The sequence below is a fragment of the Mobula hypostoma genome, chromosome 12, assembly GCF_963921235.1.
Source record: "Mobula hypostoma chromosome 12, sMobHyp1.1, whole genome shotgun sequence".
NCBI classification, from domain to species: Eukaryota; Metazoa; Chordata; class Chondrichthyes; order Myliobatiformes; family Myliobatidae; genus Mobula; species Mobula hypostoma.
This window is the reverse complement of record NC_086108.1, coordinates 71,895,133-71,967,221: the sequence shown is the minus strand read 5'-3', so window position 1 is coordinate 71,967,221 and position 72,089 is coordinate 71,895,133.

Here is a 72,089-nt window from a genome sequence, read left to right as displayed (position 1 = left end):
TGTGCTCGGTACACAATATCTTGAACTTCAAGTTGCACGTGGTTTTAACTCTCCCACCAGTCACTGGCCTTCTCCATTAATATGGAGAGGCCAAGTGCAATCTGGAAGAACTACATCTTGTATTCTGCTTGGGTAGCTTGCAGCCTAATGGTATGACCATTGAATTATTTGGTTCAGGTAACCCACACCCTCAGTGTTCTTGCACACACTTAACCATTCACTTAGTTTCCTTCTCCCAGATCTTTATCTTCTTCAGCCTGTCGGATGATTGCATTTGTTACTTTAATGGCCAGAAGATCTATTTTATTGAACTGGAAGGAGACCAATCCTCCTACTACATTCCAATGGTTTTCCCAAACTATATTATGTTTAAATTTAGAAAAAATTAGAAGTGATATTTTTGATCTTTCGGTTAAATTTGAAGAGACTTGGAAACCATTTATTCAATATTGTCATATGATGTAATTTGGCCTTTCCGAATCCTTCTTATTAACTTAAAATATATGAATAGAGGAGCGGAGTTGGCGACATTACTGAACATGTTCAATTTAAGATATTGGGCTAGCCTTGTTTTGTTCCGTTTGTTTTTTTGGGTTTAGTATTTAGTTCTTTGTTTTTTTAGGGGGTTTTCTTTGTATTTTTTTCTTTTTATTTCTTTTTTCTCTATGATTAATTACATCATGAGTTTGCAAGTCTATTATACCTGTGTTAGCTGAAATCTTTTCTGTATATGTTTACTAACAATAAGATAATTCCAATCTCTTTGTATCAACATTGTTATTTTGTTTATAACTTCTGGAAAAATAAATAAAAAGATTTAACAAGAAAAGTTTTCTTCTCCCTTTGTTCCTTCTCCCACTTGGTTCTATCTGCCTGACACCTCCTTTCCAGTGGATTTAATCGATTACCCATCAGACTCTCTGATCCATCCCACTATATACTCCAATACACTGCCAATTTTTCCTCCTCCCTCTCCATCTAATATATTTTCAGCTTGAAATTCCAACTTACCCCTTTGGGCTCCACAGATGCTGACTGACTCACCGAGAATCCTTCCAGTGTTCTGGCTGCTGATGTCATTGTTATTGCTGGAGGGAGTGGGAGCTGGATAAAGGAAAACACTGAGAAGGACAAAAGGGAAAAGGGAATTGGGAGGAGTGGTGGTGATTTGGTTGGACAAGGAAAAGGGAAAAGGAGGGTGCAGATATCAGAAAAAGCCATCAGAGAAGTGAAGAGAAGAGAAACGTGAGAAAGAGGACATGGATGGAAGTGCAGGAGGTAGGTATTACATCTATAGATAGTCCTCTTAGATGAACTTATCTCATAATGTTAATGATCATGTAATGTTGGCTATGCCACAGCAATGACATAGCATTGGAGCATTAATGCCAAAACGAAACAGGTTTGAATTTGCATTGAGCTCCTGGTACTTGTAATTGACTCTGTCTGTGGAGCTGCCCATCTATTTAGAATTCATAGAAATAACACATGTGTAATAGAATGCAGTTCAGTGTCCATTTTATAAAGACGTTTGCAAAAGAAGGTGAAGGAGAGATCATAAAATGGTATGACCACTCAATAATTTTCAGAATATTGCTGCTCTCAATGAACTTTCAACCGAGTTATCTCTATAGAAGCTTGGGCTCAGTCCTGCATTGGCTGTGGACTTTGACTTGGAATTCATGCACCCTCACAAACATAGTTTGGAAGTGTCAAAGAATAAATGTAACAGCTTCTTCTTAGCAGGAAATTAGTCTGTTTAAAAAGAGGAGGATTTGAGCTTGGAGCAAACTTGCTGTGAATTCGAACATGTCATTTTTGGACATGCAAATGCGTCAATGCCTCAAACTCACCATTACTTCAGAAATATTCTGAGTACTTTCAATCCTGGAAGAAAAGCAGGATATCAAAATCCATTTTAAGTAGGCTACATTCTGCTGACAACATTCTCTTGATACTGCTAATTCCACTCGTGTGGATACCAGATAAGAGGATTTTTCTGTCTACCGATAAGAGGATATTTCTACAAATGAAAATGTCTTTCTGTAATTATAAAGAGCCATAAAATCTCAACATAATAACTATATCACTTTGGATGTTGATTGTGCCCTTGAAGTATAGAGGATGGATTTATAAACCAGGACAATGCAATGTCTAGAATTTATAATATGACTTTCAATAATATAGCTCATTAATGACTGAATATTTGTTTCAAAATATTTGTAAAACTTTCAAATTGTATCATACTTTTCTTTTAAACAGAAGTGGGCTACAGTTTGGAAGTTTTGAGTTGTAGCTTCCTTGTCCACATATATGGACCAAAGAATATGAGTAGGTTGTGGTGTATTGAGGGATGAGTTTAATTCAGACTGAGGGACAACTGAGGTGGGAAGTAGGTTATTTCTAACTCCACAGCACTAGGCCTGGAATTTTTCCCTTCCAAAGACTTGCTTGCAATGTTTCTTCTCTGGATTTAGCAGGTAGAGGCAGCTGGCAAACAGGAAGGAACAAAATGTGGAAACCTGGCAGATGAATGCCTGGGAGCTATCACAAGAGGATTTCATGTTCTGAATTAGTGCAGAACACCAATTCCATGAGCTCTTTCTGGAGGAACAAATGGAAAAATAAAACATATTGCCTTTTTTGGATCTGTCTTCTTGGCTCAGTGCCTTTTTTTTGGAACTGTCTTCTTTTTTTCTGGTGGCCCAATCAAATCAAGAGAAGAGGCTACACAGAGTCAGGATGAGAGATTTAATAAAGAGTAGCCACGGGCTTTTGGCTTTGACCAGCATTCCAGCAGAATTAAGAGACGAGGCTACACACTGGTCAGGGCAATAGAGAGATTTAAAATGGAGTGTTTCTGGGTTTTTGGCTTTTTCCAGCTGCCCAATCAAAAGTTGAAAGTTGGGGCGAGGGATTTAAAAAGGAGCTTTCTTGCATTTTCAGCTTTTTCGGTGGCCCAATCAAATCATGATTCATTAACAAGCGCAAATAAAAATTAGGTAGGGACAAGCAGAGCAGCCATTGTTGGAGCAACCATTGTGTGAGTGGGCCAGTGTTAGAGTGGGCAGGCTTCGGCGAGGTACATTTCTGGTAAGTTTTTTCCTGCTGCATTCTTCATCAGTTAGTGCAGTGAAAATGGCTCCAGGCACTGTGTTCTTTCTGTAAGTGTGGAGTTCCGGGAGATTGCCGGCCTCCGGGGTAACCACATCTACATGAGGTGAACCGAGCTGCAGCTCCTCAGAGAAAGTGTTAAGGAACTGGAGCTACAGCTCAATGACCTTCAGCTCCACACAGAAAACTGAGGAGGTGACAGATAGTTGCTACAGGGAAGTGATCACTCCAAAGTTGCAGGAGGCAGGTAGTTTGGTTACTGTCAGTGGGAAAAGAAATGGGCAGCCAATGCAGGGCACCCCTGTGGCTGTTCCCCTCAATAATACTGCTATGGATGCTGTTGAAGGGAAAAACCCACCGGGGGGACCTGCAATGACCAGGTCTCTGGCACTGAATCTGACAATGTGGCTCAGATGGGAAAGGGGAGGGGAAAGAAGATGACTGCAGTAGTGATAGAGGATTTCATAGTTAGAGGAGTAGGCACAAGATTCTATGGACATGAAAGAGCCGCCCAGATGGGTAGTTGCCTCCCAGGTGCCAGGATCAGGGAAATCTCTAAAGGGGGAGGGTGAGCAGCCAGATGTCTTGGTACATATTGGCATCAATTACATAAGTAGGAAAAGGGAGGAGGCCCTGAACAGAGAATTTAGGGAGTTAGCTAGAAAGCCGAAAAGCAGGACCTCCAGCATAGTAATTTCTGGATTGCTGCCTGTGCCACACACCAGTGGCTCTGTTGGTAAAAATGAAATCAAACCCTTTGACAAAGGTGACATAGGATTGGAAGATGTAGACTCCTTTTGGGTAGAGTTAAGAAACTGCAAGGATAAAATGACCCTGATGGGAGCTATGTACAAGCCTCTGAACACTAACCAGGATGTGGACTACAAATTACAACGGTAGGCAGAAAAAACATGTCAAAAGGGCAACGCTATGATAGTCATGGAGGATTTCAATATGCAGGTAGATTGGGAAAATCAGGTTTGTACTGGATCCCAAGAGAGAGATCTTGTAAAATACCCTTGAGATGGCTTTTTAGAGCAGCTTGTGATTGAGTCAACTAAGTGGAAGGCTATTCTGGATTAAGTGTTTTGTAATGAAGTAGATTCGATTAGGGAACTTAAGCTAAAGGAACCCTTAGGAGACGGTGCTTATAATATGATAGACTTCACACTGCAATTTGAGAGGGAGAAGCTAAAGTCAGATGTATCAGTATTACAGTGGAGTGAAGGGAATTATAGAAGCATGAAAGTGGAGCATGAAAGATGATTGGAAGGGGACACTCTTCCAGAAACCTGGAGTGTAGTCTATCTGGTCCATATTCAAGATGCAATTTGTATCTTTTTTGATAGAAGAATGATGGAAATGGGTATTAACTGTCCTTTTGTTGGATGGAGTGGATTCATCAAGCAAAAGAAATGTGCAGAAACAGTGGATTGTGGTTTTGCCCCATCCCAGAGCCTCCTCCTCATCCCTCCTGCCCAACACCTCCTAACCAGTTTCTCCTGCACCAGTAGATCCACCCCATATGTCCCCTCCTACCTCCTCTTGAAACCTCCAGCTCCATCCCCACTTATCCTGTAACCCGTTCTGTTTTCTCAGCCCAAGCCCCTCTTCTTATCCTTCCCCAGCTTACTTTACTCTAATCATGCCTCAGCCACCTGATCCCAGAACATCCTCCTGCCTGACTCACACAGTCCCAGGGCCTCCTGTCCATGTCATGCTTTTTGTGCCCTACCACTCATAAACCTGCTGTTCATACCCTGGTCCTCTTGGCTCTGGAGCTACTGTCCCTGCTTCTCTGGCTCCTGTATCTTCCTGCACAAGGTTCTTCTGCCCTGTTGATAGTTCTACCCATGTGCCTAGCTACTAAGCCTGGGGGAGCCCTTTTTACTGAAAGGAGAAGAAGCAAAGGAGGGTTACTGGTGCATTAACACCAGAGGCACCAGGCAGCTGGGGTTCATCAGTCATAATTGGCAGCTCATCTAGGAGAAGGAAACCTTTGCTGCCTTGTGTCCAAACTTACTCATGGGAAAGTTTCATAAATGAACCCCGAGGAAGAACCAAGAGCTGGAGTCCCTAAGGTCGTCTTACGTTGAGTTCAATGCTGACTGGCAACTCCTGCAATGCCATTGGTGCCAAACTGTATCGGTCTCTGCTATTCCTTTCAATCCATCATCTGTGTGGAGAGGAGGAGCCTGCTGCATGGGCAACAACGTGCTCTCCCTATAGTACTGCCCTGGCTTGTGTAGGCAGCCAGGATGCGACATCCATGGTTGACCCCTACCAATGGAGGGCTTATAGAAAGGATGTGGAAGTTTTAATGAGGGTGCAGATATTTACTAGGAAACTCCCTGGACCAGGGGGGGATGTCTTATGAAGACATTTTGAGCAAGTTAGGGCTTTTCTCTTTGGAGAGAAGGAGGATGAGAGGAGATAGAAGTGTACAAGATGATAAGAGGCACAGATAGAGTAGATAGTCAGAGGTACTTTCACAGGGCAGAAATGGCAACGACAAGGGGGCATAATTTAAAGATGTTTGAAAGGAAGTATAAGGGGGAATATTAGAGGAAAGTTCTTTACAGAGAAGGTGATGGGTGCGAGTAGGGCCCTGCTAGGAGTGGTGGTAGATGAACATACCTAAGGGGCACTTAAGAACCTCTTAGATAGACATATAGATAATAGAAGAATGTAGGTCTATGCAGAAGGGAAGGGTTAGGTTGATCGTAGAGTAGTTTAAATAGTTAGCACAACAAAGGGCTTGTACTGTACTGTGCAGAGGTCTATGTTCTACCCCTGGTCCTCCTGCTACATTTTCTCATCCAGTCAGAGATCTTCAAATTCCACACTTGACTGCCCTTTAAGTAAGCTCTCAGCTTGTGCAGCATACAACATAATAAAGATCTTGCAACCTCCTGGGTGGATATATCCTTAATATGACCTCCTAAGAGCACTTCTTTCTGAAAAATTGATAAATTAAATCAGATTATTGTCACATTCATGGAGCCACGTTGTAAAACTTGTCTTGCATACCATCTATACAGATCAATTCATTATAACGGTGCATTGAGATAGTGCAAAGTAAAATAGTAACAGAGTGCAGAATAAAGGCAAGTGCAGTGCAGATAGGTGTAAGGTGCCGAGTCACAATGTGAGGACAAGATATCCTTCCATTCCAGGGAAGTGTTCAAAAATTTTTAAATCGATGGACTGAAGCTGTCCTTGATCCAGGTGGTATATGTTTACAGGCTCCAAGGACCCTTTCTGGTTCCACATGCCCTCTGTTCACTTTCTTAGCCGTGCATTAATATGTACTAATGTACCCATAGGTGGAAACTATATATGTTCAAAGAAAATTTGAAGCTGGACTAAAATCTTTCACTTCATTAAAGAACTCTGGAAGCATTGTGCATATGCCGAATTAAAACACGTAGAATCAGTCAGCAATAACCCAAGCAGCAGTTGGTTTGAATAAAATTTCTGGCAGATCCATCTTGCTGCTGAAATAGTGTAGACTGGGTCAAATTCTGAGAAGATAGAAAATTGTGCCCACCAACCATAGAATATAGTGATGTTCAACTGATTGGCACTATAACCTTCGTAATCTGCATACTTTTAACAACCAATGATGCAACTCAGAACACAAATTTGCTAAAACTAATCTCAAATCAATTTGGCAGCCACAGATTCCAGAAAATTGCTCTGGAAATGATTTTTTCAGCTAACCAATATCTATATTAAACGGCACCCTGCATACAAAATAGACTTTTTTAAAATGATTAATAGAAGACTGACTTTTCCTTTCAGATACCTGTTCTCTGTAAATTTCAAGCATATAGTTTGGTTTACATTATAATTGGTGATAAGTTGCCAAGTAGTTACGTTCTCAAGTAATTCCAAATGGCTTAGGATAATTAAATCAGTAACTACAGGATAGGCCATCTCTTGAGGCAGCCAAATAGTATTTTCCATCATGCCTGCCAGTGAAGGACAAATGTGATATTAAAGTCTATTTGAACTGAAATTCAGTGCAATTATTCCACATTGTAGTGCTTCCAGATCACTGTTTCCCATTATGTTTCCATGTAGCTCCAGATACTGTGAGAGACATTGTTTCGTTTACAACAAAAACAGAGAATGCTGGATGTACTCAGCAGATTAGGCAGAGAACAGAGTTAACATGTCAGGTCAATGGCCCTTCTAAAAGACTTGGTAAAGTTAGAAAATAAATGTGCTACAAAAATAGTTCCACATAAACCGAGGGATGGGCAAATCGGAGCGTGTCTGTGAGAGACAAGAGACATAGGTTGTCAGATGACAAGTTCACTTCCATCACCATAGCTCTATTTTCAACTCTTTCAGATAACTGATCTTTCCTATTTCTATGAAAACAATGAAATATCATGGCCATGAAACAAAAACTGTTTCTTTCTCCACAGATGCTGTCTGACCTACTAAATATTCACAGCAATCTTTGCTTTTATTTCAGATTTCCAGCATCTGTATTTTTTTTTTTGCTTTCAGTTCTTTTCATATTGGGAAAACATTTGGTTGATTATGAACAGAGATTTTAAAAGTTTGGATGAAATAATATATATATGATCACTCTAGCGAAGTAATTACATTGTGAAAGGATCTTGAAGATTTAGTAGCAAATATAAAATAAAATGAGGCACTGTCATATAGAATTAATGAATGATTAGGCATTATATAGGCCATTTATTTATCAATGTAATTGATGTGTCAAGACTATTTCAGTGGAAAATCAATAAAAGCACAGATATTTCACTCCATGGCCTACGTAATAACAATATATTAATTTTTTGATGACCAATTCTCAATGAGAAAATAAATGAAGCTGAAAGGAAGTGTGAAAAAAATTCTTTATCAAACATATTGTACGGCTGGAAATTATCACAAACACTTTTTTATCTTCATACCATTTTGAAAGGGTTTAGGAATGGTAGCTATTTTGTCTGATTTAAACCCAGTTTCTTGGTCACCGATTTGCATAATTCAGGAAGTCATGAAAGAGAATATAAAAGGAATATCTTGGCTAGGCCTATGTTTTTCAAATATGTAGGCACGGTAAGTGTTGGCATTAGAGGCCTACTGAAGTTTGGAGTGCAAACATAAAAAGAGCAGACTCGGGTAAATATGGTCTTTTTTTGGTGGCTCGGGCGTAGGTAGTGTGAGTGTCAGTGTCAGTGTCAGAGCCCTACAGAAGTTAGGAAAGGGAGCATAAAAGGAGCAGATTTGGGCAATGTCAGTCTTTTTCAGCCGTGCCAGCACTGTAACTGTTAGCGTCAGAGGCCTAAACTCAGCTGCAAATAAAAGGAAGGCAGGAACAAGCAGAGCAGCTATTGTCTGAGCGTGCCAGTGATAGACCAGGAAGGTTTTGGCTCAACAGTGTTTGCAGTGAGCAGGCAGAGGCACAGCGAAGCTGTTTTCTGTTAGTGCAGAGTAGTCAGGATAGAATGCTCCTCCTGCCATATGTGGGAATTCAGGATACCTGGTGGTTTCCCTAATGGCTACAACTGCAGGAAGTGCACCCACATTCAGCGCCTGACTGACTGGGTCAAGGATTTGCAGCTGGAGTTGGATGTACTCACCATCATACAGGAAGCTGAAGATATTACAGATCCCCCTCAGCAACAAGCATCTTGTTCTGGATGCTGTTGAGGGGGATGACCTGACAGGGAATGCCCACGGTGACCGGATCTCTGGCACTGAGCCTGGCGCTGTTGTGCAGGAGGGAAGGAGGGATAAGAGGAATGCGGTAGTCATAGGGGATTCCAATGTCAGGGGAACGGACAGGAGATTCGGTGAGCCTGATAGAGATACCCGCATGGTGTGTTGTCTCCCAGGTGCCAGGGTATGGAATGTCTCAGATCGGGTCCAGAATATTCTGAAGGGAGAGGGTGAGCAGCCAGTTGTCTTGGTACATGTTGGTACCAATGACATAGGTAGGAGAAGGGAGGAGGTCCTGAAGAGAGATTTCCAGGAGTTAGGAAGGAAGCTGAGAAGCAGGACCTCCAGGGTAGTAATCTCGGGATTGCTACCTGTGCCACGTGCTAGCGAGGGCAACAATAGTAGGATCAGGCAGATGAATGCATGGCTGAGAGACTGGTGCAGGGGGCAGGGCTTCAGATTCTTGGATCACTGGGATCTCTACTGGGGGAAGTATGACCTGCTCAAAATGGACAGGTTACACCTGAGCCCGAAGGGGACCAATATCCTGGCAGGAAAGTTTAATAGAGCTGTTAGGGAGGGTTTAAACTAATTTGGCAGGGCGATGGGAACCGGAATGATAGAGCAGAGGAAGAGAAAAACAGAAATAAATCTAAGATAATAAGCAGTAAAGATGTCAGGAAAGACAGGCAGGTGATGGAGCAAATTTGCAGCCATTGGGACGAGTTGCAGTGCAATGAAGTTGTAGTGCAATCAAAGCAAAAAGTACCAAATACTGGTCTTGAGATGTTATACTTAAATGCACGCAGCATAAGGAATAAGGTGGATGATCTTGTCGTACAGCCACAGATTGGCAGGTATGATATTGTGGACATCACTCGTGACAGAGTGATCAGCAGCACTGGGGCTCCACAGGGGGCTGTCTTGTCTCCCTTTCTCTTCACCATTTACACCTCGGACTTCAACTACTGCAGAGTCTTGTCATCTTCAGAAGTTTTTGGATGACTCTGCCATAGTTGGATGCATCAGCAAGGGAGATGAGGCTGAGTACAGGGCTACGGTAGGAAACTTTGTCACATGGTGTGAGCAGAATTATCTGCAGCTTAATGTGAAACAGACTAAGGAGCTGGTGGTAGACCTGAGGAGAGCTAAGGTACCGGTGACCCCTGTTTCCATCCAGGGGGTCAGTGTGGACATGGTGGAGGATTACAAATACCTGGGGATACGAATTGACAATAAACTGGACTGGTCAAAGAACACTGAGGCTGTCTACAAGAAGCGTCAGAGCCGTCTCTATTTCCTGAGGAGACTGAGGTCCTTTAACATCTGCCGGATGATGCTGAGGATGTTCTACGAATCTGTGGTGGCCAGTGCTATCATGTTTGCTGTTGTGTGCTGGGGCAGCAGGCTGAGGGCAGCAGACACCAACAGAATCAACAAATCATTGGTAAGGCCAGTGATGTTGTGGGGATGGAACTGGACTCTCTCACGGTGGTGTCTAAAAAGAGGATGCTGTCTAAGTTGCATGCCATCTTGGCCAATGTCTCCCATCCACTACATAACGTACTGGTTGGGCACAGGAGTACATTCAGCCAGAGACTCATTCCACCGAGATGCAACACAGAGCATCATAAGAAGTCATTCCTGCCTGTGGCCATCAAACTTTACAACTCCTCCCTTGAAGGGTCAGACACCCTGAACCAATAGGCTGGTCCTGGACTTAGTTCATAATTTACTGGCATAATTTGCATATTACTATTTAACTATTTATGGTTCTATTACTATTTATTATTCATGGTGCAACTATAACGAAAACCAATTTCCCCCGGGATCAATAAAGTATGACTATGACTATGACTTGGCTAATGTCTCTGGGAGCTGAACGTCCAAGGATACACGGTGTATCGGAAGGATAGGAAGGTAGGCAGAGGGGGTGCCGTGGCTTTATTGATAAGAAATGATATCAAATCATTAGAAAGAGGTGATGTAGGATCGGAAGGTGCAGAATCTTTATGGGTTGAGCTAAGAAATTGCAGGGGTAAAAGGACCCTGATGGCAGTTATTTATAGGCCTCCAAACAGCTGCAGGGATGTGGACTACAAATTACAACAGGAAATAGAAAAGGCTTGTCAGAACGGCAGCGTTGTGATAATTGTGGGGGATTTTAACATGCGAGTGGATTGGGAAAATCAGGTCGGCACTGGATCTCAAGAGAGAGAATTTGTAGAATGTCTGCGAGATGGCATTTTAGAACAGCTTGTTGTTGAGTCCACTGGGGGATCGGCTGTACCGGATTGGGTATTGTGTAATGAACCGGAGGTGATTAGAGAGATTGAGGTGAAGGAACCCTTAGGAGGCAGTGATCATAACATGATTGAATTCACTGTGAAATTTGAAAAAGAGAAGCCGAAATCTGATATGTCGATATTTCAGTGGAGTAAAGGAAATTACAGTGGCATGAGAGAGGAACTGGCCAAAGCTGACTGGAAAGGGACACTGGCGGGAAAGACGGCAGAGCAGCAGTGGCTGGAGTTTATGCGAGAAGTGAGGAAGGTGCAAGACAGATATATTCCAAAAAAAAAGAAATTTTCAAATGGAAAAAGGATGCAACCATGGTTGACAAGAGAAGTCAAAGCCAAAGTTAAAGCAAAGGAGAGGGCGTACAAGGAAGCAAAAATTAGTGGGAAGACAGAGGATTGGGAAGTTTTTAAAAGCTTACAAAAGGAAACTAAGGAGGTCATTAAGAGGGAAAAGATGAACTATGAAAGGAAGCTAGCAAATAATATCAAAGAGGATACTAAAAGCTTTTTCAAGTATATAAAGAGTAAAAGACAGGTGAGAGTAGATACAAGACCGATAGAAAATGATGCTGGAGAAATTGTAATGGGAGATAAGGAGATGGCAGAGGAACTGAATGAGTATTTTGCATCAGTCTTCACTGAGGAAGACATCAGCAGTATACCGGACACTCAAGCGTGGCAGGGAAGAGAAGTGTGCGCCGTCACAATTACGACAGAGAAAGTACTCAGGAAGCTGAATAGTCTAAAGGTAGATAAATATCCCAGACCAGATGGAATGCACCCGCGTGTTCTGAAGGAAGTAGCTGTGGAGATTGCGGAGGCATTAGCGATGATCTTTCAAAAGTCGATAGGTTCTGGCATGGTTCCGGAGGACTGCAAGATTGCAAATGTCACTCCGCTATTTAAGAAGGGGGCAAGGAAGCACAAAGGAAATTATAGACCTGTTAGCTTGACATCGGTGGTTGGGAAGTTGTTGGAGTCAATTGTCAAGGATGAGGTTACAGAGTACCTGGAGGCATATGACAAGATAGGCAGAACTCAGCATGGATTCCTTAAAGGAAAATCCTGCCTGACAAACCTATTACAATTTTTTGAGGAAATTACAAGTAGGCTAGACAAGGGAGATGCAGAGGATGTTGTATATTTGGATTTTCAGAAGGCCTTTGACAAGGTGCCACACATGAGGCTGCTTAACAAGATAAGAGCCCATGGAATTACAGGAAAGTTACATACGTGGATAGAGCATTGGCTGATTGGCAGGAAACGGAGAGTGGGAATAAAGGGATGCTATTCTGGTTGGCTGCCGGTTACCAGTGGTTTTCCACAGGGGTCTGTGTTGGGGCCGCTTCTTTTTATGTTGTACATCAACGATTTGGATTATGGAATAGTTGGCTTTGTGGCTAAGTTTGCTGATGATATAAAGATAGGTGGAGGGGCCGGTAGTGCTGAGGAAACAAAGTCTGCAGAGAGACTTGGATAGATTGGAAGAATGGGCAAAGAAGTGGCAAATGAAATACAATGTTGGAAAGTGTATGGCTATGCACTTTGGCAGAAGAAATAAACAGGCAGACTATTATTTAAATGGGGAGAGAATTCAAAGTTCTGAGATGCAATGGGACCTGGGAGTCCTCGTGCAGGATACCCTTAACGTTAACTTCCAGGTTGAGTCGGTGGTGAAGAAAGCGAATGCAAAGTTGGCATTCATTTCTAGAGGAGTAGAGTATAGTAGCAGGGATGTGATGTTGAGGCTCTGTAAGGTGCTGTTAAGACCTCACTTGGAGTGCTGTGGGCAGTTTTGGGCTCCTTATTTAAGAAAGGATGTGTTGACATTGGAAAGGGTACAGAGAAGATTCACTAGAATGATTCCAGGAATGAGAGGCTTAATATATGAGGAACGTTTGTCCGCTCTTGGACTGTATTCCTTGGAGTTTAGAAGAATGAGGGGGTACCTCATAGAAACATTTCGAATGTTGAAAGGCATGGATAGAGTGGATGTGGCAAAGTTGTTTCCCATGATGGGGGAGTCTAGTACGAGAGGGCATGACTTAAGGATTGAAGGGCACCCATTCAGAACAGAGATGCGAAGAAATTTTTTTAGCCAGAGAGTGGTGAATCTATGGAATTTGTTGCCATGGGCAGCAGTGGAGACCAAGTCATTGGGTGTATTTAAGGCAAGGATTGATAGGTATCTGGGTAGCCAGGGCATCAAAGGTTATGGTGAGAAGGCAGGGGAGTGGGACTAAATGGGAGAATGGATCAGCTCATGATAAAACAGCAGAGCAGACTCGATGGGCCAAATGACCAACTTCTGCTCCTTTGTCTTATGGTCTTATAAGAATTGTGAAGAAGTGGTCACACCTAGAGTACAAGCTTCAGACAGTAGATGGGTAACCACCAGGATTGGTAAGGAGATTAGGAAGTCATTGCAGGGTTCCCCTGGGGCTATTCCCCTCGGCAACAGGTACACCGTTCTGGGGGGTGGTGGGGTGGAGGACGGAGAGGAGAGGGATAACCCATTGGGCACGGCAGCAACAGCCAGGCTGGAGGCACTGTGGCTGGCTCTAAGGCACAACCGGGAAAGTTGAAGTCAGAAGTCAGGCAGTGTGGTAGTTATACGGGACTCAGTAGTTAGAGAGACAGAAAGGAGATTCTGTGGCCACAAAAGAGATACCAGGATGGTGTGTTGCCTCCCGAGTGCCAGGGTCCTGGATGTACCGGAGTGGCTGCAGGATATTCTCAGGGGGGACAGTGAACATCCAGAGCTTGTGGTGCGTATTGGCACCAATAGCATGGGAAGAGGTCCTATGTAGTGAGTATATAGTGTGAGGAAAGACACCAACGAGAAGGACCTTCAAAAAGGTAATCTCCAGATTACTCCCAGTGCCATGGTCTAGCTAGGAATGGGATGACAGCAAGGATGAATGAGTGGCTGAAGAGATGATACAGGGGACAGGGTTTCAAGTTCTTAGATCATTGGAACCTTTGCTGGGAAAGGGGCGACCTGTATAAGAGGGATGGGTTGCACCTGAACTGGAGAGGAACCAAAATCCTTACCAGGTTTGCAAATACTAATCCGGTGAGTTTAAACTAGTCTTGCAGGAGGCTGGGAACCAGAGCACCAGGTCAGTAAGGGAAGGATCGGACCGGAAGGTAATGTCAGGGAAAGTATTGAAAGGTAAAATCGAAGTAACAGGTAAATGGGTCAGATAATTTGACGAGTGTATATTTTAATACTAGGAGAGTTATGGGCAAGGGTGTCAAACTTAAGAGCATGGATCAGTCCATGGAACTACAATTTTGTAGCTATTACTGAAACTTGGTTGAGTGAGGGACAGGAATGGGTGATTAATGTAGCAGATAGAGAGAGAGGTAAAAGGGGTTGGGGTTAGTTGCTCCACTACTCAGGGACAATATCACAGCTGCACTCAGGTCAGGCATAATGGAGGGTTCACACACCAGGTCCATTTGGATAGAACTCAGGAATAGGAAGGGTGCAATCTCACTGATGGGATTGTACTACAGATCCCCCAATATTCATTGGGACATTAAGGGATAGATATGTAATCAGATTAAAGAAATGTGTAAATATAATAGGGTTTTTGTCATGGGGGATTTCAACTTCCCTAACGTAAACTGGGGCCTTCTTAGTACAAGGGGTTTAGATGGGGCAAAATTTGATGCCCATTCAAGAGGTTTCTTAAATCAATATGTGGATGGGCATCCGAGAGGACAGGCTGAACTGGACCAGGTGTTGGGTAATGAGCTTGGCCAGGTGTCTGACCTTACAGTGAGTGAACAGTTAGGGAACAATGACCACAACTCCTTAACCACAGGATAATTATAGATAAGGATAGGTATGAACCTTATGGGAACTTTTAAAAAAAAAATTGGAGTAGGGCAAAACATGAGGAATTTCTGGAATCAATTCTGAAGGCACAGGATATGTACATCCCAAAGAAGAAGTAGTATTCTAAAGGCAAGATGACAAAACCATGGCAAACAAGAGAAGTCAAAGCCCATATAACTGCCAAAGAGAAGATATATAATTAGAAAATATTATTGGGAAGTTAGAGGATTGAGAATCTTAAGATCCAACAGAAGGCAACTAAAAAGGTCATTAAGAAGGTAAGTAAGCTATCTAGAAGTATTAAAGAGGATACCAAAAGTGTAAAAGATAGGCAAGAGTGGATAATGGACCTCTGGAAAACATTTCTGGAGAGGTAGTAATGGAGGACAAGGAAATGGTGGACGAACTGGATAAGTATTTTGTATCAGTATTCACTATGGATAACCTAGCAGTATAGCGGAAGTTCCAGGTGTCAGGGATCATGAAGTGTGTAATGTTGCCATATTTAGAGAGAAGGTTCTTAGAAAATGGAAAGGTCTGAAGGTAGATAAGCCATCTGGACCAGATAGTGTATACTTCAGGGTTCTAAAGGAGGTGGCTGAATTTTGGAGGCATTAACAATGATCTATCAAGAATCACTAGACTCTAGGATGGATCTCGAGGGACATACTTTTAGAACGGACTTGAGGAGGAATTTCTTTATCCAGAGAGTGGTGAATCTGTGGAATTCTTTGTCACAGGCAGCTGTGGAGGCCATGTCTTTACATATGTTTAAGGTAGAGTTTGATAGAGTCTTGACTTGTCAGGGCCTGAAGGGATAGGGGAGAAGGCAGGAGATTGGGGCTGAAGGAAAATTGGATCAGCCATGATGAAACGGCCAAATGGTCTAATTCTGCTCCTATATCTTATGGCATTCGTTGAAGGTGGGGGAGGGGGAGGTTCGAGGGGGATGTGAGGGACAAGTATTTTTACTTAAAGGATGGTAGATGCCTGGAATGCACTGCCTGGTATGGTGGTGGGAGGAAATACATTAGAGGCTTCTAAGAGACATTTGCGTAGGTCCATAGAGTAAGGAGGATGGAGGGATATAGACATTCCATAGGTAGTATGGATTAGTGTTTGAGTGTTTTTGATTTGCTTTTCAGCTGGTTCGGCACAACTTTGTGGGATGAATGGATTGCTCCTGTGTTGTACTGTTCTATGTTTTAATTCACATAGAGATTCAGATGAGTCTGAAATTAGTAATGGCAAATTGTCCAGGGATTGGTGAAGCAGCTGAGCTGACTGCTCTCTCCTCATTGGCTGTGTACAGTTTCTATTAACATTCTCTTGGACACACTCTCTCGATAAATGGCGTACCCTCAGCAGATCATGAGACCTTTCACAGCATGGGCCCCAGCCACACTCTACTTTTAATGCAACCAGAGAAGCTGAGGAAAGGTTTGAAATGAACAAGGTTAGAAGAAGCAGGAGACAGTGGGGTTGAGGAGCTGGAGTCTTGAAAGGTTTGGGAAGCAGCAGCACTTCTGATTGCTGGATTAAAGACCAGTCACTAATTGGTGCCCTGCCACTCAGGGGGCAAGGGACAGGAAGCATTTGAGCCCCCCCCCCCGGAAACCACTATCTCCAGCAAGAGGAGATCTGTAATGATTCAGAAAGTTGAGGGTCAGAGTGAGAGGCAGAGGGAAAAAAAACCTGATTATTAATGCCCAGAACCATGATAATGCTCACTCTGCCAAGAGCTTCACTGAGCAACCCCTTTAAATGATATCAGTTCTGGTCTTGCACTGCTCTCTAACAGACAGCTTCAGCAATGAATAGATGCCATGCTTTATTGCAGCAAGGTGATACCTGGACCTTACGATGTTATGGAACTTAAATAAGTTACGGATATCTAAGATAATGCATATGAACAGATTTTAGGTGGGAAGTATGTAGAGAGCTTATTGAGTTCCTTTTTGCTTAATTCCTACCCGATTCTCACTCCACTTTCTCATACTTACATCAAGCAGCTCAAACAAAAATCCTCAAAGGGATTGGTCAAATTGGTCAAAAGATAACAGCCAAAGTTTCTATTTTTGTTGTGCCAGGAAGAGTGGCCCTATACTACCCGCCAAAAGCCTCCACCCAATGTCAGTCAGTGTGACCTCCCCCCCCCCACCTAAAGCTTGGTAGAAGATCTAAGGGCCAGCCAGCCCCACTCAACAGGAGCTGGCTGATCTCTCAGCCCTCACTACTGGCAGGCTGTCTTAGATTGATGGCTTGGTGCCAATACTCATGTAATCTTGTCCCAGACGTCAGCGTGCCTTAGGCATCACAGTGGTAACTATAGGCAAGGAAGGAGGGGTTGGGGAAGGGAATTTTAAATTAAAGTCAGCTTTCTTGTGTCTGAAACTTCTTCCAGATCAAATCTCTGCAACTAATGCAGCTGGTCACATTGACCTGCCAAATTGTTTTGAACAAAGTGCAAGGTATTAACTGTCAACTTTAACTACATGTGGCCAATACAAAGATAAGCTTAAACCAGAAGAGAAACTGATCATCCCCTACCTTTTGAGCTCCCTAGAGTTCCTAAGTCGTTCACAAAATGAATTAATGTTGATTCCTGTGCTTTATTTTGTTACTCCCAAGAAGACTCCTAAAATCAGAAGTAATGTTTATTTAGTTTGATAAACTGCCTACCTCATTTCTCATTGGCTAGAGAAAATCCTAATCATTCAGCAATATTTGTTGGATTAGGGTTTAAAAAAAAGTGTTGATGTTCACTTTGAATGTTTCCAGTCAAATAATAAAATCTGTGTGAGCATATTCGTGGCCATTTAATTAGATACACTTGTACACCCGCTCAGTAATACAAGTGTCTAATCATGTGGCAGTAACTCAATACAGACGTGGTCAAGTTCAGTTGTTGCTCAGATCAAACATCAGAATGGGGAAGAAATATGATCTAAGTGACATTGACCTTGGAATGATTTTAGGTGCCAGACAAGGTGGTTGGAGTATCTTAGAATTTGCGGATTTCCTGGGGTTTTCACACACAACAGTCTCTAGAGTTTACAGAGAAAGGTGGAAAAAAAAACATCTGGTGAGTGGCAGTTCTGTGAGCGAAAATGCTTTGATAATGTGAGAAGTAAGAGGAGAATGCCCAGCCTGTTTTAAGCTGACATGAAGGTGACAGTAACTCAAATAACCATGCATTACAACAGTGGTGTGCAGAAGAGTATCTCTGAATGCACAGCACGTTGGACCTTAAAGTGGATGGATGGGCTATTGCAGCAGAAGACCATGAACGTACAGGGCGTACCTGATAAAGTGGTCACTGAGTGTATCTGTATGCTGAATTTTGACAGGTATAATCCTGACTCAATGCCACAATGGTTGTCCCCACCAGGTCCCAATAATCATCTGTTCCTAAGTAGCAAGCTTCTGACAGTCAATAAAAAATCTACCTGAATGGACTTTGGAATGAGTTGCTTGTCCACCTGAACACATGGCTCTAATTGAAAATATCTAATTGTCTATGGGGGGTTGGGCAGGGGAATATAGAGATAGCCATCAGCCATTGAGCTCCTCAGATCCACTTCTACTACTCAGTAAGGTGACAAATAGTCTGAGTCAACCCTCCATACTTGCCGTTTCCATATCCTTTAGAGACTACAATCACAGTTTATAAAGATTCCACACAGCTTCTTCCCACTGCCATCCGATTCCTAAATGGACATTGAACCCGTGAACACTACCTCACTTTTTAAATACATATCATTTGTTTTTTGCATAATTTTTAATCTATACAACATACATATACTGTATCTGATTTACTTATTTATATATATTTTTTCTGCTTCTTCTATATTATGTATTGCATTTAACTGCTGCAGCTAAGTTAACAAATTTCATGACACATGCCGGTGATAATAAACCTGATTCTGATTCTAATTCTGATAAAGATCTATCAATCTCATGTATAAAATTAACAACTGTCCCAGTATCTACTGACATCTGAGGAAGAAAATTTGAAATTTCTCCTCCTCCATCTCTGCTTGCAGAGGTGTTGACTGACTTTACTATGCTAAATCATGGCCTGAAACTTCAGATTATTCTAATTCTTTTCTGAGACTTCCCAACCAGAGGCCATATATTCTCTACACCTGCGTTGACAGTTCTCCTTAATATCTTGAACGTTCCCAAAGAAGATAGCGCCAGCGAACAACGCAACCAAGGGCGACATCCTCCAGACGGTTCACAAAACTGTTTCCTTCATGTCTTCTTTTTCTTTCCGTTGTGGTCCTGCTACTGTTGGAGCCTGTGATGTACATTCTGGTGGTGTGTTATTGAACCATTTGAGTGATTTGCAGCTTTGCTGTCTCCAAGGGTGCTCCGGGAGGCTTCGAATGAAGTGTCCAGCCTTGAGGCTAATAAGCCTGGTGACAGGGCAAGAGCCCATGATCGACTCCATCTCTCACAGATTAAAGGGCCAAGTAAGATTGAAATCATCGAGGCGAGCGCAACAGATGAGAGGGTGTTCAGAGCCATCAACCAGCCTTTCACTCGCTGCTTCCAGAGGAAGGTGTCTGTTTGCGATAGTCACTCTCTCCCTCTCACTCATTACTCCAAAAGGAAGGTCCCTGTGTTCAAATGGTCTTTCCCTCCCTTGATGCTGTCAGATGATAGTGCTGGAGTTCTTGGGCAAGGTTTACTTGACACGGTTTGTGGATTGGACTCTACAGTTCACATTATGATGTGATTCTGTTTTCTGGTCATTCCTTTTTAGTTGCTATTTTAGACTCTTTCGTTTCCTTTGAAAGGGTTCCATGGTTTTCCTTATTTTGCGGCTGTCTCAGGGTTGTATACTGCACACATACTTTGATAATAAATGTACTTTGAATCTTCAAATCATTTCAAAAACTTCTTAAATTCGAGCAAATTCACCTACAACTTCCAGAAACTCACATCATATTTGTTGCTTGGACTCCAAGTAAGAAATTTATATCCTTGCTGATTAAGTTTACTTTTATCATTTCTACTTCTCCAAGTTTGGTTTTGAATGATTAATTTACACAAAGACTTCAGCATTAAGGAGTATATCTGAAGTACATTTGCAGAAGCAAATCTTTTTTTTACTCAGGTTCCCTTGTGTATTCAGCAATATCATCGAATGAGGTCACTACACTTAGAAGAATGGATAAAGATATCCACCATTTTGATTTTGAAAAGCAAGCTCCAAATTCTGGAATATTGACTTCTCCTGATTAGAATATTGTGCATATCCTTTGACTGGTCTTCAAATAATACATTACAATGAACATTTATATTTGAATTTTGTTTTAAATGTCAGTGCTTACAATGCTATAACAGAATGCTTGAACTGATCCATTGAGAATGCTAAAGCTTCTATAATTCTTAATATTAATATCTTTCCCTCTGCAGTTTCACAGTTAATAGACAATAGGTGCAGGAGTAGGCCATTTGGCCCTTTGAGCCAGCACTGCCATTCACTGGGATCATGGCTGATCATCCACAATCAGTATCCAGTCCCTGCTTTATCCCCATAACCTTCGATTCCACTATCTTTAAGAGCTCTATCCATCTCTTTTTTGAAAGCATCCATACTATATTCTAAGCTCTTTCCGTAAAAGGTGTTTGTAGCATGTTTCATATGCAGTTCACACACACACACACACACACACACTCACTGCAGTACATTAATTTATCAACATTTCCTCTTTTCCAGCTATCATATTACTCTGTCGATAAGCTGTTCACAACTGATTACAGGAGAAAAGGGTAATTGATTCTTTCTACTTCAAAAAACGGTAACCAAGATTATATTGAAAAGAGAAAAGGGCTGGGAATTATGTATACAACATCTGTGGCCTTCAATTAGTATTTTATTGAAGTTTCCAAGTGTTGCTGGGCTACATTTATTGGTCATATGAATACCCAATGAGAGAAGTCAATCCATCTTCAGACAACGCTGACAATGCTTTATGAACTTGTCTGGTTTGTACAGCAGTAGGTAAGACCTGGACTCACAGAAACATAGAAAACCTACAGCACAATACAGGCCCTTCGGCCCACAAAGCTGTGCCGAACATGCCCTTACCTGAGAAATTACCTAGGGTTACCCATAGCCCCCTATTTTTCTGAGCTCCATATACCTGTCCAAGAGTCTCTTAAGAGACCCTAACGTATCCGCCTCCACCACCGTCACCGGCAGCCTATTCCACACACTCACCACTCCCTGTGTAAAAAAAACTTACCCCTGATATCTCCTCTGTACCTACTTCCAAGCACCTTAAAACTATGCCCTCTCATGCTAGCCATTTCAGCCCTGGGAAATGCCTCTGACTATCCACACTACCAATGTCTCTCATCATCTTACACACCTCTATCAGGTCACCTCTCATCCTCTGTCACTCCAAGAAGAAAACGCTGTTAAATCAGCCTGTTCTCATAAGGCATGCTCCCCAATCCAGGCAACATCCTTGTAAATCTCCTCTGCACCCTTCCTATGGTTTCCATATCCTTCCTACGAGCTTGAAGACTCGTACAGCCAGATTTGGGAACAGCTTCTTTCCAACTGTGATAAGACTGTTGAACGGATCCTGACCCGGATCTGGACTGTACCCTCAAATATCCGACCTGCCTCTCCGTTTTTTTGCACTACCTTATTTTCCGTTTCTCTATTTTCTACTTATGATTTATAATTTAAGTTTTTAATATTCACTAATTTTTTACTATTTTTAATATTTAATATTTGTAATCCAGGGAGCAGGAAGCGCAGAATCAAATATCGCTGTGATGATTGTACGTTCTAGTATCAATTGTGTGGCGACAATAAAGTATAAAGTATAACCATAGTGAGGTGAACAGAACTGAGCACAGTACTCCAAGTGGGGTCTGACCAGGGTCCTATATAGCTGCAACATTACCTCTCAGCTCTTAAACTCAATCCCACAATTGATGAAGGCCAATACACCGTGTGCTTTCTTAACCACAGAGGCAACCTGAGCAGCAGCCTCGAGTGTCCTATGGACTCGGAACCCAAGATCCCTCTGATCCTCCGTACTGCCAAGAGTCTTACCATTAATACTATATTCTGTCATCATATTTGACTTACTAAAATGAACCACCTCACACTTACCTGGGTTGAACTCCATCTGCCACTTCTCAGCCTATTTTTGCATCCTATCAATGTCCAACTGTAATCTCTGACTGTCCTCCACACTATCCACAACACCTCCAACCTTTGTGTCATCAGCAAATTTACTAACCCATCCCTCCTCTTCAGCTTTCAGGTCATTTATAAAAATCACAAACAGTAGGGGTCCCAGAACAGATCCTTGAAGCACATCACTGGTGACCGACCTCCAAGCAGAATATGACCCGTCTACAAACACCCTTTGCCTTCTGTGGGCAAGCCAGTTCTGGATCCACAAAGCAATTTCCCCTTGGATCCCATGCTTCCTTACTTTCTCAACAAGACTTACATGGGGTACCTTGTCAAATGCCTTGCTGAAATCCATATACACTACATTTTCTGGTCTACCATCATCAATCCTCGAAAAATACAATCAGGCTCATAAGGCACGACCTGCCTTTGACAAAGCCATGCTGACTATACCTAATCATAATATACCTCTCTAAATGTTCATAAATCCTGCCTCTCAGGATCTTCTCCATCAACTTACCAACCACTGAAGTAAGACTCACTGGTCTATAATTTCCTGGGCTACCTCTACTCCCTTTCTTGAATAATGGAACAACATCCGCAACCCTCCAATCCTCCGGAACCTCTCCCATCCTCATTGATGATGCAAAGATCATCGCCAGAGGCTCAGCAGTCTCCACCCTCGCCTCCCACAGTAGCCTCGGGTACATCTCATCCGGTCTCTGTGACTTATCCAACTTGGTGCTTTCCAAAAGCTCCTGCACATCCTCTTTCTTAATATCTACATGCTCAAGCTTTTCAGTCCGCTGTAAGTCATCCCTACAATCGCCAAGATCCTTTTCCATAGTGAATACTGAAGCAAAGTACTCATTAAGTACCTCTGCTATCTCCTCTGGTTCCATACACACTTTTCCATTGTCACTCTTGAAGAACACCTAACTCGGGAAGAATAAATACATTATTTCTAGATACTTAAGATTCTTGTCTTTTCTGGGAATCAGAGCAGACACCATTCTTCACTTTCTACATTCCCTATGAAAATGCACTTGCGTCTTGATCTGATTTAATTGGATTGGACCTTTGGGGAAATTAAACCAGAAATTAAACTGGGAGCAGAAGAGAGTTTGGGACAATTAGTCTTGGAATCACTACAGTTTCAAAGAATGAAAGCAGACCTCACTGAAACTTATAAAATCCTAACAGGACCAGATAGAATTGTTGCAAGATGGATGTTCCTGATGTTGGGGAACTTCAAACCCAGCAGTTACAGCCTAAGGATATGGGATAGGCCATTTTGGACTGAGAAAATGAGAATTTTCCTCACCCAAAGTGTGGAGAATGTGTGGAGAATCTGTGGAGTTATCTACCACAGAAGAAACTATGGTCAAATAATTTAATACATCGAAGTGATGGACTGATCACTAAAGTGATCAAGAGATATAGAGAGAAAGTAAGAATGGGGTACTTAATATGATTGGTCACTCATTATCATATAGAATAGTAGACCAGGAAAGAAGGGCCAAATGGCATTTTCTATAGTGCCTTGAAAAAGTATTCAGTCCCACAATTATTTTCACATTTTCTAAATTTAAAATACATTGAGGTAGGATTTTTGAGCTAATGTGCATCATGTCAAGTCAAAAGAAAAATTCCAAAACCAGTCAGCAATTCCCTAAAAGGTAAAAATCAAAATTGTGGGGCTGTAAAAGTATTCTTCCCCATTGTAATTACTATGCTAACTTTCTTCAGGGGCCAATATTGCATTACCAATTCACCAAATCTGTTGATGTAGAGAACTGGAGGATAATCTGTTCATAATTCATGAATTCATAAGGATAAATAACCCCTCTCTCTGTAAAGTCCAACAGTATGGTAGATTTTCAACAGATCAAACCAAAATGAAAACAAAAGAGCATTCAAAGCAAGCCAGGGGAATGATAATAAAGCAGCATAAATCTGGGGAAAGGTACAAGGCCGTCTCAAAGGCACTGAACATATCTCAAAGCTCAGTGCTGTCCATCTTGAAAAAGTGGAAAAAATATGAAATCACAGCCACACTACCTAGGCCAGGCTGTCTCTCAAAACCAGAGTTTCCCATCATTTTTATGCCATGGACCCCTATCATTAGCCAAGGGGTCCATGGAGCCCAGGTTGGAAACTCCTGCTCTAAACATAGTGCTGGAGAAGAATGACACTTGTAAGCCAGGCTACCGTAACGCCAACAATCACTCTGTGTGAGCTGCAGAAGTCAGTAGCTGCAACTGGAGATGAAGTTCATTGCTCCATAGTCCCTAAAGCCTTGCACAAAGCAGGTATTTATGGAAGAATAACAAGGAAGAAGCCCTGTATTCTTGCCCCTAAAGGCGTTGCAAAGTGTTTCTTAGAAGATACTGTAAAGATGTGGAAGAAGGTCTTGTGGTCGGATGAGACTAAAGTGGATCTTTTTGGTATCACCAAACAGTATGTGTGGTGTAATCCAATACTGTGCATCAGCCAGGTAACACCATCACTACTGTAAAGTACGGTGGAGCCAGCATCATGCTATGGGGATACTGTTCAGTAGCAGGGACTGGAAATCTGGTCAGGATTGATGGGAAGATGAATGCTGCTAAATACAGAGAGATCCTGGATCTCAGCCAGAAAGATTAAACTGGAGAGGAATTTTGTCTTTCAGCAGGATGACCCAAAGCAACCATGAAGTGGCTTCAAATAAAGAGAATTGATGTCTTTGAGTGGGACTGGGAGTTAGAGTCCTGACCTTAACCGGATCAAACGTCTCTGGCAAGACCTCAAGACTGCTGTCCACTGTCATTCTCTGATGACCTTGGCACAACTTGAGTAATTCTGCAAGAAGGAGTGGGCAAATCTTGCTCCATCACGTTGTGCAAATCTTTTATCCAAAAAGATTGCGGACTGTATTAGCTGGTAGAGGTGGTTCAACTGAGTACTGAGCAAATGGAGGGGAATACTTTTGAATTGCTGACATTTCAGCTTTTGAATTTTTAGTTTTTCATGCTTTACAATTTTCTCTGTTTTTTGGGGTTGTTTGGAGCATGTGATTCACAAATTAAAATCCTCAGTTAAATTTATCAGAAACCCCGATTGTAATTCTCATTTATGTGAACAAATGGTTGGGGCTGAATATTTTTTCCAGACATTGTATGTTTCCACAGAAGTTTACCGCAAAGGAAAAAGGTAACCCACACCTGCCAGTTTGCAGTTCACCAATGTAAGAGTGAAATCACAGCTGTAATCTGAAAAAAGTTTACACCTTCACTTTTCCTGTGGAAAGGAAGCATCACTTGAACAGATGACAGGATTTTCCCTGCTGTAAGATTTCTCTCAAGTATGGAGTCCAGCTTGCAGGCTTGCATGCATTAAAGCTGAAAGAATCAATGGCAGTGAAGGGAAATTTGATATTTAGATAATTTATGACCACAAAATACATCATTCCAAATATCAATGCTCTTCAGTTAGAAGAACTCTGTTGTCTTCATTGCAAATTGAGCTGCTTAAAAAATGAATAGCTGGCTATTAGGATCAAAGGCCAACTCACACTCCAATAGAATATCAAAGCAAATCGACAAACTGCAGAAGTTAGAAACATGAACTAAAAATGGAAACTACTGAAAATACTCAGAATGTGAGGCCGTCGCTGTGGAAGGAGAAACAGACTTCACATTCCAGCTCCAAGATCCATGTGAAGATCCGAAATGTTAATTTATTTTCAATCCACAGGGTAGCAATAAAACACGTAGAACAGATACATTGTTCAGGAACTGACCTTTCAGCAAACAATGTTTGTCAAACTAATTAACTTAGTAATCAAATACCCAACTAAACTGATCCCTCTGTCTACACAATGTCCATATCCTCTCATTTCCTGTACATCCGAAGAGCCTCTTGACCACCTCTATTGTATTTGCCTCCACCATCACCCCAGGCAGTGCATTCTGGGTACTTCTCAGTGTAAAAAAAATCTCCTTTGAATTTACTTCTTCTCACCTTAAGTGTATTAATTTCATTTATTTATTAAAATACAGCATGGACTAACCCTTTGAGCTATGCCATCCAGAAACCCCCAATTTAACCCGAGCCTAATCACAGGACAATTTACAATGACCAATTAACCTACTAATTGCTACTTCTTTGGACTGTGGGAGGAAACTGGGCCACCCAGAGGAAACCCACATGATCACAGGGAGATCGTACAACCTCGTTCATGCCCTCTGATATTCAATATTTCAATGGTGGGAAGAAGGTTCTTGTCTCCTCTATCTATGCCTCTCATTATCTTGCAAACCCATATCTGATCTCCCCTCAGCCTTTGCCACTCAAGAAATAAGAAGCCAAGTTTGTCCAACTTCTCATTATAGTATATGCTCTCTAAACCAAGCAGCATTCTGTCAAACATCTGCTGCACCCCCTTCGGAGCCTCCACATCCTTCCGATAATGGGGCAGCCAGAATTGAATGCATTATTAGAGTTTTATAAAGCTGTAACATAGCCTCCTGATTCTTGAACTTGTTTCCTCAACTAACAAAGGTTAAGTATGCCATGTGCCTTCTTTACCATCCTGTCAACATGTGTCACCTCTTTCAGAGAGCTCTTGACTTGAATCCCCAAAATCCCTCTGAACATCAACACTCCTGAAGAATTTGCCTTTAACAGTGTACCACGCTTTTACTTTTGATCTCCCAGAGTATAGCACGTCAGAATAACCGCATTTCATGATGCTTCAGAATCTGCTGCTCCTTACCGAACACTCCCACCATTATTATCAGGTCATGTAGCTTATCAGCAGTCAAACTGCAGATGGAAAAGACTGATGGTTACCCTTATGACTTTAAGGGGTGTTTTTTTGTCAGAGTTCAGCAGTTTCCGGATTAGATTTGAATCAGATCTGAGAGCATCTTTGAGGAGAGTGTGCAAACGGGAGAGAAACATACAATCTTGCCTTTCTGCTAAGAGAATACATTCTTCATCTGTTGTCAGGACTGAGTCACTACATTCACTTGGGCAGCAGTCTTCCTCGATGTACCTGGCCAGTGGGTATTCACTGGGGTGACTACTTGTGCCCATATAGATCTGCATTTCATTGACTCTGCACCTTTAAAACTAAATAACTACAGCCCGGTGGCACCGACGCCAATTTCTGCATCATGAATTGCTTCGAACAGCTGGTAATGGCACATATCATAACCTCCATTCCTGCCACACTGGACACTCACCAATATGCTTACTGAAAAACTGCTCTACAACAGATGTCGTAGCATCTGTCATGCACCTGGCCCTGACACACCTAGAAAACAAAGACATTTATGTCAGAATGCTGTTTCTGGATTTCATTGCAGCATTCAACACCATTGTCCCACAGACCTTGGTGAACAAACTCCTGCTCTTTGGTCTAAGTACACCACTGTGTAACTGGGTGTGGGACTTCCTAACCAACAGAGCTCAGAGAGTCAGGATGTATAACCGCTCCCCCCTCCCCATCATCCACAACATGGGTACCCCAAGGGCTGTACTGAGCCCATTGCAGTACACGTTGCCCACACATGACCGCACGGCCAAACACCCAAGTAATCACAGAATCAAGTTCACCGATGACATGACGATGGTGGGGTTCATCACCAGCAATGATGAGATGCCCTACAGAGAGGAGGTGGAGGAGATCAAGGCCTGGTGCCAGGCAAATAACCTCTTCCTGAATGTCAACAAGTCACAGGAGAGAGTTATAGACTTCGGGAGAACCTGCAATGCTTACAGCTCTCTTCACATCAGTGGCACAACAGTGGAAACGGAGCATTTTCAATCTCCTGAGAATGCACTTCATACACAACCTATACAGTCAAGAAAGATCACCAGCACCTCTACTTTCTGAAGAGAGCTGGACTTTATACATCCATACTCGTGTCGCTCTACGGATGTGCAGCAGCGAGCATCCCCACGAGCTGCGTCACTGCGTGGTACGGAAACTGCACTGCAGCAGACAGGAGGACTCTGCAGCGGCTAGACTAAACAGCCCAATGCACCACCGGCACCAAGGACACAGACACTGAAAGGTGCTGAGAAAAGGCCAGCAACTTCATAAAGGATCCCACCCTCACAGCACGGGGACTGTTTGTCCCACTCCCATCAGGGAGGAGGCCACGTAGCATCCATGCCAGGACCACCGGACTCAAAGACAATTACTTGCCCCAAACCCCAAACAGAAAGGTTGATCAACACCTTCACCTGCTAACCCATCCCCACCACCCTCACCATTGCTTTACCATTTCCTGTCAGTAACCTTATTTATAGACACCCCTGTCCATTGTATCTTTATGGGCATACAAACAATCTATGTATACAATATAAGCTATCTTATCTGCTCATAATTATTGTTTTTTTTATTATGTCTATCTTATAATGATTTTTTTATGCTGCTTCAATCCAGAATAATAATTATTTCATTCTCCTTTACACTTATGTACTGGAAATGGCATTAAGTAATCTTGAATCTTAAATATAACTTCTAATTCTTCAAAAACTTACAAAGCATAGCTACCTGTGCATCTCTGCTGTGTCACTGTGAACACTAAGATCAGTTTTCTATCAATACCAAAATGACTTATAAGGTAAGTTACATTTACTAAATGAGGTAAAGAACTTCTTCAGCAAACCTTCCTCTTTCTCTCTTTGGCAATGTAAAACTGACATGATCACATCTAATTAATGTAACAAAACTCAAAATGCTTCACAGAATTGTTTTTCACTTAATTCATATCGTGTAAATACCTTTTACATTGGTGACGTAAAATAATTATTTTTCTGAGGAAGGTCAGATTGGCCTCAATAACTCCCTTATGCAACAGCTGTGGCGTATCTCAGCTTAATAGTAATTAGGCACTTTGGAAGCTTGAGATCTAATTAGTTAGCATCAACTGTCAGCACGATGATTTCAGTTCCCAAGTAATTGAAGATACAACTGTTAAACCAGAGATTGTGTTATCCTTGGGGACAATCCATTGGTGAGATACAAAGATGATTGCAAAGGTGGATCTTTGCCCTTCATGCTGCCTTTAATCAAATGCTGAAATCAAATGGTCCATCTTTCAAAAATGGTGTAAATAATTCTAGAAGGGCAAATGGAAATTCAGAGGATAATACTGAACATGTGCAATTTTCCCTTGTCTCAGCTCAAGTAGTAGAATTTATTTAAACTATTCAGACAAAATGCACCAGTTAAAGTGACGACTTATTGTGATGAACAAAACATGTTTTTGTAGGACCGATAGGAAGGGGTAATAGGCACTCCATGTATAGGCCTGTAAGTAGAAAGATAATGCATGCTGCCCAGATTTTTTGATAAAACCACTAGTTTTGGTGGCAACATTAATTTTAATACTAACTTTTCACAGGGCTGCAGTTCAAAGTGGGCTATAGTTTCTCATTACAAAGTGGAGCCATCTACAAATGAAAAAAATTAAAATTGTCATAGTGGATTTACTTACAGCCACACTAAAATTATAGAGGTGAAATAACTAAGTAATTTTATGTAAAATAGAGGCAAAAAAAGCAAATGACAAACCTGCACTGAACTGTTTAATCCCATTCAGCAGCCGACTTCAAGTGAAAGAGAGTTGATCTACATGCAGCAGCTGTGACTAGCATAAAGCTGAGGGGCGCAACATAAAGTACATGTAGCTCTGTAATACTACTGAGCACTGTCCTGACCTCAGTGCCAAGTCCAGTGACAGAGCAGGAGGTCAGATATGCTGCTCAAGTATCTAGAAATGCACATATGTGCATAAGGTGTAATGCTGTTTGGAAATGTAGGCTGCAGTTCTAAGTCACCCAGGCCAATATCACCATCATAATAAATATCACCCCATTGGCCTTCCAACTCCACACCTGAAACAATCTAGGAAGGTCCCAACTCCACACCCAAAACAATCTAGAAAGGACCAATCACTGAACTGGTAATATAAATGAATAAAGTTTTCTGCCCGGGGATTAAGTTTAACTAGGCTAACACTCAACAGCCCTAATCCAAAGGAATCAAACCTGGTACCTCCAAAGGACCTAATTAGGAATGCAACCATATTAATCGTGTGTGCCAGACATAGATCTATCTCTATTTGTCCTGCATCTCTGCTGGTTCATCTTCACTCTCTGGGTATACATACATCTTTTTATTTGCTCACAAGACCATAAGATCCAAGAGCAGAACTAGGCCATTTGACCTATCAAGTCTGCTCTGCCGTTTCATCATGGCTGATTCAATTTTCTTCTCATCCCCAGTCAGCCTTCTCCCCATATGCCTTCATCCCCTGACCAATCAAGAATCTATCAACCTCTGCCTTAAATATATATAAAGGCTTGGCCTGTGACAAAAAATTCCACAGATTCATCACTCTGTGGCTAAAGAAATTCCTCTTCATCTCCATTCTAAAAGGACCCACATCGATTCTGAGGCTATGTCCTCTGGTCTTAGATTCTCCCACAATAGGAAACATCCTCTCCACATCTACTGGATCACAGCATTTCACCTTTCTTTCTTTTGAATTGCAGCAAATACAGGCCCAGAGCCACCAAACACTCTTCATATGACAAGCCATTCACTCTTGGCATCATTTTCATAAACCTCCTTTGATGCCTCTCCAGTTTCAACACATCCTTTTTAAGATAAGGGGCCCAAAACTGCTTGCAATACTCCAAGTGAGGCCTCACCAGTGATTTATAAAGTCTCTACATTACATCCTTGCTTATCTATACTAGTCCTCTTGAAATGAATCTTAACATTGTATTTGTCTTCCTCAACACAGCATTAACCAGCAAATTAACCTTTAAGGAATCCTGCACAAAGACTCTCAAGTCCTTTTGCATCTCAGTTTTTTGTATTTTCGCTCCATTTAGAAAATAGTCAACCCTTTCATTTCTTCTTCCAAAGTGCTCAACCTTTTGATTCCTAATTTTTTCTGAGGTCTTACCAACATCTGCCTCCACAACCTCTCCACTAACTGTTCTAGCACTCTGGTCCCCATCTCCCTGCAACTCTAGTTTAAACCCCTCCATGCAGCATTAACAAACCTTCCCGCTAGGATACTTGTCCCCGTCCAGTTCAGGTGCAAGCTGTCCCTTTTGTGTTGGTCCTGCCTTCCCTGGAAGAGAGCCCAATGATCCAAAAATCTCGTGCCCTTCCTCCTACACCAACTTCATAGACACATATTAACCTATATAATCTTCCTAGTTCTGGTCTCACTAGCACGTGGCACAGGTAGCAATCCTGAGATCACAACCCTGGAGGTCCTGCCCTTTAACTTAGCATCTAACTCCTTGAACTCCCCATACAGAATATTGTCATTCATCCTTCCTATGTTATTGGTACCTACATGGACCACAACTTCTGACTGTTCACCCTCCAACTTAAGAATGCTGAGGACTCAGTCCAAGATATCCCGGACTCTGACACCTGGAGGTAACATACCATCTGGGAATCTCGTTCCTGTCCACAGAACCTCCTGTTCATTCCCCTAACTAATGAATCCCCTATTGCCACACCATGCCTTTTCTCCCCTCTTCCCTTCTGATTCACAGAGGCAGACTCAGTGCCAGAGACTGGCCCACTGCAACTTTCCTCTGTTAGGTCATCACTCCCGACAGTATCCAAAGTGATACACCTGTTAGGACATAGAATAGTACAGCACAGTACAGGCCCTTCAGCCCACAATGTTGTACGGACCCTCAAACCCTGCCTCCCATATAACCCCCCACCTTAAATTCCTCCATATACCTGTCTAGTAGTCTCTTAAACTTCACAAGTGTATCTGCCTCCACCACTGACTCAGGCAGTGCATTCCACGCACCAACCACTCTCTGAGTAAAAAACCTTCCTCTAATATCCCCCTTGAACTTCCCACCCCTTACCTTAAAGCCATGTCCTCTTGTATTGAGCAGTGGTGCCCTGGGGAAGAGGTGCTGGCTATCCACTCTTTCTATTCCTCTTATTATCTTGTACACCTCTATCATGTCTCCTCTCATCCTCCTTCTCTCCAAAGAGTAAAGCCCTAGCTCCCTTAATCTCTGATCATAATGCATACTCTCTAAACCAGGCAGCATCTTGGTAAATCTCCTCTGTACCCTTTCCAATGCTTCCACATCCTTCCTATAGTGAGGTGACCAGAACTGGACACAGTACTCCAAGTGTGGCCTAACCAGAGTTTTATAGAACTGCATCATTACATCGCGACTGTTAAGGAAGATCAAATATTGTGCATGTTTCCTTAATCTGTACAGGGGATAATGGATTGCATCGCCAGAGAGCCCAGAACAGAATAAGTGAGAGTCACATCTGATTTGAATTAGTCTGTAGAAACTGGAATGTATGCGTTTATCATTTTGTATCCAATCCCTGCATCTGGACCCTCCAATTACAATGGGAGGAAAATTCATAATTTGCAATTAATCTAAGCTGGCTGAGATTTTTTTGGTGGATATAATATTTATAGAGGCAAAATATACATTAAATTGTGTGTTTATTAATGTGCATTATAAGATGCTGTGGTATTATATGAAAGGTAAATGTGAGAGTATTTTAATGGGGTTCTTATCTTGCAACAACAATATGCTGTGTAAAAATGCTTTACCTTGTTCTCTCAGTTCTTTGGGCACTTACATTAAATCTGCACCTTGTGGCACAGTTTCTCCCTTTTGATGCTATTAAAATCTTAATCTTAAGCACTTCTGCCAAATGTCCTTTTCATCGTCACTGCTCCAAGGAGAATGGACATCTATTTCCTGAAAGCCTTGACATCTTTCCTAAGGTGTGGTGGCCTGATTTGTGATAGTATTTTAGCCAGTGTTTGTACTTTACCCTTCTTTCATTTTTGGTCTGCTAGTGAAACCACGGTTAACAAAGCTTTATGAATGGCCATCTCAAGTTGTCCAGGCAGCTTGAAAGTTTTGCTCAGATGCAGAGAAAGAGGCATAAATCCTCATCAATTGAACTTGGAATTGGAATTGGTTTGGTTGCATTATATAATATACTGTGTATAGAGTTGAGATGCATTCTACGTTGAGTTGGAGGTTACAGCTAAGCAGGGAGGAGTGTTGTGTATTTAATATTTACTTAAACAATTTGTTAGGTCTATATGTGAATTACATACGTCATCATGCACCTTGCTAAAAGTGAACTCAATGTTAGACCCACATGACTTCCTTTGAATTAGTTCAATGTTTTGAAGTTACAGAAGATAACATGTACCAAGGTACTTGGTGTGTACTTGAAGAGCCATGACCTGCAGTGATACAGACTGCACAGCTGCTTGACACCTGGGATGAGCATGATGGGCCAAATAGCCTTCATATGTGTTGTAAGTTTTCTACAATCTTATGCTTAAATTCAACTTTAATTATCATTCAATGTTACACATGAATACAGCCAAATGAAACAGGGGTCCTCCGGGGTCAAGGTACAAAACACAATACCAACAGTCACACACAGCACAAGGCACATACAGCAGTAAAATATAGTCACAAAAAACAATAATAATAGCTTGATGGTGCATGGGATGTTGTCCTGGAGCCATGTTTCTGCAAGAACAAGTACATAGCAGTTCTTCATCATGTGCTAGTGCAGCCACAGATGAATGCAATCCAGCTTGTCTTCCACCAAGTGATCTTTGGAGGGCAGCGCTGATGGGAGTGGCCAGCTGCCAACCCAGCCGCGCCACACCGTCTCCAGAGTCTCTTCTCCTGGGCAGCTGCAACAGGTGATCCCACTGTAAGAGGGCCTGGTTCATACAACAACCAAGGCCACACAGCTCCCCACCATTGGTCTCACCAATGAACCAGTGAACTGAACGTGCAGTATTCTACATTGTTAATACCTATGTAGATGCATCTCTACCAAATAAGGTGTAAAGTACTCCTTCCCTTGGCTAAACTGCAGGTCAGCCTTGGGTAAGTTGCACCCCCTGCTTAGTCCCCAGTCAGGGTCACGAGAAGCCAATGGAGCAGGTGGTGGTTGGTCGTATGAACGGGTGGTGCATATCACAAGTCCTGGTTATGCAACCACTGATGCCAGACAGACAATCTCTGAAGTAGTATTGATAATGGCAGGGGTCACCCATCTTATAAAGACACTGCCCAGAAGAAGATTATGCCAAACCACTTCTGGAAGAAAAATTTGCCAAGAACAATCATGGTCATGGGACCATGATGGTTTACATCATACGACACAACACATAATGACAGAATATCCAACAGGGTCCTGCGATCACCAGAAAAACTTCCAAGACAACCTCTTGTACTGTTTGCCAGACCGCACTCCACCTCCATGCATCGCCTCTGATGGCTTCCTCATTGGGTGACTGTAGTAGACCGTAAAGTCCAGCTCCTCCTCGACTGAGCAACTTGTTGATGGATAGACCTGCAGTACTTGATGTTCTGAATATCCAGCAGTGACTTGCAATAGTAAAAAAAGACATAAAGGACAGACAATTACACTTTTTCTTCAGACCCAGAGAGGCCGCTGCAATCGAGCGCGCTCCCCCTTACAGGAAGATTCACACCTTCAGGTTCCCCTGTCATTTGACTTCCTTTAAAGATTAAGGGGTGCTTTATACTAGTTCTGTTCGTTGCTACTACCAAAATGAATCCCTTAAAACTTCTCGATATTACATTTCATCTGCCATTTATACATTGAGTGTATGTTCATGGTCTTCTACTGCTGTAGCCCATCCACTTCATGATTCGATGTGTTGTGCAATCAGAGATGCTCTTCTGCACACCACTGTTGTAATGTTTGGTTGCTTGATGAACCTGTCACCTTCCTGTCAGCTTGAAACAACCTGGCCATTCTCCTCTGACCGCTCTCATTAACAAGGCATTCTTGCCCACAGTACTGCTCCTCACTAGATTTTTTTTTGTTATTGGACTATTCTCTGTAAACTTCAGAGATATGCATGAAGATCCCAGGACATCAGCAGTTTCTGAGATCCTCAAACCACCCCATCTGGCACCGACAATCATTCCATGGTCAAAGTCAATAAGGTCACATTTCTTCCCCATTCTTATGCTTGGTGTGAACAACAACTGAAACTCCTGACCATGCCTGCATTGAGTTGCCAGTAAATGATTGGCTGATTAAATATTTGCATTAATGAGCAGGTATACAAGAATACCTAATAAAGCTGTAATGAGTGTATAGTCACACACAATATATATAGCCATAATCCAGCATACACAGTCACAAAATAACATTAGCACAAGTGCCAGAGTGGCATGGCCTGAAAACTAACATTTTGACATATGTCTGAAACACAACTACAGTGCATGCAGATCATTCAAAGAAATAAGATCAATTAATGTCCATCTGGACTGCACCCCAGGGGTTCTAAATGAAGTGGCTGAAGAGATTGTGGACTGTAGTAATGATCTTTCAAGAATCAATTGATTCTGGCATGGTTCCGGAGGAATGGAAAATTTGCAAATGTCAGTCCAAGAAGGGAGAGAGGCAGAAAAATAGAAATTACAGGCCAGTTAGTCTGACCTCTGTGGTTGGGAAGATGATGGAGCTGATTGTTAAGGATGTGGTTTTTAGCGGTACTTGAAGGCACATGATAAAATAGGCTGTAGTCAGCATGATTTCCTTCAGGGAAAATCCTGCCTGGCAAATCTGTTGGAATTCTTTGAAGAAATAACACACAGAATAGACAAAGGAGAGTCAGTGGATGTTGCGTATCTGGATTTTCAGGTCTTTGACAAGGTGCCATACATGAGGCTGCTGAACAAGATAAGAACCCATTGATATACAGGAAAGATGGTAGCATGGAAAGAGCATTAGCTGACTGGCAGGAGGCAAAGAGTGGGAATAAAGGGAGTTTTTTCTGATTGGCTGTCAGTGACTAGTCATGTTCCAGTCATGAAGGCCAAGAAGGTATAAACCAGAGAGGTACAGGAGCACTTACAGGACTGCTTTGAATTGGTGGACTGGACTGTGCTCAGGGAGCCATCTTCAAACCTGGATGAGTATGCCACAGTTGTCACTAACTTGTGTGGATGAGTGTGTGTCTACAAAAACTTACCATACATTCCCAAACCAAAAGCCGTGGATGAACCAGGAGGTTCGCAATCTGCTGAGGGCTGGATCTGTGGCATTTAAGTCTGGAAATCCAGGTCTATATGAGAAAACCAGGTATGACTTATTGAGGACTACTTCCAGAACCAAGAAACAATTCAGAAGTTAGAGATGATATCGGATGCATGTCAACTCTGATAGGGTTGGCAAGCCATTATTTCCTACAAAGCAAAACCCAACATCATGAATGGTAGCAATACTTCACTACCAGTTGAGCTCGATGCCTTTTATATTCACTTTGAAAAGCAGAATAAAACCACAGCTATGAGGATCCCTGCAACGTCCAGTGACCCTGTGATTTCTGTCTTAAAGACTGACGTCAGGCTGTCTTTCAAGAGGGTGAACCCCTGCAAGGCAGCAGGGCCCAATAAAGTACCTGGCAAGGCTCTGATAACCTGTGCCAACCAACTGGCAGGGGTATTCAAAGACATTTTTAATCTCCCACTGCTGTAGTTGGAAGTTCCTACCTGCTTCAAAACTGGCAACAGTTATACCAGTGCCCAAGAAGAGCAGTGTGATCTGCCTCAATATCATCCAGTAGCACTCACATTTACAGCGATGAGATGCTTTGAGAGGTTGGTCATGGCTAGAATCGATGCCTGCCTCAACGAAGGACCTGCAATTTGCCTTTCGCCAGAATAGGTCTACAGTAGATGCAATCTGAAAGGCTCTCCACACTTCCTTCGATCACCTGGATGATGCAACTACCTATGTCAGGATGCTGTTTATCAACTGCAGCTCAGCATTTAACACCATCATTCCTACAGTCCTGATCGAAAAGCTGAAGAATCGAGACCTCTGTACATTCCTCTGCAACTGAATCCTCGATTTCCTAACTGGAAGACCACAGTCTGTGCAGATTGGAAATAACATCGCCATCTCACTGACAATTAACACTGGTGCACTGCAGGAATATATGTTCAGCTCACTGCTCTACTCTCCACACCCATGACTGTTATGCTAGGTATAGCACAAATGCCATCTATAAATTTGGCAGGTAGTCTTGAGTAATTAGAAAGGCTAAAGAATGACTTAGACAGATTAGGAGAATGGGCAAAGAATGGCAAATCAAATACAGTATCAGGAAGTGTATGGTCATGCACATTGGTAGAAGAAATGAAAGAACAGACGATTTTCCAAAAGGAGAGAAAATCCAAAAACCTGAGATGCAAAGAGACTATGGAGTCCTCATGCAGTTCCCTAAAGATTAATTTGCAGATTGACTGGGTGGTGAGGAAGGCAAATGCAATGTTAGCACGCATTTCAAGAGGACTAAATATATAAAAGCAAGGATGTAATGTTGAAGTTTTATAAAGCACTGGTGAGGCCTCACTTGGAGTATTATGAGAAGTTTTGGGCCCTTATCTCAGGAAGGATGTGCTGACATTGGAGAGGGTCAAAGGAGGTTCACAAAAATGATTCCAGGATGAAAAGACTCTTCAGATGAGAAGCATTTGATGGCTCTTAGCCTGTACTCACTGGAATTCTGAAGAATGAGTGACTAACTTCATTGAAACTTATTGAATGTTGAAAGGCCTCAAAAGAGTAGAAGTGGAGAGAATGTTTCCTCTGGTAGGGGTGTCTAAGACCAGAGAACACAGTCTCAGAATAGAGGGGCATCCTTGTAGAATGGAGATGAGGAGGAATTTCTTTAGCCAGAGAGTGGTGAATCTGTGGAATTTGTTACCACAGGTGGCTGTGGAGACCAAGTCATAGGGGGTATTTAAGGCAGAGTTTGATTAGGTTCTTGATTTGTCAGGGAATGAAGGGATATGGAGTGAAGTCAGGAGATCGGGACTGAGAGAGGAAATGGATCAGCCATGATGAAATGGCAGAGCAGACTCAATGGCCCATATGTTCGAATTCTGTTTCTATATCTTGCGGTCTTATGGTCTTATCTCACGAAGGGGCCCCACTATAGCAGCAACCATAATGTGACTGAATTTTACATTCAATCTGAGGTAGTAAAAATACAGTAAAGACTAATGTTTTAAACTTAAAGAACAACAAGAATTAGCTAATGTGAACTGCTAATTAGGTTAATCAAAATGCAGAGGCAAATATTTTCGAAGATCTTACATAATATGCAGAGTTCCAAAGGGAGGATGCAACATCTATGGCTATCTAAAATGTTTACAATGGAATCAAACTTAAGGTAAAAGCATATTAATGTGTAAGGGGTTTCTTCTTTTATGTTGCTGCGTATGTTAATCAAAATGGCTTCTTTGTTATGTTATAATTAAAATGGTTTCTCTGTGATGTTAACCGCTGAGACAGTGATTCTTTTTCTAGCAGCTTGTTTGGGTTATCACTAATGATAAGGAGGGAATGAACCAATGGGTGTCCATGTTATTCTTTTTTTTGGGGGTGATATTCTGTCTCATATGGCTGGGAACCGGTGTGTTTGGCGGGCTTTTTAGGAGAGACCCGGGAGAAGACGGACGTGCTGGAAGCGCTCTGGTCCATCACCCTTGGGTGGTCCCAAGCGGCAAGTCAAGGGGGTCAGAGTGGATCGCAGGGTGAAGAGAGAAGACCCCGGGTATTTGAGCTCCAACTGTGTGTATAAAGATAAATGACAGGCCTAAATATTAAAAACAGAGAAGAATGACTTAAAGATCAAGAGTAACACACACAATGCTGGAGGAATTCAGTAGGTCCAGCAGCATCAATGGAAATGAATAAACAGTCGATGTTTCAGGCTGAGATCCTTCATCAGGACTGGAAAGGAAGACGGAAGAATAATTAGGTGAGGGTAGGGGAAGGAGTACAAGCCAGGTGATAGGTGAAGCCAGGTAGGTGATGGAGGGGGAATGAGAAGCAGGGAAGTTGATCGGTGGAAAAAGTAAAGACTGGAGAAGAAGAAGGAATCTGATAGGAGAGGAGGGTGGATCATGGGAGAAAGGGAAGGAGGAGGGGCACCAGGGGGAGGTGATAGGCCAGTGACAAGAAAAGCAGAGTTAAGAGGGGACCCAGAGTGGGGAATGGACGAAGAGGGAAGAGGGAGAAGAACAAATTACCAGAAGTTAAAGAAGTTGATGTTCACGAAAGTGGCTTCATCATGGCACTAGAGGAACCTACGAACCAATATGTCCATTCTTCAACTGCCACGATGAGGCCACTCTCTGGTTGGAAGAGCAATGCCTCATATTCCATCTAGATAACCTACAGCCTGATGACATGAACATCAATTTTACTAACTTCCTGTAATTCTCCCCTCCCCCTTCCTTCTTCTCCATTCCCCACTCTGGCTCCCCTCTTATCCCTTTTCTTCTCCTCACCTAACTATAAAACCTCCTCATGGTGCCCCTCCTCCTTCCCCTTCTCCCATGGTCGACTCTCCTCTCCGATCAAATTCATTCTATTTCAGCCTTTTATCTTTCCCACCTATCACCTCCCAGCCTCTCACTTCACCCTCGCTCCCCCACCCGTCTGGCTCCATCTTCTAGCTTGTACGCCTTCTCCTTTCTCCCCTCACCCCCACCTTCTTATTCTGGCTTCTTCCCCACTCCTTTCCAGTCCTGATAAAAGGTCTCAGCCCAAAATGTCAACTGTTTATTCCCTTCCATAGATGTTGCCTGGCCTGCTGAGTTCCTCCAGCATTTTGTATGTGCTACTTTGGAATTCCAGCATTTGCAAAATCTCTTGTGTTTGTTACTAAAAGATCAATATCTTATTACAAGATAAAGCCAGCCAGAAATGTGAAAAGATATTGAGTTTTTGTAAATAATTAAAAAGCAAAGAGAAGACAAAGTGGGCCCATACATAGTAGTGTTGAGGAACTAATAATTAGCGATACAGGAACATAGCAGTTAGCAAAACCACCTTACCGAGCCAGCAGTCACCGATTGGGGTTTTAATCTGATCGCTGACAGTAAGGGGTTTGTACTTTCTCACTCCCTCCCCTGTGATTGTGTGGGTTTCCTCCAATATTCCAAAGACATGTAGTTAGGACTAGGGTTAATGAGTTGTGATCATGTTACATTTGTGCCGGAAGTGTGGCGACCCTGTCAAGTTGCCCTTAGCACAATCTTGCACAGCTTGGTCGTTGACCCAAAATGATGCATTTTACTAAATGTTTCAATATTTTGATGTACATGTGACACAAAAAAGATGATCTTTAAAAAAAACATAGAAACTCTACAGCACAATACAGGCTCTTCAGCCCACAAAGTTGTGCTGAACATGTCCCTACCTTAGAAATTACTAGGCTTACCCATAGCCCTCTATTTTTCTAAGCTCCATGTAACTATCCAAAAGTCTCTTAAAAGACCCTATTGTATATGCCCCCATCACCGTTGCCGGCAGCCCATTCCACGCATTCACCATTCTCTGCGTAAAAAACTTACCCCTGACATCTCCTCTGTGCCTACTCCCCAGCACCTGAAACCTGTGTCCTCTTGTGGCAACCATTTCAGCCCTGGGGAAAGGCCTCTGACTATCCACATGATCAATGCTTCTCATCATCTTATACACCTCTATCAGGTCACCTCTCATCCTCCATCGCTCCAAGGAGAAAAAACTGAGTTCACTCAACCTGTTTTCATAAGGCATGCTCCCCAATCCAGGCAACGTCCTTACAAATCTCCTCTGCACCCTCTCTATGGCTCCCACATCCTTCCTGTAGTGAGGCGACCAGACTGAGCACAGTACTCCAAGTGGGGTCTGACCAGGGTCCTATATAGCTGCAACATTACCTCTCTGCTCGTAATTCAATTTCAATTGTAGATCACTAATTATTCAATTATAGAAAATAAGGAGAATAAAAATGCATTAGTCAGGTCCCTTGGAGCAGTCTTCACTATTAATGATATAAAAAAAATTCCAGAAATATTTGTAAATAGGGGAATAAAAGGGAAAGAAAATTAAAATTACTCGGATAGTAGTAACAAAAACAAGTTGTTGGAGCTAAGTCTGGGTTCCAAAGAGCATTGCGCTAGAAGGGTCTAAAGATGTAGTTAATCATTGTTATTATTATTTCAAAACTTCTCAGATTCAAAAACAAATACCATTGGATTGAAATAGATTAGAAGCAATCGTTGAAAATTTTATAACATGGCACTTAGAAAACTTGAGGTAATCAGGCAAAGGCAACGTGATTTTGCAAAAGAGCAATCATCTTTTACTAATTTATTGGAGTTCTTCATGCTGTGGAAAAAGGTTTCTGATGGATTATTACACTTGGGGTTCCAGAATGCATTTGTAAGGTGCAACACACAAAGCCCTGGAGGAACTCAGGAGGTCAGTCTGACCTGCTGAGTTCTTTGAACACATTGTATGTTGCATTTGATTCCAGTATCTGCAGTCTCTTATGTCAGCATTTACAAGGTGCCATGCCAAAGATAATTGTGGAAAATAAAAGAAAACAGTGCAGGAGGTGACAAGTTGGCATGCATAGAAGATCATCTGAAGACTGGCTGGCTAGCAGGAAATAGAGCAGGAATCAATGGGTCTTTTACTCTTTGGCACGATTTAGTGAGTGGCGTGTCACAGGCATCAGTTCTGGGGCCTCAAATGCTTTACAATTTATATAACTGAAAGATGAAGGCATTGAAATAAGGCTGCTAATTTACTGATGATAAAAATAATGAGTAGAAAAGTTAGTTCTGAAGTGGATATAAGGAGGAAACAAAGGAATAGTTTGAAAGCTGAAATGTTTACATCCCCATTCAGCCATTACTGCAGAATTCATGATTCATCTCAGCTTCCTCTAGAGATCTCCACAATCATAGAACCTAATCCTGGCTATTCAATTCATTGCACTTAATTTCTAGGAATAACAGAGACTAAACTAATATCTTAAAATGATAGTACTGATGACCTGCACCCAGAATTAGTTGTTCCTCTAACCAAGCTGTTCCAGAAATAAGGAGATGCAGAGGGTATTTAACAAGGATGTTGCCTGGATTGGGGAGCATGCCTTATGAGAATAGGTTGAGTGAACTTGGCTTTTTCTCCTTGGAGTGACGGAGAATGAGAGGTAACCCGACAGAGGTGTATAAGATGATGAGAGGTATTGATTGCATAGATAGCCAGAGGCCTTTCCCCGGGGCTGAAATGGCCAATATGAGGAGGCATAGATTTAAGGTGCTTGTAAGTAGGTACAGAGAGGATGTCAGGAGTAAGTTTTTCACAAAGGGAGTGGTGGGCATGGAATGGGCTACCGGCAGCGGTGGTGGAGGGGGATACAATAGGATCTTCGAAGAGATTCTTAGATAGGTACACGGAGCCTAGAAGAATAGAGGCCTCTGCAGCAGGGTATTCTAGGCAGTTTATAGAGTAGTTACATGTTTGGCACAACCTTGTGGGCTGAAGGGTCTGTAATGTGCTGTAGATTTCTATGTTTTATGTTCTATGTCCTCCTTCTTCAAAGATAGGGGCATCCCTGCCTCCACTATCAACGCTGCCCTCACCCGCATCTCTTCCATTTCATGCACGTCTGCCCTCACCCCATTACCCTGCCACCCCACCAGTGATAGGGTTTCTCTTATCCTCACCACCACCCCACAAGCCTCCACATCCAGCACATAATCCTCCATAACTTCCACCATCTAGTTGTGACCCAGCCTAAGAGAAGATACCCACTCGTACAAAGTAATTGACCCTTTTACTGAATGCATATAGAGTCCTTATAAGCAAAGGATGAAACATCACACCTGGTGGATAGGATTGTAGAATTATATTCAGATTTTATAAAATGGAAAAGCAATTCCAAAGGGTGTAATTACCTTTTCCTGCTCCTAGTTCAAATATTGATTTATTTTTATATGTTTGTTCATTACTACCTTCTGGTCTCTGCTTCTTAACCAATTTCACATCCACTGCTTTACATCCACTCCAATAGTTTTATTTATTTCTAATGAGTATTTTACACGGCTGTTAATCAAATGCCTTTTGACAACACACAAACACTACATTTCGGCAAAGTTTTAATCTTTCTCACGAGAAACATGACAAGTTAGGGGAGCAGAGATGGGGAGAAATTACAAGAAAGTTTCTTCAATGCTGTTACTTGTATCATTGTGATTTGTTTTTGTTTTGTTTGGTTGGCTTGAACATGTACTCAGGGTTTGGAATGTAGGTATGAATTCCTTTTGAGGAGAGGGTGAAAGGTACCTTATCCAGATTGGGCATGATGCCACATGGGGAACAATTCTATGGGGATAGACTAGATTTAAGAAGTGAAGTCACAGGAGACTATGGAGCAACAGACAGCCTTCTGGAGGAACGCAGCATCGATGATAGTAATTATCAACATTTTGGGACAAAACCCTGCATCAGGATTCTTTATGAAGTTTTGAGGTGACATGTTTGCACTTCCCGGACTCTATACTATGAAAAATTCGGTTGATGCTTTTAGAAGTGAACACTCTTGTTACATTGTGAAGCTATTCATTGTTCATTATATACTGGCAAAGCCTTGCAAATGCAGAAGAACAGAATATGCAGAGCACAAAATTGGATTGAATGGCATGTCAAGCCATGAAGCTGATGACCTCAAAGGGTAACATTTGCATGCAACAACACTGAAAACTTTTCAAAGCTTCAGAACTGCATCAACAACTTACATTAAATGATTCTGTCAAAATAAAATGCAGCAAAATCAAACTGATTAAAAAATGGATACCAAAAGCAGCAATCATCCAGCTCCTCCATTAACCACAACCATTCCGGAAAGCTTTTGTTTTTCTTTATCATTATCATTCTGGCATTTCAATCATGATCACCACAGTTATTTCAAAAACATTTTTCTCAATATTAATGAACATTCTGAATGCCATTGGAATATAGTTAGTTAATTTTTAGAGCATGAAACAGGCTGTTTTGACGTTCACATTTTGGGAAGTATGAATGCAGCTTTGTGTATTTCAATTATTCTCATACTGTAGTTAAACATTAAATTAATTTAAATGAACCAGGCATTTATTAGTGTTCCTCATGTGATTGTTGTTAGAGGAAATCAAAATTCATGGAACAGAAAATAAATAATGTCGTTGAACCTTCTTAATTGAAGTCAGGAGATAAGAATTAGTATAAAAATAAGTAATCTCTAGTGGTCTGTTCTTAAACAGCTGCTGATAGTATTTGTGAAAGATACTGAACAGGATGACTGTAGTAGTATTATTCCATAGGCTGAAATAAACTTACATTTTGCTTGCTTGAAGGGCTGCTCTTCACAAAGCTCAGCACCATGCTGACTTCCACGCTCATATGTTGTAGTGTGGACGTCAGGGACATGTGAAGGCCAACAGGGAAATCCTGTAGTGAGATCACAAGATCTTCCTTCTGAGGTCTAGTTGCTGTGTGCAAACTGCTCTGCTTTGCAGGGCAGCCGGTCAGTCAGGCCAAGGACTTAGTGTAACCCATTGTGGTTACAGGTTGTTAATGTCACCATGGAAATCCCACACGGGGCAAGCAGAAGGTGCAAGCCGGAATGAGCATAATCCTTCCATTATATCACTGAATACCCAACCCTAGGTGAGAATTATAATGAGCTGCAAATCATAAACACAAGAAATTCTGCAGATGCTGAAAATCCAAAGCAACACGCACAAAATGCTGGAGGAGTTCAGGAGGCAGCATCCATGCAAATGAATGAACATTCAACGTTTCAGGCCAAGAACCTTCTTCAAGACGAGAAAGGAAGAGGGAAGACCACAATGGAGCCACTATCAGGGTGGAAGGGCAACAGCTTACATTCCATCAGCATTTTGTGTGTTTTGTATTAAACAGAGCTGATTCATCCTTCAAGAAATTTGGCTGAACCATCTCCACTGCAGCTGGGTTTTAATAAAACAATTGTTAAATAGTATTTACAGAAACAGTTAACAATAAATGTTTATGCCATGTAAAAAGACTTACTATTGGCACAAAGAATGAAAAATAATCGTACTGCAGGATTGCCCTATTGTTGGAATGTTGGAAATGCATGGTCATGCACTTTGGTAGTAGAAATAAATATGCAGACTATTGTTGAAATGGGGAGAAAGTCCAAATATCTGAGATGCAGAAGGACTTGGGAGAACACCCTAAAGGTTAACTTTCAGATAGAGTCAAGGGTGAGGTAGGCAAATGCAATGTTAGCACGCATTTTAAGAGGTCTCGTATAAAAGAGCAGGGATGTGATGCTGGGGCTTTATAAGACACTAGTGAGGTCTCACCTTGAATATTGTGAACAATTTTGGGCTCCTCATCTAAGAAAAGATGTACTGGCAATGGAGAGGGTCCAGAGGAGGTTCACAAGGATGATTCCAAGGAACGAAAGGGTTATCATGTGAAGAACATTTGATGGCTCTGGGTCCGTACTTGCTAGAATTTAGAAGGATGTTCGAGGGAGGATCTCATTGAAATCTTCCAAATGTTGAAAGGCCTAGACAGAGTAGATGTGGAAAGAATGTTTCCCATAGTAGGAGAGTCTAGGACAAGAGGGCACAGACTCCGGATAGAGAGGCATCCATTTAAAAAAAGAGGTATGGAGAAATTTCTTTAGCCGGGGGTGGTAAATTTGTGGAATTTATTACCACAGGCAGCTTTGGAGGCCAGGTCATTGGGTGTATTTAAGGAAGAGCTTGATAGGTTCTTAATTGGACATGGCAACATGGGTTATGGGGAGAAGGCCAGTGAGTGGGGCTGAAGAGGAGAAAAAAAGGCCAAGTGACCTAATTCTGCTCCTGTGTCTTATGGCTTTAAGAATGTGATTGTGTGTTATAGCAACCAGTAAATAAGGTCAATTGAAAATATAAGAACATGAGATTGTACATCAGAACAAGTTACACTAATATTTCATCAATTTCTGGAGAGACTACAGCTTGATTACTGTAGGTGTTTGATTTACAATCTGAAGTAACAGAGTTCTGCCCATATCAACTGAATTTCTAAGTAAATAGAGGCCTGTCATTTTGTGGTCTTAGCTAAAAATTTACATAAATGCATTATAACAAAAAGATTTTAATGATATTGTGTATTTCACTGCTCATTAGCATTCAAAATATAATTTAAGTATTTTGACTGTTTCATGTTAAAGATGATGCAAGAGGAAAGAGATCTGGGTGTTCTTATTCACATAAGGTGGGTAGTGAATTGTATGGGATACTTGTCACTGATGCAGAACCCAGGAAGTTCTTTAAAATGGATTAATTAAGTCTCTGCTGGAATACTGTTTACATTTCCAGACACTACTCTAAAAGTAGGGTGCCAAGACCTTGTAAGGACATGAAGAAGGTTTCTTATTTATTCAGCAACACAGTGCAGAATAGGGCCTTCCACTCTATCAAAACCCAACAACCCTGATTTAACCCTCGCCTAACCATGAGACAAGTTCCAATGACCAATCCACCTACCTGGTACGTTTTTGGACTATGGGAGGAAACTGGAGCACCCAGAGGAAACCCATGTGTTCCATGGGGAAGATGTACAGACTCCTTAGAGATGACCCTGAATTGAACTCTGAACTCTGACGCCCCAAGCTGTAATAGTGTTGGGCTAACCACTATGCTACCTTGGCACCCTAAGCTGCTGGCAAAGATGAGAAGACCTTGGAGAATCTGAAATTGTTTGACTTGAAGGTAGAGAAACCTTAGTAAAGATCTGTTGAGGACTACAGAGTTATTAACTACGTGAATAAACTAAGAGGTAGTAATTGTTTCATTCTGATAGATTAGGGGTTCCTGAACTTTTTTATGCCATGGCCCCCTCCCATTAACCCAGGGGTCCATGAACCCCAGGTTAGAAACCCCTGTAAAAAATGGATTAGTAAGAAGAGTTTTAAATAATTTAAAATTATTTAACGTAATTGGCAAAAGAAACAACATACACAAACTGTTGGGGAAATCAGCTTTGTCTTTATTTGGACGGATGATTTGATCTGAAATGTACTAGCTGATGTGGTGATGGAAGGAGATCCTGGGGGATTTTAATACAACAATTGGATATATACTGGAAGATGCTGATCGGCAGGTTAGGGATAAAGACTGGGCCTTTTTTCAGAGGACAAAAACTGACTTGTCACACTATGGTTTCCTTCTGTGCTAAGATTTTTATGATTTTTAAGATTATCTTTATTAGCCACATGAACATCGAAACATATAGTGAAATGCATCATTTTGCATCAACAACCAACACAGTCTGAGGATGTGCTGAAGCAGCTAGCAAATGTCACCATGCTCCCAGCACCAACACAGCATGCTCACAACTTACTAACCCTTACTAGCCTGTACTTCGTTGGAATGTGAGAAGCAACCTTAGCACCAGGGGAAACCCATGTGGTCATGAGGAGAATGTACAAACACCTTACAGACAGACGCAGGTATTGCACCAAATCATCACACTGTAACGCATTACGTGAGCCATTATTTAGTAAATGTAGACCAGGCTGTCATTATTCTAAACTAGATGTGCATGTCCGATCAGCTATTGAATTCCTGTTATTGTAGAAATGCAAGACTGGGGAATTAGAAGTATCTTTTCATGGGATGCAGATGATGATTACAAACTGAAGTAGCAAGGCTACTAAATATTGGCCACACGGCAAAATCCAGGTCAAGTAGGGATAATGTGTTTCAGTCTGTCAAAGACATCAGTGAATCAGTTGCAATTTTTTTCAACTCTGATCATTTCCTTCCATTCAAAAGTCCTCTAAGATCTTGTTGTTCCCCTACATCTGACCTCTATCAATATTGATAGCTCCAACTTTGTCAGCCTTCTCTCCAGCTGCCTTGACCCTTGGTCTTTTAGTTCTCTCTCCAAATCATTTTCCTTTCTCTTTAAACTCTATCTACACCTATGGTGCCGAGATTTTTAGATCAGTATGCACATTTAGAAAATAGTCTATGCCTTTATTTCTTCTAACACGATGCATGACCATACACTTCCCTACACTAGATTCCATCTGCTACTTCTTTGTTCATTCTCCCATTCTGTCTAACTGTTTCTGTAGACTCTGTTTCCTCAACACTACCTGTTTCTCCCCCTACCTTCGTATCATCTGCAAACTTCCAAGATCAATGTTCAAAGTAAATTTATTATCAAAGTACATATATCTCACCATATAAACACCTGTAATTCATCCTCTAGCATGCATATTCTACAAATCCATAATAGAATAATAACCATAATGAAATCAATGAAAGGATTAACAATTAAGTCTAGGCAAATGACAAGTAAGTGCGGATCCGAGAAGTGCAGGAATTGAAAGATCCTTAGTAGAGTTCAACTCTATTGCCACCCATTTTGGGCAGTCAGACTGATTATGGAAGAAAGACCAAAAAATAAGGCAATAAATATTGGCTGCCCGATAATATAAACGAAAATTAGGCAGGGCCATACCACCTTCCTTTTTAGATTTTTGAAGGTGAGCTTTATTAAGTCTGGAATGTTTGCCCTTCCACAGATAGGACGAAATAATATAATCTAACGCATCATAAAAAGCTTTAGAAATAAAAATTGGTAAGGATTGAAATAAATACAAAAATTTAGAAAGGATATACATTTTAGTAACATTAATTCAACATACCAGAGACATGGACAAGGGTGACCACTGTGTCAGATTCTGTTTTGTAGAATTTAGAAGATTGGCAAAATTTTCTCAAAAAAGATTCTTAAAGTTCCTTGTTACTGTAATACCAAAGTAAGTGAATTGATTATTAACTACTTTAAAAGGGAGGTCATGAAATACTAATGATTGTGCTTCTCTATTAATTCAAAAGAGTTCGCTCTTATGTAAATTAAGTTTATAACCGGAAAGCTGACCGAATTTATTAAGAAGTGAAAACATTGGGGTAAGAAGGTGGTTGGGTTTGATATTAAAAGTTAAAGATCATCGGCATAAAGTGAAACTTTATGCTCAACACCTCCCCTCCAAATCCCCATTAATTCAGCACAGCTACAAAACACAATTGCCAGTGGCTCTATAGCCAAATCAAAAAGTAAGGGACTTAAAGGGCATCCTGACAGGTGCCACGTTTAAGGCTAAGAGACTGGGATTGCTGAGAGTTGGTCAAAACAGAAGCAGTGGGACATGAATATAACAATTTAATCCATGTAATAAAACTTCATCCAAAATCAAATTTTTCTAAAACCGCAAAAAGGTAATTCCATTCCACACGATTAAACGTTTTCTCTGCATCAAGAAAAATAACATATTCAGAAGTCCCAGTTGAGGGTGAATATAAGATATTAAATAAGCATCATATATTAAAAAAAGGAAGGGATTTTTAATAAAACCAGTTTGATCTTCAGAAATAATAGAAGATATAATGTTCTCTAATCTACGAGCCAAAACTTTAGCCAAAATTTTAACACCGACATTTAACAAAGAAATCGGCCCATACAAAGAACACTCTGTTGGATTTTTACCTCTTTTGGCTAAAAGAATGATACATGCCTCGTTAAATGATGCTGGCAATTTACCATGTTTAAACGAATCAGATAGAACTAATAATAATTGAGACGAAAGCAGTGAAGAAAATGATTTATAAAATTCTGCAGAAAACCCATCAGGTCCAGGAGATTTACCCGACTGCAATGCAGAGATGGCAGAGGATAATTCCTCTAATGATAATGGCTCATTGAGTTTTGCTTTAATGTCGCAAGAGAGCGAAGGAATGTTTAAACTGTTTAAAAAATGCTCAACAGAGATACTATCATTTAAAGATTCAGAGGTATAAAGTCGAGAATAATAGTTCTTAAATGTATCATTAATTTCAGAATGATTCGAAGTAATGTTCCCATTTCCCATTTGAATTTTTGTAATTTGTTGTTTAGCTTTAGAGCGTCTTAGTTGGTTAACTAAAAACTTATCGGATTTATCACCATGAATATAAAATCGACTCTTACTTTCAAGAAGTTGGTGTTCAGCTGGCTGCATGGAAATAAGGTCAAACTTAGTTTGAATTTCTACTCGCTTCTTATACAGTTCGGGATTTTTGGTCTGGGCATATAATTGGTCTATTGCTTTAATTTGACTAATCATGTCTAATCACTCTAAATAGGTCTTTCTTTTCAGATTCACAGTATATGAAATTATTTGACCCCTCAAATATGCTTTCATGGCATCCCAGACAACCTGGGATGAGATTTCAGATGACATGTTAGTACTACAAGGCCAAGGTCTTGAAGCTTATTGATTAATTTTGTGGGGATGATGGTATTGAATGCCAATCCCTAGTCAATAAGAAGCATCCTGATGTAAGCACCTTTGCTGTCCAGATGTTCCACTGTTGTGTGAAGAGCCAATGAGATGGCATCTGCTGTGGACTGTTGTGTCGGTAGGCAAATCACTTCTCAGGCAGGAGTTGGTATGTTTCATCACCAACGTGCTACTGAACGATAGTCATTGCGGTAGGTTACCACATTCTTCTTGGGCACCAGTATAACTGAAGCCTGCTTGAAGCATATGGGTACCTCAGACTGCCAAAATGAGAGGTTAAAGATCTCAGCGAAGACTCCAGCCAGTTGATCAGCGGAGGTATTTAGCACTCGGCCAGGTACCCCATCTGGGCAGAATGCTTTTCGTGGGTTCACCCTCATGAAAGCTACTCGCACATTGACCATAGTTTGATGGTCAAAGCAAACATGTGAAGCATACAGTCGATATCACTTGACTTAGCTTGGCCACAAAGCCATCAATTCCATCATATAACGTAACATATAACGTGAAAAGAAGTGGTCCAAACACCGCCCCTTGCAGAGCACCACTATCTACTGGCAGCAAATCAGAAAAGACTGCTTTTATTCCCACTCTTTGCCTCCTGCCAGATAGCCAGTTTTCTATGCATGCTGGAATCTTTCCTGTAATACCATCTTGTTAAATAGCCTCACATGCAGCACGTTGTTAAAGGCCTTCTGTAAATCCTAGTAAACAACATTCATAAACTTTCCTGTGTCTATCCTGCTTGTTATTTCCTCAAAGCATTCTAACAGATTTGTCAGGCAAGATTTCCTCTTAAGGAAACCATGCTGGCTTTGGCCTATTTTATCAAGTGGTTCCTAATACCCCAAAACTTCATCCTTAATAATGGACTCCAACATCTTCCCACTCACAGAGGTCAAGCTAACTGGCCTACGATTTCCTTTCTTCTGCCTCCTTCCCTTCTTAAAGTGTGGAGTAGAATTTACAATTTTCCAGAACCATTCCAAATGGTGTTCTTGAAAGATCATTACTAATGCCTCCATAATCTCTTCAGCTGCCTCTTTCTAAGAAAGGATGTGCTAGCATTGGAAAGGCTCCAGAGGTTGTTCACAAGAATGATTCCAGGAATAAAAGGGTTAATGTATGAGGAGTGGTTGAGTGCTTGAACTTGCTGGAGTTTAGAAGATTGAGGGAGCATCTTATTGAAACCTGTCAAATTTTGAATGTTCAAGATTAAGTGGATGTTGTGAGGATGATTCCTATAGAGGGTAAGTCTAGGACCAGAAGGCATAGCCTCAGAATAGAAAGATGTCCCTTAAGAAGAGAAATGAGATGGAATTTCATTTGCCAATGAATCTGTGGAATTCATTGCCCCAGACGGCTGTGGAGCCAAAGTGTTTGGGTATATTTAAAGCAGAAGTTGATTGGTTCCTGATTAGTAAGGGTGTCAAAGTTCCGTGGGGAAGCAGGAGAATGGGGTTAAGAGGGATAATATATCAACCATGATGGAATGGCAAAGCAAACTCAATAGTCTAAATAGCCTTATTCTGCTCCTATGCCTTGTGGTCTTCTTTTTATTGAGCCTTGCTACATACCTAATAACCCAAACAATCTCAAGCTCCACCATAAGTCCCAAGAGGCCCCGCTCACTTTTAAAATCTTGCACTTGATTCATATAAATGCCTGAGTTGAATAATCATTCTGAAAATAGCCTAACTGCATTAGTACACTACATTTAGAAGATTGATAGTCCATATCCTGCTAAACTATTTGTACCTCATTTATGTTGTCAGACTTTCAGACTTCCTTATATAGCATGGTTCATGGTGTACCATTTTCTGTTAAATTTGCTCAATTATTGTGAAGAGATGAATGGATTAGTTATTGCTATTATTATTGTTATTACACTACTGAAAATACTTTAATTCCTCCACTTGCTAACACATTGAAGAAAAGTATTACAGGTTAGTGGACATGGGAGAATTATCCTACAATTTTTGCTGTTGATGTTTACTATGAAAACAATTACAAGTAATGTGAATATGTGAGAAAATCAATTAAAAAAACATCACTCTCTGAACTTCAGGTCTTGTCATACAAACAATTTATGATGCAGTGCCTTGATCTGAACTGCTCGATGTACCATTGGTGTACTTGGGTGACAATTCAAACCCATTGAGAATAGAAACACAGAAACAGAGAAAACCTACAGCACAATACAGGCCCTTCGGCCCACAAAGTTGTGCCGAACATGTCCCTACCTTAGAAATTACTAGACTTCCCCATAGCCCTCTATTTTTCTAAGCTCCATGTACTTATCTAAAAGTCTTTTAAGAGACCCTATCGTATCCGCCTCTACTACCATGGCCGGCAGCCCATTCCACACACTCACCACTCAGAGTAAAAAACTTACCCCTGACATAACCTCTGTACATACTCCCCAGCACCTTAAATCTGTGTCCTCTTGCGGCAACCATTTCAGCCCTGGGAAAAAGCCTCTGACTATCCACAGGATCAATGCCTCTCATCATCTTATATACCACTATCAGGTCACTTCTCATCTTCCGTCGCTCCAAGGAGAAAAGGCCGAGTTCACACAACCTGTTCTCATAAGGCACGCTCCCCAATCCAGGCAACATCCTTGTAAATCCCCTCTGCACCCTTTCTATGGCTTCCACATCCTTCCTGTAGTGAGGCGACCAGAACTGAGCACAGTACTCCAAGTGGGGTCTAACCAGGGTCCTATATAGCTGCAACATTACCTCTCAGCTCCTAAATTCAATTCCACAATTAATGAAGGCCAATACACCGTATGCCTTCTTAACCACAGCGTCAACCTGCACAGCTGCTTTGAACGTCCTATGACTCCAAGATCCCTCTGAACCTCCACACTTCCAAGAGTCTTACCATAAATACTGTATTCTGCCATCATATTTGACCTACCAAAATGAACCACTTTACACTTATCTGGGTTGAACTCCATCTGCCACTTCTTAGCCCAGTTTTGCATCCTAGCAGTGTCCTGATGTAACCTCTGACAGCCCTCCACACTATCCACAACACCTCCAACCTTTGTGTCATCAGCAAACTTACTAACCCATCCCTCCACTTCCTCATCCAGGTCTTTTACAAAAATCACGAAGAGTAAGGGTCCCAGAACAGATCCCTGAGGCACACCACTGGTTACCAACCTCCATGCAGAATATGACCCATCTACAACCACTTTTTGCCTTCTGTGGGCAAGCCAGTTTTGGATCCACAAAGCAATGTCCCCTTGGATCCCATGCTTCCTTACTTTCTCAATAAGCCTTGCATGGGGTACCTTATCAAATGCCTTGCTGAAATCCATATACACTACATCTACTGCTCTTCCTTCATCGATGTGTTTAGTCACATCCTCAAAAAATTCAATCAAGTTCATAAGGCACGACCTGCCTTTGACAAAGTCATGCTGACTATTCCTAATCATATTATACCTCTCCAAATGTTCATAAATCCTGCCTCTCACGATCTTCTGCATCAACTTACCAACCACTGAAGTCAGACTCACTGGTCTATAATTTCCTGCACTATTTCTACTCCCTTTCTTGAATAAAGAAGCAACCTCCACAACCCTCCTATCCTGCAGAACCTCTCCTGTCCCCATTTTTGCTTCAAAGGTCATCACCAGAGGCTCAGCAATCTACTCCCTTGCCTCCCACAGTAGCCTGGGGTTCATTCCATCTGGTCCCAGTAATTTATTCAACTTGATGCTTTCCAAAAGCTCCAACACATCCTCTTTCTTAATATCTACATGCACAAGCTTTTCAGTCTGCTGCAAGTCAGTAATGCAATCACCAAGATCCTTTTCCATAGTGAATATTGAAGTAAAGTATTCATTAAGTACCTCTGCTATTTCCTCCGGTTCCATACACACTTTCCCACTGTCACACTTGATAGGTCCTATTCTTTCACATCTTATCCTCTTGCTCTTCAAATACTTGTAGAATGCTTTGGGGTTTTCCTTAATCCTGCCTGCGAAGGCCTTCTCATGGCCCTTTCTGGCTCTCCTAATCTCCTTTATAAGCTCCTTCCTGTTAACCTTATAATCTTCTAGGTCCCTAACATTACCTAACTCTCTAAACCTTTTGTAAGCTTTTCTTTTCTTCTTGACTAGATTTATTACAGCCTTTGTACACCACGGTTCCTGTACCCTACCATAACTTCCCTGTCTCATTGGAATGTACCTATGCAAAACTCCACACAAATATCCCCTCAACATTTGCCACATTTCTTCCGTACTTTTCCCTGAGAACATCTGTTCCCAATTTAAACCTCCAATTTCCTGCCTGATAGCCTCATAGTTCCCCTTACTCCAATTAAATGCTTTTCTAACTTGTTTGTTCCTATCTCTCTCCAATGCTATTGTAAAGGAGACAGAATTATGATCACTATCTCCAAAATGCTCTCGCACTGTGAGATCTCACACTTGACCAGGTTCAAATCAAGTACAGTCTCTCCTCTAGTAGGCGTATCTATATATTGTGTCAAGAAACCTTCCTGAACACACCTAACAAACTCCACCCCATCTCAACCCCTTGCTCTAGGGAGATGCCAGTCGATATTTGGGAAATTAAATTTTCCAATCACAACAACTCTGTTATTATTACACCTTTCCAGGATCTGTTTCCCTATCTACTCCTCAATATCCCTGTTACTATTGGGTGGCCTATAAAAATCACACAGTAAAGTTATTGACCCCTTCCTATTCCTAACCTCCACCCACAGAGACTCTGTAGACAGTCCCTCAATGGTGTCCACCTTTTCTGCAGCTGTGACACTATCTCTGATCAACAGTGCCACGCCCCCACCTCTTTTGCCTCCCTCCCTGTCCTTTCTGAAGCATCTAAAACCCGGCACTTGAAGTAACCATTCCTGCCCCTGAGCCATCCAAGTCTTTGTAATGGACACCACATCATAGCTCCAAGTACTGATCCACGCTCTAAGCTCATCCGCTTTGTTCACAATACTCCTTGCGTTAAAATAGACACATCTCAAACCAGCCATCTGAGCGCGCCCCTTCTCTATCACCTGCCTATCCTTCCTCACACACTGTCTACAAGCGTTCTCTATTTGTGAACCAACCGTCTCTACCCCAGTCTCTTCAGTTCGGTTCCCACTCCCCAACAATTCTAGTTTAAACTCTCCCCAGTAGCCTTAGCAAACCTCCCCGCCAGGATATTTGTCCCCCTGAGACTCAAGTGCAACCCGTCCTTTTTGTACAGGTCACACCAGCCCCAAGAGAGGTCCCAATGATCCAGAAATCTGAATCCCTGCCCCCTGCTCCAATCCTTCAGCCACGCATTTATCCCCCAACTCATTCTATTTCTAAACTCACTGTCGCGTGGCACAGGCAGCAATCCCGAGATGACTACCTTTGTGGTCCTGCTTCTCAACTTCCTTCTTAACTTCCTAAAGTCTTTTTTCAGGACCTCTTCTCTTTTCCTACCTATGTCATTGGTACCAATAAGTACCATGACCTCTGGCTGTTCTTCCTCCCAATGCAGGATATCTTGGACGCAATCTGAAACATCCCAGACCCTGGCACCTGAGAGGCAAACTACCATCCGATTTTCTTTTCTGCATCCACAGAATTGCCTGTCTGACCCCCTAAATATAGAGTCCCCTAACACTACTGCCTTACTCTTCCTTTCCCTACCCTTCTGAGCCACATGGTCAGACTCTGCGCCAGAGGCACGACCATTGCCGCTTCTCCCAGGCAGTCTGTTCTCCCCCCCCCCCCCGAACAGTACTCAAACAGGAGTACTTATTGTCAAGGGGTGCAACCACAGGGGTACTCTCTAGTACCTGTCTCTTCCCCTTCCCTCCCCTGACTGTGACCCACTTATCTGTCTCCCGTGGCCTGAGTGTGATCACCTGCCTATAACCCCTTTCTCTCACCTCCTCGCTCTCCCTGACCAGGCAAAGGTTATCGAGCTGCATCTCCAGTTCCCTAACTCAATCTCTTAGGAGCTGCAGCTCGATGCGCCTGGTGCGGATATGGCCGTCCGGGAGGCTGGGAGACTCCAGGACCTTCCACATCTGACACCGAGCACAGAAAACTGGCCTCACACACATACTACTTCCTTTTTGCAATTAACACAGGTAGACCTACCTCATCTTTTCCCGTTACCTAAGCCCGTTGAGCCTCTCATTCTGCTGCCCGCTGGATATGGCAGTCTTCTTTTTAAACTTTTCCTGCTCTACTGGCTGACGTCACACACCTGTGCAGTCTTGCCTCTCTCTTACCCCGAGTAGTAAAACTGCCTACGCTCCAGAAATCCTTAGCCGTTCACCCGCAACCTTCTCGCTCTGAATCAAAAAAATGCTCAGCGATTTCCAAATGCCCAGGAGCTTCAAAAGAAATATGCAGCTGCACTTGGAGGAAGTGTATTAGAATGAAGGTTCTGTTTATTCAGCCATCTGTACAACACAGAGGATTAAGTGTACTGAGACAGCGCACTAGAATTCTCTGCTGCCGTGTTTTTTCTAAGCCAGTTTTGCTTCCAGAACTTAATAATACTGTGCTCTTACTGTTATTTGATCCCTAGATTTATTGAATAAAACTCACCTGTCAGAAAAGTACATTCCAAGAAAAATAATGCACCTTTTAAGCTTGAATGTATCCACAATGCAGGCAGTCCTGGCTTTAAGATTTTGGCTTTGAGATCCACTTTATTTCAAAAGCCCCAGAATGTGAAACAGGAAGCACATGCATGATTTGAGTTACAATTGAAGGTTTGGCTAGATGGCTTTCACAACCAGGAATGCTGAAAATCAAAATCCAGTTCATACAGTAAAGTTGGCCTGGATTTTAACCTCTGTGCATGGCTGGGTTTCTGGCCAAGTTGGAGGTTAAATGTACTGAAAGTGACAGTGCATCAGGAATCAGCCAATACCCAGTGATTTTTGTATTTGACCTGGGTGTGTCAGTTTACAGGAGAGTAACACCTTTGGGAGAAAGTGGTTGCCAATTTCATTTTGCTAATATCTCATTAGAGTGACACAGACAGAAGGTTCACATTTTAAATAATGTGCAGGAGACTTCACCAACGAAAGCAGGACAATGACACAGTGGCATCAAATGGGCAGTCAAACTACCAGGCAAATCAATCAATAAGTGCTGCAGCCTCACTTCTACTTCCATCACCGACTGGGCGAGGCTCTTGTGCACTCACGGGGGAGGTTGCCTAAATGATTTGGAGTAGAGTATTTGTTATTAAAAAAAAAGAACTGTTCATAAATGTTGCAGTTCAAATTCCTTTTGTGGAGGTAACAACTTGCTAATGACTCCTTACATCTTCCAGTGGCCCTCAGAACAGTACAGCTTAAACTGAGAACCTGGCAGCAAAAAAAAAACACCTTGATAGTCCAGCCCTGCATGAGAGATCAGTGGGGAAGTCAGCCTTGCAGAAGACTGTACTTGTCACATGGGGTGTGCAGGCATAGGACAAGCGTCCCCAGGAGAGAGCCTCCTGCTCTCACCTTCCCATACTCCACCTCTGACTCTTGGTTCATTTCTCTGGATCTCAGAGGATGGGCTATCCATAAACGCACATTACAAGCCCATAGCTTCCAGCAGAAAATTGCTGATGCTGCCAATCTGAAATAAAACAGAAAATGCCGGGAAAATCACTAGGCCAGTCAGCATCTGTGGAAAGAGAAACAGTTCAGGGTTCAGATTTGAGACTGTTCCTCAGAGTTCATCTGATGAATAAAGTCAAAGTCAAAGAAAAATTTATTATCAACATACATATATGTTACCAGATACTAGCTTGAGATTCAGGTTTTTTTTAAACATTTACAGGAAAGTAAAGAAATACAATAGAATTTGGAAAAAAACTACATATAAATAATGATTGACGAACCACCAATGAGCAAAAGATAAATTGTGCTAAAAATATATTACTGAGAACTTAAGTTGTAAAGATTCCTTCAAAGGGAGTTGTATTTTGAGGAAACAGTTCAGTATTGTGGTTAGTGAAGTAATTCTTGCTGGACCTTTACTCCATCAGCCTCTGCAATCAATTTATTGTCCTTCTCAGTTTCTTCCAGGTACAAAAATATTCTATCTCCACCTATCTACTACCAACACCTTTCAACATATACAAGGGATACTCCCTGGTCCGCACTTCTCTCCTTACCTGTCATTTCCCACTCATGATACTTCACCATGCAACCACAGGAGAACAACACCTGCCCTTTCACCTCTCCCCTTCCCATCATCCAGGGACTAAAACAGTTTTTCCAGGTGAAGCAATGATTGCATTTGGTGCGCACAGAATGGTCTTCTGCATCGGCGAAAACAATTGCAGATTGGATGATCGTTCTGCAGAGCCTTCAAGTTCAAATAGCAGGAACAACTCCGAGCCTCTAGTCTTCTTTAATCCACTACTCTACTCCCACTCTGACCTTTCTGTTTGTGGCCTCCAGCTCCGTTAAGATGAGGCCCAACTCATTTGGTCTCACCCTATCAAAGATTCTCTTTGACCATCCCACCACCAAAACCTCACAGGGCATCTGCAGTCTGTCCGCAGTGGCCAACCTGAGCTTTCTGTTGCATGCCTAAGGTCCTCAGGAGATTCAGGCTCTTATAATAGGTGTGATTTCCAGCTGTTCCCTAGTGCAATCCTGCTACCAAGCTACCAAGGTCATTACTGGTATCACCCTCTTTATCACAGGACCAGTTCAGGAGAGCCAGAGATATTTTGGGGATCTGGCAGATGCTAGCACATTAGTCCTCAAGGCAAGATCTTGACTGCCATGGTTCATAACTATCCCCTTGTGACCATGGTATAAAGGTGCATGCATGTGGCAAAACGGATGCCCACGTGAGTATTTGATCATCGATAAGCCTGAGACACAGGAACATAGCCTGGGGCGTGAAAATAAGCATCATGTTTGGTCGTTTAAGTTCCTCACACTGCTAACTTCACTCATTAGAATGAGCATTTTGGTATCATGTCTGAGTATTGATTGCTGTCACCAGGAGGCCGTGGAACTACCTAACCAACTGACTTGCATTCACTCTTCTCATTTCTCTGAAAGGCTTACATCCTTACAGGTGAGTCAGCTGGCTCTGTCTCTCCATACTAATCACATCTCCTCCAAGAAAGGGAAGCTTTTTCTGGATTCAGTTCGGCATTCAACTCTATTGTCCCACAGACTTTGGTGAACAAACTCCTACTCCTTGGTCTAATGTGCAACTAGGTGTTGGACTTCCTCACCAACAGACCTTAGAAAGTCTGGATGCACAACCGTTCCTCCTTCCCCAACATGCTCAACACAGGTGCCCCTAGGGCCGTGTGCAGAGCCCATTGCTGTACACTCTTCTCACACATGACTGCACGGCCAAATGTTCAAGTAATCACATTATCAGGTTTGCTGATGAGACAACAGAGTTGGGGCTCATCACCAGCAATGACGAGACAGCTGACAGAAACCAGATGGTAGAAGACCTCGAGGCCTGGTGCATGCAAATAACTTCTTCCTCAACAAGACAAAGAAGATGGTTATCAACTTCAGGAGTTCCTGCAACACTCACAACCCTTTTTATGTCAGCGACACAGCAGTGGGAACTGCGAGCAGTTTCAAACTTCTTAGATTTCACATCTCACACACACTCTCCTGGTGCAGACATTTTGCACAATCAGGAAAGCTCACCAATGCCTCTACTGGACGATGCACGTCTATGCACACATCATTCTACAGTTGCACGGTAGAGAGCATCCTGACAGATCGTATCACTGCACGGAACGGAGACTGCAATGTGGTGGAAAGGAAGGTTCTACAACAGGTAATCAAAACTGCATCACTGGCACCACCCTACCCATCATCAAGGACATATATACAGAAAGGTGCCAGAAAAGGGCCAGTTACACCATGAAGGTTCCCACCCACCCTGTTGATGGACCGCTTGTCCCACTTACATCAGGACAGGGGCTACATAGCATCCACATCAGGACCACCAGCCTTAAAGACAGTTATTTTCCCCAAACAATAAGGCTGATCAACACCTCCACCCACTGACCCACCCCACCATACCCCCTACCACCACCAGTTTATCATTTCCTGACAGTCACCTTATGTATAGACACTCCTGTGCCCAGTATCATTGTATGAACATACAATCAATCTATGTATATAAACTTTTACATGTTTATATTTTGTTGTGTATTTTTATTATTATTGTGTTCTTTATCTTAGTGTTTTTTTGGTGCTGCATCAGATGCTGAGTAATAAATATTTCGTCTTCTTTACACTTGTGAACTGGAAATGACATTAAGCAATCCTGAATCTTGAATCATAAACAATCTTGAAGAAGACATTTATAACAGAGATTACAGGAATGTAATAAAATAAGAACAGGAGTAGGTCACAAAACCCCACAAACCTGCCTAGTCATTCTATATCATTATAGCTGATCTATGTTGGCATCAACTCCTGAGGATCTTACTGTACATATTTGAGTAAAGCATCTCCCAGAAATAATGACCCAAAATATTTAGTCTCTTAGGATAACACTCTCTTCCCAGGAATTAGCCCGGTGAATCTACTTTTAACCTTTCCAAAGCTTATACTTCTGTTTTTAGGTAAGGGTACCAAATCTATGTGCAGTATTCCAACTGTATCCTCTCTGAAACACACTTTGATTCCTCTTACCAAAGTGCGTGACCTCAAACTTCCCTCATTCAACTCAACTTGCCAAGCTTTTGCCCAATCTATCTGTATCTATATCTCATTACAGCATCACAATCTCTTCGTTACCACATGCTCGCCCATTGTAGCACCAAGAATAATGGAAAGTGTTGAAAGTGTGATTGAAGAGAAGCTATTGATGTTAACTATAAGGGAGAATATTTATATTGCACTAGGCTGAGTTTCCACATTGCTGATGGCTGAGCAGATAGAGATGTAGGGAAAAATAGAGGCATTCAGGGATGGGTGTAACTGCAAAATGAGTTGGCAAGAGTAGACTTAACAGAGCAGATTAGGGCCCTTGGAGTAATCTTTCATCAACATGTAGGCTCATGTGCCACTGAGCTCATCTTTCCTGATCTGATGAGGTCTCTAAAGTGTTTATTGTGCCAGATCCAGGAAACGGAACCCTCCTCGGCTGACCATCTACCATGACAAATTCCAGCTGCACCAGTATTACATTGCTGGGAGAATTCCTACTCCTTGATCAAGAGAGATTATGCCTTTGTGAAACATCGTGACAGAAAGTGAGCAGTCACTAAGTCCAGGGGCAACCTTGGCTGATTGTACTCCACCTTTTTCCAAATAAACTCTAGGAATTATTAAGTGCCATACCTAGAATTTCCCTTCAGATAGTGGAAATGAAAATGAGCATATTATCATCAAGTTCACTGAATCTAACTGATCAAACACAAAATATTAATGCAATTACTGGGTTAAAAAGCCATTGAAAATTATTCTGCAGAAGTATCCCTGTTTTCTATGAAGTGAAGATTCTGTTTAAATTAGAGATATAAAGAATCTTTAGTCGAAGGGCTATTTTGTTACTTGTGACAGAAATGATCCTTCTTTATTATCAGTCTGTTTAGATATTTCTCCTACTATATGTCTCGCAGGCTTTCCTACAAATAAATATTGCTCAAATATGCATCAGGCCTGGGTAACTAAGTCCATTTGCTACCATCACAGGCAAGAAAACTGGATTGTTTCAAAGGTTTTATGAAAGTATCAACCTATGCACTCAAAATAGTGAAAGAATGACTGACTGTCCTTTGGACTGGTGGATTGGTTTGCAGACCTTGCTAATTTCTTTCATTTTAGTCAATGTCGCTGGCTTATGCATTCATATCTTATGATCCATTCCTTAATCATCGAACAGCAATCAAAATTCTCACTTCACGGTAGGAACTGTCATTAGCAACAATTCAACTTTTACTGATTTTCAATCAACGCTGAGGACTATCTATCGGATATCACTTGTGTGAATAAGAAAGTGTAATCTCTTACTGCAACCAAAGTAATAGTAGGCATTCAAGACTGCTTATATGAAAGACACATTGACTAAGTTGGCATAATTTTCACACTGATTCCCTGAGCATATTTTCCATCTTGGTTTTTCATATCTTAAAATAGTTAATGCATAAGATTTTGAAATTGTGCCGATATATATTTGTCATATTTTTTCTAAATATAAATCAGGCGAGCTGAGTCAAACTGACTTTGAAGTAGAAGTTTCACTGTATAAAAATAAAAGCATGAAACTGAAATAAATGAAAACAAGCTAACTTTTGACATAATGCTTGGCAGTGGCTTTAGAGAAACTGGTGCAATCTGGATCTGGGATCTGCTCTTTTACAGAGCTGTTCAATCACTGTGCTGCACTCAGCAAAATTCACCCCAGAATGAAGGCACCAGATGTGAAAAATCAGTGGACAAGCCAAAAGAAAGTACTTTTCTTGTAACAGCATCAAAGGAAATATAATTGCTTATAACTCATAAAAGAGAAATATATGCTGTACTGACCTTTCAAAATATGCTGGCTCTCCTTAGTTACTTGAGGTAAGACCATAAAACCATATGACATAGGAGCAGAATTAGGCTGTTCGACCCATCAAGTCTGCTCTGCTATTTATAACCATATAACCATTACAGCACGGAAACAGGCCATCTCGGCCCTTCTAGTCCGTGCTGAACTCTTACTCTCAGCTAGTCCCACCGACCTGCACTCAGCCCATAACCCTCCATTCCTTTCCTATCTATACAGTGGTCCAATTTAATTTCAAACAACAACATCGAACCTGCCTCAACCACTTCTGCTGGAAGCTCGTTCCACACAGCTACCACTCTCTAAGTAAAGAAGTTCCCCCTCATGTTACCCCTAAACTTTTGCCCCTTAACTGTCAACATGTCCTCTTGTTTGAATCTCCCTCACTCTCAATGGAAAAAGCCTATCCACATCAACTCTATCTATCCCCCTCATAATTTTAAATACCTCTATCAAGTCCCCCCTCAACCTCCCAGAGAATAAAGACCCAACTTGTTCAACCTTTCTCTGTAACTCAGGTGGTGAAACCCGGGTAATATTCTAGTAAATCTTCTCTGTACTCTCTCTATTTTGTTGACATTTTTCCTATAATTCGGTGACCAAAACTACACAATACTCCAAATTTGGCCTCACCAATGCCTTGTACAATTTCAACATTACATCCCAACTCCTATACTCAATTGTCTGATTTATAAAGGCCAGTTTACCAAAAGCTTTCTTCACCACCCTATCCACATGAGATTCCACCTTCAGGGAATTATGCACCATTATTCCTAGATCCCTCTGTTCTACTGCATTCTTCAATGCCCTGCCATTTACCATGTATGTCCTATTTTGATTAGTCCTACCAAAATGTAGCACCTCACATTTACCAGCATTAAACTCCATCTGTCATCTTTCAGCCCACTCTTCTAACTGGCCTAAATCTCTCTGCAAGCTTTCAAAACCTACTTCATTATCCACAACTCCACCTATCTTAGTATCATCTGCATACTTACTCATCCAATTTACCACCCCATCATCCAGGTCATTAATGTATATGACAAACAACATTAGACCCTGTACAGATCCCTGAGGCACACCACTAGTCACCGGCCTCCAATCTGACAGACAGTTATCCACCACCACTCTCTGGTGTCTCCCATCCAGCCACTGCTGAATCCATTTTACTACTTCAATATCAATACCTAACGATTGAACCTTCGGAACCAACCTTCCATGTGGGACCTTGTCAAAGGCTTTACTGAAGTCCATATAGACAACATCCACTGCTTTACCCTCGTCAACTTTCCTAGTAACCTCTTCAAAAAAATTCAATAAGATTTGTCAAACGTGACCTTCCAAGCACAAATCTATGTTGACTGTTCCTAATCAGTCTCTGTCTATCCAGTTAATTATATATACCATCTCTAAGAATACTTTCCATTAATTTACCCACCACTGATGTCAAACTCATAGGCCAATAATTGCTAGGTTTACTCTTAGAACCCTTTTTAAACAATGGAACAACATGTTCATGGACAATTTGATCATGGACGATCTATTTTCCCTCTCAATACCATCCTTCTGCCTTCTCCCCATAACCTTTCATGCCTTGATCAACTTCCGCCTTAAATGCGCCCAATGACCTTGCCTCCACAGCCGCCTGTGGCAACAAATTCCATAGATTAACTACCTCTGGCTTAAGAAATTCTTCCTCATCTCCATTCTAGATTGACATCCCTCTATTCTGAGGCTGTACCCTCTGGACCTAGACCCCCCCACTATCTGAAACATCCTCTCCACATCCACTTGACCTCGGCCTTTCAACATTCAATGAGATCTCCCCTCATTCTCCTAAATCCCAGCGAATACAGGCCCAGAACCATCAAATATTCCTCATACAATTAGCATTTCATTCTCAGAATCATTCTCATTAATCTCCTCTGAACCCTCTCCAATATCAGCGCATCCTTTCTTAGATAAGGGGCCCAAAACTGCTCCCAATACTCCAGATGAGGTCTCATTGGTGCCTTATAAAGCATCAACATTACATCCTTGCTCTTATATTCTATGCACACAAAATAGGGAATCATTTTGCACTTCAGCTTTTTGAAAATTCTCCTGTTTAGAAAACAGTCTACACTTTTATTCCTTCGACCAAACTGCATGACCATACATTTCCTGAAACTGTATTTCATCTGTCTCTCCTTTGCACTTTCTCCGAATCTCTCCAAGTCCTTCTGCAGCCTTCCTGCTTCCTCAACATTACCTGCCCCTCCACCTATTTTGTATCATCCACAAACTTAGTTCAAACCCATCAATTCCATCATCCAAATTATTGAAATACAATGTAAAAAGGAGCTGTCTCAACACAGAGCCCTGTGAAACTTCACTGGTCACTGGCAGCCAACCAGAAAAGGCTTCCTACTCTTCACTTCCTATCAATCACCCAATGCTCTCTCCATGCTAGTATCTTCCCTATAATACCATGGGCTCTTATCTTGTGAAGCAACCTCTGTGTGCCAGCTTGTCAAACACCTTCTGAAAATCCAAGTACACAACATCCATTGATTCTCCTTTGTCTATCCAGCTTGCTATTTCCTCAAAGAATTCCAACAGATTTTTCAGACAAGATTTTCTCTTAAGGAAACCATGCTGACTACGGCCTATTTTGTCATGTGCCTCCAAGTTAACTAAAACCACATCCTTAACAATCGACTTCAGCCTCTTCCCAACCACTGAGGTCAGGCTAACTGGCCTATAATTTTTTTTTTGCCTCCCTCCCTTCTTGAGGAGTGGAGTGACATTTACAATTTTCCAGTCCTCCAAAACTATTCCAGAATCTAGTGATTCTTGAAAGATCATTATAAATGCTTCCACAATCTCTTCAGCTACCTCTTTCAGAACCCTAGGGTGTAGTCCATCTGGTCCAGGTGATTTATCTACCTTCAGATCTTTCAGCTTTCAAAGCATCTTCTCCTTAGTAAAAGTAACCACACTCATTTCTCCCACCCTGACACTCTGAAATTTCTGGTATATTGCTAGTGTCTTCCACAGTGAAGACTGATGCAAAATACTTATTCAGTTCATCCGCCACTTCCATTATCACCCATTACTAGCTCTCCAGCATCATTTTCTAGCAGTTCAATAGCTCCTCTCTTTCACCATTTATATATGCGAAAAACTCTTGGTACCCTCTTTGAAATTATTTGCTAGCTTAACTTCATATTTTATCATTGCGGCTTTTTTTCATTGTTGTCTGATTGTTTTTAAAAGCTTCCAAATCCTCTAACTTCCCATTACGTTTTGTTCTATTATCTGCCCTCTCTTTTGCTTTTATATTGTCTTTGACTTCTCTTGTCAGCCACTGTTGCATCATCCTACATTTAAAATACTCCTCCTTCTTTGGAATGTATCTATCCTGCTCCTTCAGAAACTCCATTCGTTACTGTTCTGCCTTCATCCCTGCTAGTGAGATCAACTGTTGCACTATGTGATGATCTACCAACCTAGGCATTGGTCCCACTGCTAAATTTGTGGGGTCCATTCTTTTAGGTGGGCAATGTAGTTGCCTGAAGTCACAAGCAGGTCCTTTGAATAATTTTTTGTCACAATTAGTTTGCAAAGAGAGGCCAGTGCTGAGAGTGCCCCAGTATGGATTCTTGCCCTGCAGTCACTGATGAAAGGTCCCTTTGAGAAAACTAACTTTAGACCATAACACCATAAAACATAGGAGCATTAGGCCATTTGGCCCATCAAGTCTGTAGACTCCCTGCTTCCTCATCACTATCTACCCATTATCTTTGCGTCATCCGCAAACTTGGCCAGAAACTTGCAATCAATTCCATTATCCAAATCATTGACATAGAATATAAAAAGAAAAGTATTTTTAAATTTTTCCATCCTGTTTGCTCCCAGCTCACTCATAACCAACTTCAAAATTTTTTCCCAGGCTCAATCACTGTTGACAGCTCAGTTATCTGGCTATAACCAATGATGAAATTCTACTGATCCTTTTGATCCCAGGCCAAAATTTATCCCACAAATATTTCTAGCTAAAAGGCAAGATGGCAATAAGCTACCCTTCACCTGCCTTTTCCACCCGAACAGGTCAGGTTCAGATCCAAATACAGAAGCAAAGTTGTGTTAACTCCTCAGATAATGAATCAGGCCTTGGCTCCATGAAGCAAGTGTGACAATGGAGGGTACGGAATATAAAGAAAGAGAGACTGTGAAAGAAAGGGAAGTTTATGACAAGTACCTAGAGTTCAACATGACAACAGAACTGGAAAAGTAGAGAATAAACAGGAATTAAATTAAAAAGACAAAGAAGGTACAAGAAGAATATTCACAGGAATTCTTAATAAATATATCAATGGAAGACAGATAATCAAAAGAGCAGGTGCTGTTAGAGACAAAAATTGTGGACTGCACATGGAAGATACGGTAGACAGAGTACGTGCAGAGTTCTGGACGAATACTCGGTGCTAGTCATCACAGTAGGAGATAATGTAGGTATTAACACAAAGGAGAAAGAATGCTGCTGGAAACATTAAGCACAGATAGAAGGAATGTACAAATGGATCTAGCATCTTTAAATTCTTAAAGGTGAATAAATTACTCTAGAACAAACAAGTGGTAACTGGACATCTTAAAAGAAACAGAAGAGGTTCTGGCTATTTTCTCTCCTCTTTGGCTATTTTCTCTCCTCTTTGGCTATAGAGGTGGTGAAAGAAGCCTAGAATATTGTTTATGAGGTGTCATTCCTTTGCCTGCTCCATTGTATCTGTTATGATAATTGCAACAAATTCCTGCTGAACGTTATGTACCAGATGTTTGGTTGTCTACCATTATTCATCTACTATGCTGAATCTTTTCCAATCCACCTTAGACAACCTCATCTTAATACTATTATATTGTCATTATTTATGTTGAAGAAAGTGGTTCTGTGGTGTTCACCCTCAAATTTTACCTCAAACTCTATTTTACTGTAGTCATTACCTCCTAGGAGATCTTTAACCACAAGATATCTTTTTAATCTTTCCTAATTAATCATGAACAAACCTAAAAGAGCCTGTTCCTGGCTTGGTTCTATACACAGTGTTTTAAGAAGCAATCCCTGACTCATTCCACAAATTCTTTTTCGATGATTCACTTGCCGGTGATTCATCCAGTCAATACAGAAATTGAAATCTCCCAAGGCTATTGCAGTTCCCTTCATTACTTCTTCCCTTCCTATGATTCAAAATAGCACAATGTCACGGCAGGTATACAACTGCTTCAGTGGGTTAGAGACCACTGAGTCACTGAATCTGTGAAACAGCTGTGCGATCCGCAACTAGACTACCTCCTCGGCCTTTCTCCTCTTACATTGTTTCAACAAAGCCCAGTGTAAGGTTAAGGTACAACATCTCCTCTTTGGAATTGACTCCTTACCATGGAATTCTACAATTTCAGGTAAACAACCTCCCCAGGTTGTGTCAGAACAGAGTGTCTCTGATTCCCTAATATGAACTGTGAGCTTTGTAGTGCAGGAGGTTTAGATGCAGAAGATTTTGTTAGGTGCATCCGGGAAGGCTGAGATAGTTCAACAAGAGGAGGGGCTGTACTGGAGCTGGTGTTGGATAATAAGTTTGGCCAGGTGATTGACTTTTCAGTGAGAGAACAGTTGGGGAACAGTGTTTACAGTCTTAATCAGACTCATGATGTTCTGCAGGGATCCATATTGGGCATCTGCTGTTTGTAATATATAGTATATAAATGACCCGGATGAAAATCTAGATTGATGAGTTAGTAAGTTTGCTGACAATACAACACTTGGTGGTGATGTGAATAGCATAGAAGACTGCCAAAGTATATTGTGGGATATAGATTAGATGCAGATATGGGCAGAGAAGTGTCAGGTGGAAATGGCCAATTTCACATTTGAAGCGTTGCACATTGGAAGATCAAATATAAATTGAACGTTACATGTTAATGTGCCGTGAGATCTTGGGCTGCAAGGCCACAGTTCCCTGAAAATGGTTTGCACAGATTGAAAGGGTGGTAAAGAAAGCATGCTTTCCTTTATTCATCATGGAAATGAGTTTAAGTATCAGAAAGTTATGTTGCAGCTTTATAAAATTCTGGATAGATCACATCTCGCATTCAGTTTTGGTCGCTCCATTATAGGAAGAATGTTAATGTTTTGGAGAGGGTGCAGAGGTGGTTTACCAGGGTGCTGCTTGGATTAGAGGGTATATACACTAAAGAGAACCGGAAAAACTTGGGTTGTTTTCTCTAGAGCAGCAAATGATGAGGGGATATTTGGCCCAGTTTTATAAGAGCCATAGCTAGAGTATATTTTTCAATGTTGAGATATCTAATACCAGAGGATATGCATATAATGTGAGAGGGAATAAGTTCAAAAGAGATGTTTTTTTTAAAAACAGAGAATGTAATGGGTGCCTGGAATGTGCTTCCTTGGGTAGTGCTGGCGGCAAATACAATAGAGGCATTCAAGAGGTTTTTAGATAACTACATGAATAAGCAAGAAATGGAAGGATATCGCAATGTTGTAGGCAGAAAAGATTAGTTTAGTTGGGCATTTGATGTTAATTAGTTTGGTACAACATCATGGGCTGAAGGGCCTGTTCTCACACTGTAACTCTCCTGTGCTCTACTTAACATCTTATGTCAGCAAAATATTGTGACCCATCTATGGTAGAAATAATTCTTATATTGAAATAAATTACAGAAGCTTTTCTGTCCAGAATTGCAGATTGTGGGCAATATTGGTGGAAAAGAAGATGTATAATTGCAGCTCACCCAACGTTAGGATATACCAAAGATATTCATAATCAATGAATTACCATCTAGCATTTTTGTAATATAGTGAGACAGATTGTTCAAGGGTCCCATTTCAAAACTGAAATGAACGACTAGATATTTTCCCACTTTAGTGATGTTGGTTCAAGGTTAAATGCTGCTCAAGTTATTGAATGGATTCTCGTCTCCCCTGCCATTCTTCAAATTCCGCCATGCATTCACTTACATCCAGTTGATGTAGCTGATCCGCTGTGAGTTTTTGATTTAATGTTCATTCAGTCCTGTTTTCACTTTTATTTCCCCTAATTAGCACACTGCACTTGACACTTACAGTACTGGTTTTCTCTGTACAGTATTGGAGAAACCAAATTCAGCCTGTAATCTGCAGTATAGGCTCCAGTTGGACATTTTGTTCCCTTCAGCTAACCAACACCTGCATTCCACCCCAGAGGTTTATCCAGCCTCCCAATCTGCCCAAAATGCATTCTCTGAAAATGTTACTCCCTGTTGGATAGCAAAAACACCTGTTGAGTTGAAGCTTCCAGCGAGGCACATCCAGATCAATTCACCTAATTATGAAAGCCACCATGGTTTCCAGATCAGAAGGGACATTGGTGCTTTTGAGTTCTAAATAAGCCCCACTAAAGATATCATTTAAATGAGTGACACTGAAAAAAAGTCATTTGTTACATTTATAACTCTTAATTTATTCAAATATTCCAACTGCAGATACAAATGGTTAGAATAAAAAGGGTTCTTAAGTATATTATTTAGCTGACACTCTCAATTAAATTGTACAGAAGTCTGATTTCTATTCCACTTCATTCACCATGCCATTTTACTTATTCAGCAAAAACCAAGGTAGATAATTTAACCAGGACCCTAGGGTTCAATCCCAGTGGATCAAATGGCAAGTTAACTAATATCAATGGCACTAATATACTTACATACCTTAACTTAAGGTCACCCCAACGTTAAATACCTGACATAATTCTGTGAGAAAATTAAAATTTACTAAACGTTTGCCTGTACATAAGAATTCCCTTTTGCAAAGCTGCTGTTATCATTTCATTTGATTAGATCAGCTGTAGAACATTTTTCCTTCTTCCATTCTCACCCTTTGGCAGTTAGAAGGGTAGGAAGCGATCTGCTCTCTCACCTCCTATAAGACAGGTCTGAATTGGCTCCACTAAGTAGTATGGCTGACATTGACAAATAGTCTTGTCTGAAGTCATGGCTGTAAGTTAAGTGTTAAAGTCCTGCATGTTGAAACTTAGAGTTACAGAAAATATTAAACAGAGAAACAGGATCATGAGAGTATTTATGTTTCCTTAACAACTCACTTTGGCACATGGATGAAAGAAAATGGAAAGCTATGCGGGAGAGAAGGGTTAGATTTATCTTAGAGTAGGTTAAAGGGTCGGCAAAACATAACGGGCAAAGGCCTGTACCGTGCTGTACTGTTCTACGTTCTATGTTCACTTTATCTAACACACTTCTACATTCAACCTCACAATTTTGCTACCTTCTCCTTAGCACCTCCATACCCTTCATTTCCAGAGCTCCCTATTGCACTCCGTCTCACCATTCCCAGAATTGCCTAATGATTTCTTGGTGATTTTCTTACACTAATGATCTTCAGTTTTGTTTGTCCCATGAGTAGAAACAATCTCTATGTCTATTCTATCAAGACATTGGGTTCCCTTCCAATTAACACATCACCCTGGTGAGGAAGTATGTCCTGATTTTTTTATCGTCATTGGGTCTAAATTGTGAAATTCACTACCCAACACAACTGTGGGAATACCTTTACTAGGCACAAGGAAGTTTCTCACTACCACTCTTCTGAGGGGCATTTAGAAATAGACCATACCTTTATTTTACTCATTCATTTTTCAGAATTTCAGTATTGTTACTGAAGCCAGCATTTATTTCCAAATTCTAGTTACCTGTGAGAATCTGGTGGCTAGCAACATCCCAAGAAATAAGTCTAAAAGCAAGTTCATAAGGTCACTCTCAGTTTTTGCTGTTCAGGAGAAAACAGACTGATTGTTTATCCTTTATTTTCAGTAAGGTATCTTTGTGTTTCTGGTATTATTCTTGCTAATGCATTTTATCATCCTCTGGTGCCTCTGTATACTTTTTATAGTATGGCAACAGGCACCACATCGAGTACACCGACCCTAATCAAAGAAAGTTCAGTACAAGTTTAGCATAACTCTTGCTGTTTCAATTTTCTCTAGAAAAATATTTGAGCTTGGCTGGCTGTTTTGGCCGTAACTAACTGTGGTATTGCTCTTATTGATTGGTTTACGAGATCCCTTTGCTCCTGCACTCAACTTACCTTCCCTTCTTATTTTCCCTAAAC